The sequence below is a fragment of the Lissotriton vulgaris genome, chromosome 3_1 (genome assembly GCF_964263255.1).
Source record: "Lissotriton vulgaris chromosome 3_1, aLisVul1.2, whole genome shotgun sequence".
Lineage (NCBI taxonomy): Eukaryota > Metazoa > Chordata > Amphibia > Caudata > Salamandridae > Lissotriton > Lissotriton vulgaris.
This window is the reverse complement of record NC_141689.1, coordinates 2,032,147,893-2,032,219,981: the sequence shown is the minus strand read 5'-3', so window position 1 is coordinate 2,032,219,981 and position 72,089 is coordinate 2,032,147,893.

Sequence of the window (72,089 nt, the reverse complement as noted above, 5' to 3'; positions counted from 1 at the left end):
AACGCTTATATGTTTTTTCCTTCCGGAATCTACGAGGTTTCAGAAGAAGATTCTTTGTACTTCTAGTAGTTCTTGAGCCACCAGAAATTGTCAGCTTCTGAGTGAGGTAGCCAGGTGAGCTGTGGTGTATAGCTCTTTGAGTCATGCATGCAATTTTCAGATATATTCTGGCCTCAAAAGGCAGCCAGTTCAAGGATTTTAGGTCAGGGGAAATGCAAGTGTTTTTTTGATCCAGCGATGAGTCTCGCTGCAGCGTTCAAAGAGGCTCTCAGGGGGGCAGTTGTAGATAGGGGGAGTCCGCAGAGGGCGACGCTACCGTAGTCTAAGCGCGGTATGACTAGGGCTTGTACTGCAATTTGGAAGTCCTTGGCTGGGAGGAAGGGTTTAAGTTTCCTCAAGGTATTGATTTGGAAATTAGCTCTCTTAGTTGCCTTGCTGATATGCCGTTGCATGTTGAGATTGGCGTCAAGTGTTATGCCTAGAGATTTCGCTGAGTCCACGATGGTAGGTTGGACATTGAGTGCAGTTAGGTGCTTAAGCCAGGTTTGAGAGGTGGAGCTTTTCGCGGGAGGTGAGATCAGAAGGAACTCAGTTTTCAGAGCATTGAGTTTGAGGTGATTATCGGCAAGCCATGATTGTGTGTTTCTGAGCGTTGAGTTCAGTAGTTTGATGTCATTGGGGGATTGTAATTTCAGGTATAGTTGGGTGTCGTCTGCGTACATGTGAAAGTGTACATTAGATGCTTGTAACAAGGTGGTGAGAGGTTCCATGACCAGGTTGAACAATGTTGGAGATAGGGAAGATCCTTGTGGGATGCCTAATGTTACAGGCACTGGTGGGGACATCAAGTTGTTGCTCTTGAATTTCTGAGACTGGTTATGTAGAAAGGAAGTGAACCACTTGAGAACAGTCCCAGATAGACCCATTCTGGTGTTTAACAACTCGAGTAAGTTCTCGTGTTTGACTGTGTCAAATGCTGAGGACAGATCAAGGAGGATGAGGAGGCAGGTATCGTTTTGATCTAGGATTTGGAGGGCGTCATCAATTATGTGTGTAATAGCAGTTTCAGTACTGTGCCCTGCTCGGAAGCCTGATTGATGAGGGTTGAGGAGGTCAAACCGATCAATGTGTTTCGTTAGTTGGAGTTGTACGCATTTTTCCAACAGTTTGGCAAGGGTGGGAATGTTGGTAATAGGACGGTAATTGTTTGGGTCAGTAGGGTCAGCTGTTGGTTTCTTGAGTATAGGTGTGACTTGTCCAACTTTGAGGGAGTCGGGGATGCATCCTTGTTGAAGTGAGCTGTTAATAATTTTGGTCCATAGTGGGAGGAGTAGTGGGATGAAGTCCTTTACTGCGTTAGCAGGAAGGGGGTCTGTGAGGTGATTGGAAGGTTTCAATGTGGTGAGCAGTTTGTTAATTGTTTCTTCCGAGTAGGTGTCAAAGGATGACCATGCAGCATTGGTCTTTGGTTCAGTGGGTGTTATGCTGTGGGGGTTGGAGTAAAGGTTTACGTCATTGAGGAGATCTTTCCTTATGTTATCAGTCTTTAGATTGAAGAAAGCAGAGAAGTCTTCACAGGATGGAATATCGCCTATTGTGCTATGCGATAGTTGGGGTTGTTCCTTGGATTGTGTATTGATTAGTTCAAAAAGTTTTCTTGGTCGGATTTTTGCTTGGTCGAGCTGGAGGCTGAAGAAATCTGATTTTGTGCGCTTGATTTTCCTGAAGTAGGCGTTTCTTTTTTCCTTCAGAGTTTTAAGGTGCAGTCCCGAAGGGGCTGATCTCCAGGTGCGCTCTGCCATTCGCATGGCCCGTCTATCTTCGTTGAGTCTACCATCGTACCATGGGTTGGTTTTCTTGGTGGAGACTCTTTTCAGTTGCAAGGGGGCGGCCTTATTGATTATAGAAGTCATAGAGTTGAGGTAGTGGTCGGTCAAAGAGTGAACGTCCAGAGCACCGGTAGGGGGAAGGAGGAGATTGCAGCTGTGGGAAGGTAAAGAGTTTGGATTGAGTTTCTTCAGGTCCCTTTTCCAGACCTTGGATTTGGTGGGTTGAACCGGGTTAAATTTAACTTTTTCATTGATGAAGAATGTGATAATGTGGTGGTCTGACCAGTCACAGGGTTGGATCGATCCAAGTTGGGTAGAGTTCTCTATAGAGATGATAAGGTCGAGGATAGAGCCTTAATCGTGGGTCGGGCTGTTGCAGATTTGGGTGAGGTCAAGAGCGTTGAGGTAATTTTTGAGGCTGTTTACCACCACGCCATTGTGATCGTTCCAGTGGAGATTGAAGTCACCAAGGAAAATTTGAGTGTGTTGCCGACCGGAATTGGATGAGATTGTGTCCATGAGTTGTTGGGTGAAGATGAGGTTGTCCCCAGGTGGGTGGTAGATGACGTGTAGAGAGCATACAGGTTTGCTCTCGCTGATGACATCTAGGCAGATGTATTCACAGGAGGTGAGCGAGGGGGTGGTGGCTCTAGTAACTAAGAGGTTGCTCCTAAAAATACATGCGATTCCACCGCCTGTCTTGCTAGACCCGTCAAGTCTAATGATGTGGTAGTTGGGGGGAACTAGAATATCCATGATAGGTGTAGAAGATTCAGTTAACCAAGTTTCAGTCAGAATGGTTAGATCAAGGTCCAGCGTTTTGATGAGATCAGAAATCCCTTTGGGGATGTGTGAGGGCAACATGAGACAGCCCTGTTGACTTTTCTCATGATATAGGTCTAACTATACCTGTTAGACACACCTTTTTCTTTTTCTCAGGAACCAAAGTCCCCCTTTTTTTTATGTTTCTTAAAAAAAATTGTTTTTTTCTATTTTGTGACTCAGAGATAGGACAATGGAACAAAAAGAAAGACTTAGACAGAAGGGCACAATGGGACAATGTCAGAAGAGCATGGAGACACAGAGGTATCGCAATAGTCAGGAACAGAGGGACTGAGGCATAACGTTGGTGAGGGTGAGGACAGAGTGAGAGATAGAGAGGCATAGACTCACAAAAACAGAGTGTGTGAGACTTAACACAAAACGAGTGGGTATGGGTATATTCCTTTAATTCCAAAACTGTCTATGTTTTCATTTTACCTTTCTTCTGATTCTTATGGTCTCTGTTTTTCATGGCTGTTCATTTATCATTTTATCTTTCCTTATTTTATTAAGAATAATTACACTTTCTTCACTGCCTTTCATGTACGCACCTTACTGCAGGTGATTGTCCACATTAAGTAGGCACAGTGGTTCCGTGTATTGCTTGCTTGCTGTTGTCTTAAAAATGTTGTCTGTTATCTTCTGTCTGTCATCGTGTTCGTCTTTTTTTCTCTGTTATCCCACTGATGTTGTCTGCACTGAGTGCTGCATTTGTCCATGTTTATGCGTGAGTTGTTCATTCAATTTTGATTTTTGTTTTGCAGCCTGGTATCCCTGGTTTAGTTAAGGAATTTTTTCCAGATCTGGACTACAAGTCCCAGAAAGTAGAGCGCAAACCTTGACTGGTTTATCAACTCATAGATGGACATGGAAAAAGAGAGTGCTCTTTTTCTGTGCTCTCTCTCATGCTTGTGAGGTTTGCCCCTGCCTTGAAATTTATATATAGTTTGAGTCTTTTGTTTGGAAGCTGTGATGGTGGTTTGAAAAATAGTCAGTATTCAGCTCCTGATTCCCAGCGTGGCTCTCTGGCGGGTGAACTTCACATCAGTTATCTGATGTTTCAAACTCTGATGAGGGAGGGGAGTTTTTCGGCAGTGTATTACTCCATAAGTGCTGCAGAGGAGACATTTTCAATTTGCATTTGCTGAATGTCCATTTTTTATGTTTTTTTATATGTGAACGTGTTATAGAATTGTTTTGACATGTTGGGCTTTTTATCGATTGTGGTATGTACATATAAATCATCACACAGGTTTACATTTATTTTAGTTTTTAACTTTCTATGAATCCTGTGTATCATATAGGTTGTTTTTTTTATTTAGAAATAGAGCACTCTGTTTAAATGTTTCCCCTTTTTTCTCTGTTTTTTTATAGGTGATGGCCAGGTTTGTGTACGAATGGCTTTCTGGATTTGTGTATTAGTTTTTATTAATTTTGTATGCAGCCACTTAGCTTTCGAAGAAAACGATCACCTGCAGCAAGGCACACTTTAACTTCTAAAACATAGCAGTGAAAATGACGCCTCCGCTCACTTCCCCAAAAACATTTACAAGCAGGTGCCTCTTCCCTCATTATCCACGCCGTGCTCAATCTGTGCCTGCACCAGCACAGAAGTCTGTGAAGAAGGAAATCGTCCAGGTTTTACGCCTCACCACCATAACATGGCACACAGACTTTCAAACGGGCACTGCGCAGATGAAACAGCCACAGTTGTATGTGCTCGGTGCAACACATTCCATAATACGGCCTAAGGTGCCCATTTATTTACTTTTAAGAACCCTTGACCAATTTCAATGGTCAATCTGCCCCATCCACCAATTCCCCTTCCCCCCCTGTATGCATCACTGGACACATTTCATTTTCGCAACCCTTAAAGGCCGCACATGAACTGCTTCACAGCAGTTTCTAAGAGCTAGATGATCTGCCTTGCTGTCACCGATCCCAGTTCATCAAACCCAAGGAGTTGGACTTGGCCCTTTTGGCAGGTTCACCCCTAAACTTTTTGCTTTTAAATGTGACCTGGTGTTAGTTGTTTTTGGCTATTGCACACTTTAACACTGTGTCTCAGTGTAAAGTGCGTGCGCACTCTGAGTGCATGTTGTGAGATTGGCCTGACCTCCCATAGGAATGCAATGGGAATGTGTGTGTCCATGGTAGTTCCTGATGTGTGGGGAGTGCTGGGGTGAGTTTGGTATGTGCGAACTCGTGAGATTAAATGCTGCACGACGGTGTGCGCAGATTTAAGGTGTCTGGTGTGGAAGTTCCACTTCTAGAAGTAGGCATGTCTGTGTAGTAAATGTAAATTGACTGTCTGCCTTGTGATTTGCTGGAGCTGGCTGGTGTACCTGGCTCCAGGAGTCAGGATGGGTCTGCCCCGGTGGTGAATGGAGAGATCTGCATGTTGACGGGAGGGAAGAGTACACCTGGGACCTGAATAGGGCTGGGCCTTCCCTCCACAATGCTGGCTCCACCCCCTGTGGTGCGTCTGATGTCCCTAGCCTGTTCTGTGAATGGGGAGAGGGGCTGAGCACAACAAAGTGCTCAAGAACCAGTAGTAACTGGTTCTCCCCCTGCCCTGCAGCCTAAGACAAAGGGAAAATATGTATAAAAAGGGGCTGTGACCCCTTGTAAAGTTGTTCTCTCTTGGGATCCTATCTTAAGGGGGGGACTGCTGCTGCTGGGCACCAGGAGGTACCGCCACTGGGGCCTAGACTTTTCCCCCCTGCCTTCCTTCCATGACTTTCCCTGGACCTGGTACTGCAGCACCTGGGGAGCACCATATCTTTATTGCTGGAGAAGCACTTGACTGTGGTGCTGGGGAGCGCTTTGCTTTCCTGAGCAGTGCTTCTGATTGCGAGCAGCAGCACGAAGCTGCGATCATCAGGGCCAAGGGAATCCCCGGCGTGGAGATTCCCCCACCACCCGCCTAATTTGCGGTGCGGGTGCCACCCCACCTAATTTAAATAGTTGCGAGCAGGTGTCAACCCTGCATTATGTCCGTATCTTTATTTAACCCGCCGCGGGTGCCGACCCTACGACTTGACTTTTCCTTATTGCCATATCGGGTGCCCACCCCGCTTTCTATATTCTTTAAAGAGGGACCCTACCTCTCGAGCCACCGCCGCAGCCCAGGACTGCAGGGAATCACCGCCACGGCCGGGGATCACAGGAAGTCAGGCAGGACTTCCGGTTTCAAAAGAGGAAGTCCTGCGCCTGCCACCGGAAGAAGAAGAGCAGCTGCCGGTGCGGGGCTCCCGTGGTTAAGGGAGAGACCCGCAGACACCCCTGGTGCAGCCCGATGGCGGAGGGGCGTGAGGTACATTGCCGGTGCCTGCCCCCACCGCGGGAGAAGCAAGGGAGAATGTCAGAGTCCTATGCCCAGCCGGTGAGTTCCGAGGGACCCGGGCGGGGGCGGAGAGAGAGACAGAGTCAGAGCGGCCTGGGTGCTCAGTGGGCCGCTCCAACGTCCCTACATTGTCGAAAGGGCCCTCCGAGGGGGTCCCAAGGCCCCAACCGGGGCATATTTGTTTAAAGGACCCCAGCTGGGGCATATTTGTTTAAAGGACCCCAGTGGGGGTCCACAGGGCACCGCGGTGCTTGGCCCGTATTTCTGCCTCCAGCTGCCCCGATGTTTAGAGGGCAGCTGCCACCTGGGACATAATTATTTACAGGGCCAGAGAGCCCGTGTCCTAGAGGTGGCCATTTCTTAAAGGGGGCACATGATTATTTTGAGTCCCAGAGCAGGACTCCAATGCTGGGGACATATTTTGGTCAAGTTCTGTTCTAGCCCCAGTGGTCCCAGAGCCTGAGGGCTCCAACCAGGCACATATTGTTTTCATAGCCTAGAGGGCTCCAACGTTTGGCGCAATCTGTTTAAAAGGGCTACTGAGAGCCCTTGCCACATTTGTCCTTACCTCACAGCAGCCCAGCAAGCAGTGGGCAGCTGCACCGTTTAGGTTCTTCATTTTCTAGGGGACAGGTTCTTTTGACTCAGGAGTGAGACGCACTCCTTCGACCCACTCATTTCCAGCTGCCCAGCAAGTAGTGGGCAGCTGCCACGTTTAGGCTGTTCCTTACATTGTTGCTTTTGGCTGCATGCGCAGCCAGCCCTGACTATTTGGGTCAAAGGGCGTTTGAGCCCCGTGAGAGGCCAATTGGCCTGGGACAATTTGCCTGTGTTGTGCCCCCGCCTGGGGCGCACTGTGTCTATGCCTAATGTGATTCTGTGCAAGGTAATTGGTGATTGGTGTTTATGCTGATAATTGCTTACTGTGTCTTATGCGTTATGTTCAATGCCTTTATGCCTGTGATACCTCTAACTGCATTTTTATGCTTAGGAAGTTGTTTTGCCTAGTCTAGTTTATACTAGTGAGTTTATGTTTTCCTGCGTGATCTATGCCTATGGTGATTAGTACTGCGTAGTGTGTTCCTACCCTTTACTAGGGGTTACTGGTTGTGTTCTACAAGTGTTATTTTGTGCTACAGTTATTCTAAGTGCTATTTCTACTAAGTGATATTTCTACTAAGTGCTATTTCTACTAAGTGCTAATTCTGACGGTGGCCCATGTGGCCCTGTACTGTGTATATAATCCCCTGTAAATATTGCCCAGTGCCAGTTGGCACAGTTTATCTGTGTGATTATGATCTAATTTGTTTATGGTAATACAAAAGCTATTTTTATATATAACCTTGTGTGGAGTTCCTTTTTGTGGTGTGCCTAGTGTGTCGCTGCTGTGTGAGTGTGTTGCGCAAACGCTTTACACCTTGCCTCCGGGATAAGCCTGACTGCTCGTGCCAAGCTACCAAGGGGGTGAGCAGGGGTTATCTTTGCGTTTAACTCCCTTGCCCTGACTAGAGTGGAGGTTTCTGCCTGGCTTTGGCGGAAGCCTTAGCCAACCAGAAATCCCATTTCTAACACAAGGCCACTCTAGTTCCCCTGTATGCATTTTGTTAGAAATAGGGGTCTCTAGTTGGAAATGGTTTGCATCTTTGTCCAAGAAGGAACCCTTCTTTCTAGCCAGGGTAAGAGGGTGGCACTTCTAAAATAATCCCTGCTCACCCCCTTGGCACGAGCAGACATGTTTATATCAGAGGCAGTGTGTAAAGTGTTGATGCCCACATACAGTAATACAGTGAAAACACTACAAATGGACACCACACCAGTTTAGAAAAATAAGTAATCTTTACCTAAACCAAGACCAAGATGAAAAAAAATTACAATACATTAATCAAAATATGACTTTTAAAAAGTTGAAACAGTTTTATCCATAGCAAACTATAGTTACGGCACTTCCAAAACAAAGTACCTTGGATGCAACACAATCTTAAACAAAAACAGCTGCAGGGAAGGAGATGTGTCTACTCCTTACATGCAGGGAAGGTGATGCGTCAGTTCCTTAGTCCAGGGAAGTTGATGCGTCAGTTCCTTACTGAAGGGGAGGTGATGAGTCATTTTTTTACTGTGTGGGGAGGTGATGCGTCGCTTTCTTACTGCAGTCTCAGCGTTCTTGCAGACTTGGAACCTAAGTTCAATGCGTGATGATTGGAGATGCATAGATTCTTGATGCCCCAACAGCGTTGCATTGGTTTCTGCAGCCGCTGTCTCACGTTGCGTTGGTTCTGGCAGCCACACAACAGGGCCTATGGCGGAATCGGTGCAGTGATCTCGCACTTCGTAGATCGGCGCACTCGATGCGGCGTGCAGCGATTTCTCGACTCATGGGCAGGCATTGTGTCGGTTTCATCGGCGATGTATCAGAAACTGGTACGGATGCATTGTGCTTCTTGAAATTGCATTTCTTTTCCAGCTCCCAACAGCAGGAACAACCTCCTGAGGCCCAATTCAGCAACATCCACCTCCTGGCTGGTCAGAACTCCCAGCAAGGAAGTTCAGGGAGCCGGTGGTGAAGTCTTTTTATCCCTGAAACTTCAAAACAGGAGGCACACTCTACTTCAACCCTTGGAGAACTTACTCAATCAGGGGACAAAGTACTCAGCAAAGTCCTTGTCCTTTCCTTGGCAGAAACAGCCACTGCGGGCCAACCCCAGACAGCACAAAGCAACTGGGCAGTTCTTCTCGTTCAGTTTCTCCAGCTCTTCTCCTTGGCAAAGGTTCCTCTTGAATTCTAGAAGCAATCTAAAGTTCAGGGGTCTTGGCCCCAACATTTATATTCCATTTCTCTTTGTTCTCTTGTGGCAGAGAGGCTCTGTGCTCAGTCAAAACCAGTTCTGTCCTCTCTGGTACAGCTTCCCAGCAGAAGGTGGAGACAGCATTGTGCAAGGCAAACCAGGTCCATTCAGGTGCAAGGGAAATCTCCCCCCTACTCTAAATGCAAGCCATGTCTATTCAGCCCAGCCCTGACTCCTCCAGGAAAGGCATGACACACATTAATAACCCCTGTGGCCTGTGGCTGTCTGAGAAAATGCATATCCCCAGCTCCAGTCACTCCAAAGTCAGACAGTCAATACACAAACCAGCAGAGGCGCATAGGATGGCTAAGCAAGAAAATACCTACTTTCTAAAAGTGGTATTTTCAAACACAGAATGTAAAAATCATCCTTGCTAAAAGATGCATCTTTATATTCTGAGTTCAAGCATACTAAACTAACTTGTCTCAATGGAAAACAGCCATTACAACGAAATCAACACAACACATGCCATTACAATGCATGCCAACACAACGCAAGTACCATTACCTCACAATGCCATTACAGCACATGGCATTACAATGCATATGCCTTTACCACACATGCCTTTACAATGAATTTCGTTGTACAGGCATGAATGGTAAAGGCATATGTGTTTCACATGTAAGTATAAGGTAAGTATAGGGTTGTGGCTGGGTTTGGGTTTTGGGGTGCCAAGGTTAATTTTAGGGTACAGGGTGGGTATAGGTGTTGGGTTGCCAAGGTGAATTTTAGGGTTCAAGGTGGGTTTTTGTTTTGGGGTGCCCAGGATACTTTCAGGGTTCAGGGTGGATTTGGGTTCTGGGGTGCCAAGGGTATTTTAGAATTTTAGTGTGGTATGGGTTTTTGGTTAGAAAGGGTAATTTTAGGGTTGGTTTCTGTTTTGGGGTGCCCAGGGTAATTTTAGGGTTCAGGGTGGGTATGGGCTTTGGGGTACCAAGGGTAATTTTAGGGTTCAGGTTGAGTATGGGTTTTGGGGTGCCATGGGTAATTTAAGGGTTCAGTGTTGGTTTGGGGATGCCAAGGGCAATTTTACGGTTCAGGGGGGTGGGGGGTTTGCGTTTTGGGGTGCGAAGGGTAAGTTTAGGGTTCACACTGGGTATGGGTTTTGCGGTGTAAGGGTAATTTTAGGGTTCAGGGTAGGTTTGGGTTTTAGGGTGCCTTGGGTCATTTCAGGGTTCAGGGTGCATTTGGGTTTCGGGGTGCCCAAGGTAATTTTAGTGTTCAGTGTGGCTTTGGGTTTTGGGATGTTAAGGGTAATTTTAAGATGCAGGGTGGATTTGGGAGCTCCGGACATTCCTTCCAGTCGACCCCTGCCGAGTGGACATGCCCTCAGTTTGGAAGCTTCGGACGCCGTGGTCGGTCAAACCCGGCTGAGTAGGCCTGCCTCTAGCCAGGCAGCCCGGGCAGCCCCGGACACTTCGCCCAGTCGACTCCAGCTGAGTGGTCATGTCTCCAGCTTGGGAGCTCCGGAAGCTGTGTCCAGTCGACCCCAACTAAGACGCTTCCCCACTCCCTCCTTTGAGGAGTTTTGCAGTCTGGCAAGAACGGTGTCATCGGGCTCTCCGCTTGACCCATTGCCACCCAAATTCTGGAAGACATTTCAGGCGGAACTCTTCCAGCCTCTGTACTCCATCTGCCTCCAGTCTTTGGACTCGGCAACGGTTCCCGAGTGCTGGAAGCTGGCAGTCGTGTCACCACTGCTTAAGAAACCAACTCTGGACCCCGCCTGGGGACGAGGCCGATCTCTTTGCTCCCTTTTCCTATTAAGATCGTGGAAAAGTTGGTGACCCGCTCCCTTTTGGGCTTCTTGGAAGAAATCGGGTGGTTCGATGAGACACAGTTTGGTTTCCGTCCAGCGCATGGGATAGAATCCACGCTGGTAACCGTACTTGACAATCTTCGTTCGCGTGTTGATAGTGGTCGGGCAGCCTTTCTGGTGTTGCTAGACATGTCGGCCGCTTTCGATACGGTGTGCCATCGGACCCTCGTCAGGAGGCTGGAGGAGTGCGGGGTCACAGACGGGGCAAGAGACTGGCTGGTATCCTACCTCAACAACCGGCAGCAGATGGTCGCTCTTCCTCCTTTCCGATCGGAGTTGAGTAAAGTAGGGCAGGGGGTTCCACAGGGCTCGGCCATCAGCCCTATACTTTTCAATCTTTACCTCCGCCCTCTGGTCCAGCTTATAAAATCTTTTGGTATCTCGGCTTTCAATTATGCTGATGATACCCAGCTGGTCTTCTCCCTGGAAGGAAATAATGCGGTCCCGCTGGAGACATTCCATCGCTGCATGGCAGCTACAGCGGATTGGCTTCGGGCCAATTCCTTGCAATTCAACAGCACAAAGACCGAGGTGCTCCACTGCTCCATGGACCGGATTCCTCGGGTACTTCCGGAGAACTTTTGGCCATCTACTTTCTCCGAGACAGTGTCGGCCGCGGAGTCAGCTCGTAACTTGGGGGTGATTTTCGGCCCAAATTTACAGCTGGACATGCATGTTAATAAGGCCATCTCCACGTGCATGATGCTGTTACGCATGCTGCGTAAAGTCTTGCCCCTTCTCCCTGAGCAGGCCAGGCCGGAAGTAGTGCGCGGGACCATACTGAGTCGTTTAGACTACTGCAACGCACTGCTTCTGGAGGCCCCAAAAAATCTGCTGGGGAAGTTACAACGGGTGCAGAACATGGCCGCTAAGTTGGCTCTCTCTCGCCCTAACCTTAGCTCCTCCACCTTAGCCTTAAGGGACCTACACTGGTTGCCGGTGCACTTGCGTGTATTGTATAAAGCGGCGTGCCTTGTGTTTAAGGCGGTACATCGACAGGGCCCAGTGCCACTGCAGAATATGTTCGCCTGGTACTCTGCCTCGCAGTCCCTTCGCTCTTCTTCGGCACAATTGCTTGTGGTTCCGAGGTTCCAGAGAGTAAGGATGGGTGGCCGCTCGTTTAGTGTTGCAGCGGCCAAACTCTGGAACTCCCTGCCACTCCCTTTGAGAAGTCAAAGGGACTCCTTCCCGTTTAGGAAAGCCCTAAAAACGCATCTCTTCCCTAGGGATGTTTGAGCAGTGGAAGTGTTGTTGACCGGATCTCAAGCGCCAGGATGCCCTTGGGGCGACAGGACCGCGCTATATAGTACACCTACAATACAATACACAATACAATATGGGTTTTTTGGACGTATGGGTAATTTTAGGGTTCAGGGTGGGTTTGGGTTTTGGGGTGCTAATGGTAATTTTAGGGTACATGGTGGGTTTTGGTTTTGGGATGCTAAGGGTAATTTTAGGGTTCATGGTGACTTTGGGATTTTGGGTGCTACAGGTTATTTTAGGTTTGAGTGTAGGTTTAGGTTTTGGGGTACTAAGGGTCATTTTAGGGCTCAGGGTGGGTATGGGTTTTGAGGTGCTAAGGATAATTATAGGGTTTGGCGGGGTTTGGGTTTTAGGGTGCCAAGTGTAATTTTAGGGTTTAGGGGGTATGGTATTGGGGTGGTTAGGGTAATTTTAGAAATTATAGAATTTTAAAGGGGGTATTGTTATTGGGGTACGAAGGGAAATTTTGGGAATTTAGGGGGGTATTAAAAAAGGAAAAAAATATAATATATATATATATGATACTTCACCACTTTTACCAAGTATATGCCTTTACCACACAGGCCTTTGCTTTGTAATGGCATGTGTGGTAAAAGTGTGTGTTGTGATGGTAAGATGTTGTAACAGCACTTGCGTTGTTACAACCGCTAACCATGAGGAGGAGAGAAAAAAGAATATTCTGTTACATCTGGGTTACATAAACGCCAGGCGTCAATAAGGTGGTTCTGAGAAATTGTATTATGAAATTGCTTGTGAGCTTTATGAGGGATAAAATGAACTTGGGATTTGCGGTCTATAAACGGATCCATAATCTGGTTGCAATCACCTCCTCAAACAAAAAAATCATATTTATATTGGACACATTTTTTTGTAATATTAGGCCAAAAGGAATAGTCCGGTTGAGTTGGACCATAAACATTGAGTACGGTCAAAGAAATATTGTCAATAAGTAATTTATCTAATAACCATCTACCTTCTGAGTCTATGTCTTGAGAAAAAACAGAACAGTTTTAACCTTTTATGACATAGAATAATAACACCATTTCTTTTTTATTGGAGGTAGGAGAATCAAGGACTAAGCCAACCCAACTCAGCTTAAGCTTTAAAGCCTCCAATTTCATCAAATGAGTCTCCTGGGGTAAAACTAAATCTGGATTTTAGAAGGCTAAATGAGAAAGTATTCTCTGGCTTTTTATGGGATTAATAAAACCTTTCACATTCCAGTATACAACTCTGAATGTAGATAGCTTGAACAATATATAAAGCAACACGATCAACAGTAATACAAAAAAAAATGGAATACTGAGAAAGGAAAGGAGAACATAAAAAAGAAGGGAAGTATAGGAGTTAAAGAGAGAAAAGGTAGCACGTTAGGAGAAGATAGTACATGTCAACAATGGAAAGTATATGTGACTGCAAATAACAGTAAAAAGAGGACTGATGGCTGTAATACGTACCTTCAGGGGAGAATAGGAAGAAAATACAAGGAGAGTCAACACACAAGTGAAGACGACACGACTAATCAGGGAGAACGCACCACAACGGGGAACAATATAAAACAATTGGGAAACAGATAAATAGGAAATCCCAAAGAGAGAATCTCCATAAATATGAAGGAGAAGAGAAAAATAAAAAGATAAAGTTAACATATTATGAGAAAGATATTAAAGACAACTTGCATAAAGATCACATTTACATATTATGAAGCAAATATTAAAAAGAACCTGCAAGAGAAAAATAGCAAATGCACTTGCAAAGACCAAGCATGGTTATAATAAGAAAGAGGTATAGAAGACACAGATGAAGGATCAGCAGTTTCCATCAACATTGTAGAATGTGAGTGGATACATTTTCTCAGGTCTATTGGATCTTCAAAAGTAGAGGTTCTGTTTTGAAAGGTAACTTTGAACAAGCATGCGTGAAATAACCCATATCTTCTGCCCAGAGTGCATAGAACAGGATGAAGATCAAGGAATTCCTTCTGATGTTTGGCTGTTGCTGAAGAAACTTCTTGTGAGATAAATAATTTAGAACCAGACCATACAAGTTGTTTTTTAAGTTTAGCTGCATTCAAAACTTGTAGAAGGTCAGTAAATTTCAGAAATAGAAGAATCACACCCTGTTGCTTCGAAGGAGCAAAAGCAGAAGATAAACTAGGGCCCAACCTATGAGCTCGCTATTTAGGTTTGTAGTTGCAGGAAGGTCAAGAAGCTTTGGAAGAAAGGTAGTGAAAAAGTTAACAGGATCATCACCTTCCAAGCCTTCCGTAAAAACCATATAAGCTCCTATTTCTGTTTATAAGATCTGCAACGGATTTCTTTAACAGGAGGACCTCCTTCTCTAAGGTAACAACCATGACAGAGATGTCCTGTACCTCTCCACCATGTTGTTTCACCACAGATATATGGGCTTCCATAGACGACCATTTAGTATCCCAGACTTGAAGACGAGAATTAGTTTCCTCAATAAATGGACGTAGAGCATGTATCTCTTCCAGAACATTGTCCAAAGATACAGGAGAGACAGACTTCAGCAGAGTAGGATGGTCCTGTTTAAGGCGTTTATTGGCTGAAGATGGAGTTTGCAGTTTGATAGAAGAAGTTGGGGATGCCACGGTTAGCGAAGAGCTAGATTGTGCCATCTTGCCAGTATTGTATAGAGAAGAACTAGTATGAAACGAGCAAGTTCCAGGTGCGTGAACTGTAGATTTCTTGTTAATAGAAAGCAGTTTTTTACTCGTACCCATATGTTAAAAAGAGCAGAGGAAAATTTGTAAGGGTAAAGGAGTTAAGGAGCAACTAGGCTATTAGTCTCGCTCCAAGAAAAACTGCACAGAACAAGAGTTAAGAATTATACATGCACAAAATCCACACATTAAACAACCACTGGACTCCACTGGATAAAAATGAAGGTAGAAGGAAAACCGATCCCTATTTATGCTGGAAAAAACAGGGTTTGCAAGTTATGCAAAAAGTCACTTCAAAGGAAATGTGTCTGAGGAGAGAAACACCATTGCAGGAAAAAACAAAAGGGCTGCCATATGTGAGAAATTATGATTAATTAGATTTCTCACAGCAGAGGAAGAGAAAAAGCCATACCACTCAGTTGTCTTCCGATGCGTAAAGGAGTTTGTTTCAGGGTTAAAAAGGAACTAGGACTGCAAAAGACATTGAGGTAATCCCCATCACTGCACGGAGCTCTGGACTAGGCGGCCATCTTAGATTGCCCACGTTAACCTCCCTGTGTGTGCAGGTTTAAACTGCCATTTTGACCTGGCAAGTTAACCTACATGGCAGGGTATGCCCACACATGGTTCCCTTGCTCACTTTGCCACTGGATTCAAACTAGCCTGACTACCCCGAAACCGGTCCCAGGATGCTTGTTTCCAGTCCCGGGAAGACATGGCTTGGCAGTTCAGGCTGGACTGTTCCCATGAGGCACAGGGTCAAGACTGATTTGCATATAGCTGTGTCTGAACTGTGGTGGCGAAGTGAGCTAAAGAACAATGATTGATTCAACCCAGATCTGTGACTGGAGGTGAGTGTCTGAAAAGTTTCAGCACTCCGTCCATCATCTCCTTTTGTTAGTGGAAAACAAGTGATTTCTTTTTCGCATCTGCAAGGCCTATCCCTCCCATAGGTTAACATTGTGATTGCCTTAAAACATCTTTTAATTATAATTTCCAATTGCTAAAAGATATAGATTTGCAGTTTGGTGTCTCTGGACTCACAATTTAAAATCACAACTTATGGCGAAGTCAGATTTTAAATTGCAAGTCTGGAAATGCGACTTTTAGAAAGTTGTCATTTTCCTACTTTAACTGTTATGTGCCTCTGCCTGTCTCTGAGAACATGTACGTCTGAGTTGAACGACAATAGACTTTGTGCATTCCATCTAGACAGTCACACACACATGGAGCTGGGATGTGAAATTTGAATGCTGATAGCCCTTTACTAGGCTGAAGGGCCTTCCTGCGATAGATAGCGAGGGAGGAGTTGACACTTGCACCTGTATAGGCTGTGCCTGTCGCCACACAGGGAGCTGTATACCCCCTGTACTGAATCTGGAGCCAGATCAGGAAAGGCAGGGATCTTGTGATCTTCAAAGGCCTCTTTGAAGTCTGCCCTATTTCAAAAACATAACTGGGTATGTGTACTGAACCCCCAACACCACCAAACCAGAACTTTGCTGGAATCAAGGACATTCTGCCAGGAAGAAGAGCTTCTGTGCTATAGGAGGAACTGTCACTTTGCTAACTGCTTACATGCCTGCTGCCTGCTGATTGCTGTGCTGCGTGAGGGATTGCAATTTTGCAACTTGCTTTGCTGTGTTAGCCTGCTGCTTTTTTGCCTAGTATTGAGAAGGACAGGACCTGCTCTCTACATCGTTGTACCCAAGCTTCTCCAAGGACTAGCAAGCTTGCCCCCTATTCTTGAAGTGCCAAGGCCATCACAGACTTCCTTCAACTCTGCTTCAGCTGCTGGGCTCTGATGACTGTGTATCCTGCCCTTCCAAGCGATGCCACTCTAGTCCTGGAAAGTGGGTTCTGCAGCTGTTTTTCTGCAAAACGAGGTGCAGTGATGAATTTGCACCAATCTGAACCAACACAGTGCCATCCAACACTGATGCAGTGCAGATCCAAGAACATCCTTATACAGTTCAACGATGACACAACACCTCTTCTTTTTTTAAAAATATCTTTATTCAGGGTTTTTTCCCATTTACACATACCCCTACCCACCAATAGACCAAGGTCTCATTCCATAAAAATACGAAAACCAATTATTACATACATACTTTCGGAAGACCGTTCTGTTATAGGCAGATAAATAAACAACATAAAACAAAATAATAAAAAAAGAAAAAAATTATGAGATGGTCACATACTCAATCTTCAAGCAATTCGTGGCAATATACGCCATCCTGAAAATCTTAACTTAAGCTTATTTTAATAACTACAAACATCTGATTCTTCAAAGTGGGCACCAGCCCTAGTTGTGGTTTTGAATCCACTGAAGTAGTGGTTCCCATATCCTCAAACCCCTTTTTCTTTTGCTAATCCCTTTATTTTTATAGATGGCCACCTCAAGGCTACATGTCGCAAGTAGTCTTGCCCTCCATTGTGAAAAAACAGGTGGATTTTGGTCTAGCAAGATGAGGTTATGCAGAGTGGAAAACAGCCATAGCCACAAATATCAATCCCTCCATATGTATTGGTCGCTTATAGTTAGCTACTCCTAACATTATCTCTTCTGTTGAAATAGTAATTCTTGCTTTGAATACCTCTGATAGAAAATCTGATATTTTTATTATCACATTAGACAGTGTATTGCAGGAGGCGAACATGTGAATAATGTAGCTTCATACAATGAGCAACGCGGGCATGTAGTTCTCTTTCCAGTCGCTCATTTTGCAATTTTCTAAGGGGTATAATATAGGGAGAAGAACGTTTTTATAAAATTGTGCTTTGCAATTTGATAGACATTAGACAGGTTTGATATAGTTCATACGCATGTACGGGTGTTGATGGCTGTACACTTAATTTAGTCTGCCAGACTGCTAATTGTTTATCCATATCATCAGGAGATACTCTATTCAGTGTTTCATAGATTTCCCCAATTTTAGGAGTGGGGTTCCTACGTAAATTCTCTATAGTATTACTGGATTGAAATTTTGCCCGACTCCCTGCTGTCTTTAATAAAAAATCCCTAATCTGCAAGAATTTAAAGAAATCCCTGTGACTGATGCCATATTCGATGCGCAGCTCCGCAAAGCTTTTCATTCCGTTTAACGTATAAAAACAACCCAGCTGTTGTATCCCTGCTGCTATCCACCTACCCATACATCCGTACTGAAAAATCTCCGGGAGATCATTATTGCAGCTTACAGGAATATAGCATGAGTAGCGACCCAGCCCCAGTAATTTCTGTACATTGCTCCAGACTTTGTATATACTAGAGATAGTCTTAAGTTTTACTTTCTTAAAATAGTTGTCGTTGACATGTCGCCATAAGCACCCCTCACACCCCCTCCCCCATGATCATTTCTTGTGGTGTTGGAATGAGGTGGTTGCTAGGTTCTTTGGAGATAAGTATCACACAATATTTCACCACCGTTGCCCAGTAGTATAATTTGAAGTTGGGCATTGCTAGTCCCCCTCTTTCTTTAGGCAGCATAATCCATTTAAGAGCCCGTTGGGGTCTCTTAAATCCCCAAATAAATCTTGAAAACATAGTCTCAATGGTTTTAAAGTACTGAGGAGAAAACTACAGACATATTGCTCGAAAAAAGTACAAAAATCTGGGCAGGAAAAGCATTTTAATTATATTGCATCTGCCGCAGATGGTTAGATGTAGATTATCCAGCCGAGCCAGCTCTTTTTTTAGTCCGGCCGATCAGGGGGCCAAGATTGATACTAACAATGTTTTCTATTTTTGCACTTATATTAACGCCGAGGTACACTGCGTGAGCTGTTACCCTGTTATCGCTCATCCTGACTTTCCCATTGAGGACAATCTGGGTTTTCCCGGTATTTAGTTTGTATCCAGAGACAACTCCGAATCTCTGTGCCTCCTCCTCTATCACATGGATAGCCCTATTAGGATCACTGGTGACCAATGCGATGTTGTCAGCATATGCCAGGGTTTATGTGTCATAGTTATGTACACGAATAGGTGGTATTAATGGGTGACTTTCAAGTTTGTGAATAAATGAGTCAATATAAATTGCAAATAGGAGAGGAGAGCAGGGACACCCCTGTCTTGTTACCCTAGTGATAGTTACTTTCTCAGACAGCATCCTATTAATCAGGACACTCGCGCCTGGATTTACATAAAGTCCTTGGGTAGCTTTTATGAATCCCCTAGTAATTCTGCAGCGGGTCATGGCTGTCCACAGGAATTTCCAGGAGACCCTATCGAATGCCTTCTCCGCGTCAAGCAGGATAAGCGCCATAGGGTCTCCTGTCGTCTCTGCATGATCAAATAAGGAAATCACTCTTTGCATGTGATCGGTTGTTGACCTCCCTGGGATAAACCCATGTTGGCGAGCTGCCACAATTGTGTGTATGATTGGCGCCAATCGGGCTGCCAAAAGTTTGGAATAAATTTTGGAATCCCCGTTTATTAATATTATGGAATGGTAAGATCCCATTTCCAGGGGGTCTTTGTTCTTTTTCAGAAAAACAATGATTTTAGCAACTGACCAAGAGGCAGGTGGATTCACTTCCTGAAATATAGAGCTAAATAGCTCCAACATGACTATTTTAAGTTGATCTGCAAATTTCACAAAAAACTCTGTCAGGATCCCATCCATCCCTGCTGCTTTACCCATTGCCAGCGTATTCATAGAAAGCAGTATTTCATCCCAGCAGAGGGGATTATCTAGGCTATCTTGATCTTCTTTCTCCAAGTGATTACCCACAATTTGATCTAGGTACTCTTCCGGATCCCCCTGTTCTCTTTCTGATTCTTTATACAGTTCTTGGTAAAATTTCTGAAATGATGCTCTAATTTCCGATGATTCCGATTTCAGACCTCCTTCTAGATCCTTAATTCCCTTTATTGCATTAGCTGTTATCTCCTCTCTAGTGCAAATCGCTAACTGATAACCAACTTGTTCACTGAGCTTGTACATTTTTTCCCTATAGGTTGTTGCTTTGGCTATGGCTTTTTCCGTGAAGATCTCTGATACAAAATTTCTGGCGATGGCTACCCGTGCTAATTCGTCATTCGTTATCTGTCCCCTTTGTGTAGCATCAATCAGATCTTCCTCTACTCTACCCAAGTTCCGCTGTAGCATTGCCAACTGTTGTTTCCCCTCTCTATTGGCCCTAACTGAAAACTGGAGCGTTTCACCTCTGACACCAGCCTTCAGGGTGTCCCAGACCACCTCGATAGGTGCACTACCCATATTAATCATTAAGAAAGTCGGAATCCACCCCCTCAGTTGTTGGCAGTATTTCTTATTCTTTAAGAACGCCCTTTCAAAAGTCCAGGCTCTTATTATGGGGATATTTTTATTGCATACTAAATCTAATTCTAATGGGTTATGGTCTGATAATACCCTTGGGAGTTTTCCTACAGTGCATATATCTTTCAGAGAATTAGAGATAAACATGTAATCAAGTTGTGCATGACGAGAATGAGGATGGGAAAAATAAGTAAAGCCATGGTCCCCTGAGTGTTTTAATTGCCAGCTATCAATCAACCCATGTATTACACAGAAATATTTAAGAGCCCTGAAGACCTTTGGTTTCCTTCCTTGATATTTATATTCGGAACCCATTGACCAATCCCCTGGCAGGTGTAAGTTAAGATCCCCACACACAATCAGGGGTAGGGATGGAGAACCAGGCCTTATGGGCCTGGCGGCGCAGGGCACGCCTTAAATCCCTGAGTTCACCTGCCTTGTCGGACAGAGACACAAGATACTCTGTTGGGCGTAGAAAACCAGGTTTATTAGCTGCAGCTAAGCACAATTGTCCCAGAAGTACAGAGTAGGTTCTCAGGAGACTGCCACTTTATTCCATGGTGCACAATCTTTTATAGGACACATATTTACAACGTATACTCCCAATACATACAAAGCAAGCCAATAGGAAAAGTTGGAAAACAAACTATCAGGGGACCCAAATACGCCCCTCTTTCAAACCCTGTGTGTCACCCCTCCCCACAAATTAATCAGTGCTAGTGCCTACAATCCAATTTGCAGGTGGCAGGACGTATTTGTGTGCCTCAAAGGATAGTTGTATAACAAGAGAATACAAGGAGAGAATAGCGAAGGCCAGTCGGATAAGATAAAGTAAGGAAAGAATAGGGGAAGCCAAATAGTCAGTCGAGACAGGGATCAATCAACCCAGACATGGATTAGTGAACTTGGCCAGACCCTGACATCAGTTTCGTAAACAAGGGCAGGGGGTTTCTTTTTAACAGAAGAGACACGTAGCAGCTGGGAAAGGCAAAAACACTCTATTCGCCGTGCTGCCTGAGTGAGGGCAACACAAAATGGCGACGAGACACAAAATGGCAGCTAAATACGGGACGAAGTCAGAAACCGAAGAACCTCCAACCATCCTTTTGCCAATACTCAGGCAAAACACAAAGGACTCAAGTTAATCTGAGTCGATGTCAATGGCCATGAGGTCGTCGAGCTGTTGCTGTAACATCATTTTAATGTTCTCTGTTTTCTGTGACACAGGCCTTGGGACACACATGGTGGCACAAAGACCGCAGATGGCAGGGCCACACTGTAAACAAAGACAAGAGAAAATGATGGCCAAAACCATTCCAAGGAAGGTTAATACCTTCCATCCCCATGTGGACAGTAGTCCCCAAAACTATCCTATCACAGTCAAATCTCCTGTGTCCTGGTGTATAGACTCGGAATTTACATGCAATTTGAAGATGGCTTGATATACCGTAGGGGCATTATCAGGAATATAAATGCAGCAACTAGCCCGATCAATTTACAGACTCCTCCACGATCTGCAAGGACAATGTCTAAAACCATCCTATTCTGCAAAGTCATAAGGCGATCCGCCTGAAGTTAGGCTGTAAGATTACTCAAGGCTCCAGAAGTTACATTTATGGTAGCCTCAACAACGCAAACTAACTGTCTGATATCTCTGCTATTGGCCATTGGGCCCCAGAAAGGAAGTAACCCTTTGATAAAGTCACCTCCTTCTTGTCCTGCTGTGTCCTTAGAATCAATAACCCCTCTGCCATGTCTTTTTCTATGATGACCTGAAGGAGCAGTATATGTCGGAGGGAGAAGAGAAGCCACATAACAAGTTCCTGAAAAGTAGGTAGGAAGCCACGTATAGGCTCTGTCATGAGAGACAAAATATGTGCCTTGTGATGGCACTAACTGTGAAGAAATCTGGGGTGAATAGATGTACGTATGGGAACAAACACTCTTTTCCTGTTGGTTTTTAATATTTTGGCCATTTATCTGCAGACAGAAATTACCTCGATGAGGTACGGTCCAAATTGGTGGGGATCTCCTTCGTCTAGCCTTATCTGTAAGGCTAGTAACATAACGAGTCACGTTCCAACCATCAAACGCTTGTTTCTCATCAACGGGAATCTTACTAATTTCGGCAATTCTAGCCATGACCACTATTCCCTTTATCAAAGAACTGTGACTAAAATCTGCTCCACCACCATATGGACTACCAGGAGGATATCGAAGTTGGTTCTGATATACATTAGAAAACATGGACAAATAGGCCCAAGCAGAACCTTCGTAGGAAAATGGAAGGACTAAATATGGCATCCCTCTCTCTGTGTTATGGGGCATGAGCCCACAAACCCAAAAGTCAGTAGTATTGACTACCAGTTGATGCTGATGTAACAACTGGATAAATGAATTGTTGAAGTATTCTGTTCTCCTAATTTGCTCATGTTCTGGGAGTGTATGGAACTGATGCGGGGAGGCAGTAGTAGGAAAAGACAAGGAAACAGAAGTTGGAACAGGTGCTTGCTGCATAGTGTGAACAACCCAACCCACACAAGCCAATAAAATGCATGAACATATTAAAATACATAAGGTTACGCCACATGGACTAACCAACAATTTCTTATATTTACTTTTCATTTCTTGCTTCTTATCATTCTTTTCCACTTTAATATCCTTTCTCTAAGGTGTTACTCACGGCAATCTTCCTAGATCACTTAGCTGTGATTATTAGCCGTCCTATGACACTGCAAGTCCTGCAGACCTACTGTCACTACTCAGGTCACAGCCTAAGACTCCTACCGTGACCCTGCAACTTGATGGATAGTGAAAAGAAATGTCTCTCAAAAGTATGACCAGAAAAAGAAAAAGGAAAAAGTTCAATTGTCTTTAATCGATCTGGGTCTTAAGTTGTAACAAGTCTTATTAGGTACCGTTTGCTCTCGAAACAAAGTCTCTGAATTTACTGTGTTCAATCGCAAATGTGATGGTACAGCTTCTTGCAACATGTCGTCGTCTTCTTTTTCAGAGTTCGTTCGATCCAGACGTGCACTACTGAAAGGTACAAACCGAGGGACCCTTTTGCTCTCACTGTCACCTATACCCTTGCGGACCCACTGGTCAAAAGGCAAAGGCAAAGGTACCCTTTTGCAGTGCACGCCATGAACCCAATTCTTCTTTCCGACGACCTTTACTGCTGTACGTGTTGCCAGTATAACTTGCCGAGGCGGGCCCCAACGAGGTTCCAAATTCTTTTTCTTCTGAAAATTCTTCAGGCAAACTCAGTCTCCGGGTTGAATGGAATGACCTGGATCTGCAGAGGCCTCCGGCAAAAAGTTTTGAACCTGTTGGTTAAGAACACGCAATTTAGTGGTGAGGTCATGTAAATAGTCAATCAACATAGGATACGGGTTGTCAGAGTACTTTTTAGGTCGAGGGACTCCCCAGACGTTAGCTGGGCGCCCAGAAACGACCTCATATGGGTTGAGTCCTAAACGAGAATGTACAGTAGTTCTCCTAGATAAAAGTGCCAAAGGTAAAGCATCGAGCCAAGCAAGACCCGTGCTGGCTTGAATCTTTGCCAGTTTGAGCTTGAGAGTGCCATTATAGCACTCCACCAAACCTGCTGACTGAGGGTGGTTTGCCGCATGGAATTTCTGCCTAATACCAAGACCCGCACACACCTTTGCATAATTTGGCCTACAAATTCACTTCCATTGTCACGCCAGACAATTCGTGGCAAACCAGACCTCGGGAAAAATTCCTTCAAAAGGACTTTGGCAGTAGACAAAGCAGTATTGTCCTTTAGGGGGGTAGGGCTCTATCCATCTGGAAAAGACACACACCACCACCAGAACATACTTGAGGTTATTACAACGTTCCATACGAATGTAATCAATTTGTAATACCTCAAAAGGATACGTAGGGGGAGCAAAATGACCTGCTAGAGTTGGGGTTCCCTTTCCTGGATTATGCATCAAACAAACGATACAATGTTTTACCACATTCTCCGCACATTTAGGAATTCCTTCATTCTGCCATACTGGAGCCAGAAGTTTGCATATTCCTTTCACACTGATGTGGGCTGGACCATGCGCCATAGTAACTACAGGCAGTACATTGGCGTCTGGTAACAGCCAACGCTGATGTTCTGACAATTCCGTCCAACACCCTGTCGCGTTCAACATTCCAGTACTTTCTCTCCACTTACTCAATTCCTTTCCGGTAGCCTCTTCTTGAATCATTCTCACACTTTCTATTGTGTCCTCACACATTCCTCCCTCTCTGACCCATCTTGCAGGGCCTGCAACACACATGCAACTCGTAGCATCTCTTGCTGCTTCTTTTGCTACCTCATCTGCAAAAGCATTCCCGCGGCCCACATCATCAGTGATCTTTTAATGTGCACTACACTTCACTATCGCTATTTGGGTAGGCAAAACAAGTGATTCGAGAAGGTCAGTTACCAACTGACCATGCTGTATCTTAGTCCCATGGGAAGTAAAGAATCCTCTTTTCTTCCACAAACGACCAAAACTATGAGCCACGCCAAAGGCGTATTGGCTATCCTTGTAAACATTCACTCTCTTTCCCTTAGTCAACACACACGCTCTCGTCAAGGCAATCAGTTCAGCTGCTTGAGCTGAATTCTGTGTAATGCGTGCCGTCTCCACTACCCTATACAAGGTGGTAACAGCATAGGCTGCAGTCATCTCGCCATTAGGAAGCTTAAAACAAGACCCATCCACCCATAGGATCACATCCGGGTCCAAAAGTGGTGTGTCTTTTAAGTCTATTCTGCCTTTCGTTTCCTCCTCTGTTCGGAGAAAACAATCATGCTGTTCTTGAGTGTCTTTCTCTTCTGGAATGGGTAACAATGTTGCTGGATTCAAAGTATTACACCGCTTGATGTGTATATGACTAGCCAAGAGCGTCAGCTCATACCCAGACAAGCGGGCACTCGTAAGATGTTGTGTTTTTGTTCTGTTCAAAAGAGTATCTACTGTATGTGGTACCATAACAACAAGAGTGTTATCTAGTACCAATCCAGCAGATTGACGAAGGGAAATCGCTGCTGCTGCTGTAGCCCTGAGACAACTAGGCAATGCCTTGGCTACTGGATCCAATGTAGCCAAAAAATAGGCACATGGCCGTTGTTTGTCTCCAAATTGTTGCGTTAAAACTGACAACATGCAACCTTCTCTTTCATGAACATAGAGTGTGAAAGACTTACTGTAATCTGGAGTACATAACACAGGGGCAGAACACAAGGCCGTACGTAAGTCAGAAAAACTCTTCTGACATTCATCAGTCCAAGGAAGAGGTTGGGGTGTATCTTTCAGAGTAAGTGCCAGCAGAGGTATAGCCAACAAAGAAAAATCTGGAATCCACTGTCTACAATAAGAGGTAATGCCCAGAAAGGCACGCACCTCCCTTTGTGTGGATGGTACAGACATTCGCGCGATTGCTTGAATACATTCTGGAGTCAATCGTCTTCCCTCCTTCGACAAGAGATGACCTAAGTAGGTAACCTCTTGGCGGCAATATTGCAGTTTTGAGGGTGACACCTTGTGATACAGGTCAGACAAATGACGGAACAGTGAAACAGTCGCATCCTTACAAACAGCCTCTGAATCAGCAGCAACTAACAAATCGTCCACATACTGAATAAGAGTGGCACCTGGGGGCAAAGTGAAAGCATCGAGCTGAGATTTCCAAGCCTGACTATAAATGGAGGGACTCTCACAATAGCCTTGAGGTGCACGTTTGAATCGGAATCTTCGGCCTCCGAGAGAGAAGCCAAAAATATCCCTACTTTCCTCAACAATAGGAATGCTGAAGAAAGCATTTTTGAGATCAATAACCGAGAACTATGCCGCTGAAGCGGGTATCATAGTGAGCAAGGCAGTGATATCTGGGACAACAGGAAACTGGGGGACAACAATTTCGTTGACCTCCCGAAGATCTATCACAAAGCGATATACTGGAGGCTGAGAAGGATCAGTGCGTTTAAGGACAGGTAGAACAGGACTGTTGCAAACATTTCCTCTCGTTTCTTCGACCACACCCTTCTGAACCAGATCATAGATAATAGCCAACAAAGCTCGTTCACCATCGTTGGAAATTTTATACTGCGGAATGCGTGGTAATTTAACATTAGGCTTAATAGTAACCACGTAAGGCAGAATCTGGAGCAGACCAACATCATTCAGACCCGTAGCCCAGAGAGTAGCAGGAAGAGAATGCAATTAGGGTGGGAGTTGGTCCTTAGACAAATACATAGTAGAAACCAATTTCTCACCTAGAGTAAGATGTACACCAGAGGGGTAACAATACAATGTTGCATGAAGACGTTTTAACAAGTCCAAACCCAACAAATTCTCGCCGCAACGTCGTTAAAATGAGCGGGGCCTCCGAATTATAAGGACCAATGGAGATAGGCAAAGGACAAGAAACCGGGTTACTAACTGGGGCGCCAGAGAATCCTACAGAGACGTTAGTTAAGCCAGACAAAGGTGCCCCAGGGAGTTTGGAGTGAATGATAGAACTTCTCATTGCACCAGTATCCAAAAGAAATGGCTCTGAAACACCCAATGCAACAACTTCAACAAAAGGCCCATTCTGATCCACTGGAACTGATACAACTCTCATTCTTTGTCCATGGCTGTCCTAACCAGTGTGAAAATCCTGAGCCTCACTTTCAATACAATAATAGTCATTGTAATATTGCGCAGACTGAGTATTCTGCTGATCAAAATAATTCATAGAATTCTGAAGGGGAAAGGAACGCTGTCCTTGGGACAACGCACCTCGCCCTCTACCTCTAGGTGCTGATTGAAAACCACCACGGCCTTGCGGCCCTGGGAATCCACCATTACGCTGCAATAAAACCGGACAGCTATTCTTAAAATGACCTTCCTCTTTACAATAGGCACATTGATTAGGACCTAGCAAAGGTCGCGGAACAAAAGGTTCAGGTTTTTGTAACAACCTCTGAAGCTGGGGAGGCTGTTGAAATTGGCGCTGAGCAGAACGACGGGGATAAGCCTGTTGCAAAAGAACCTTCGTTTTTAATTCCTTAGTCTTCTTCTCGATCTTATCCTTTTCCTCCTTATCTCTTTTCTCGTAATACTGAGCAGTAGCTAATATCTGTGCAGATGAAGAAACAGCCCACGAACTTTCGGAGTCTTTCAATTTATGCGATAATTCTGGAAGTAAATTAAATACAAATGTATCCACGAATAATCGCTGTCCACCTTCAGTACTCATATTTTGACCACTGTGGTCGATGAACGTCTCCTCGAAACGAGTAAAGAAATCGGAGACACTCTCATCTTTCTTCTGCTTACACGCAGCTAACTTATCCCAGTTAACACGTAAGGCAGGCATCATCGTTTTCAATAAAGTGATGATCCTGCCAGGCAATTGTGCAAGCAAATCATCTGGATTAGCACCACTTACTTATGCTGCATCTGCGGCAGTTATAGCAGCCCAATTACTACCTAAAGCTTGGTCCTCCCTACGAATCCGAGCCCACAATGCTGTGGAACTACATTTCCCATCAGCATATTAATATCGGCCAAATTCATAATACACACATCAACAGTCTGGGACAGCTCTTTGTAATACCCAGCAGGATTTTTACGAGGGTCCGGTAAAGACTGTTTGAGCGCCAGAACTTCAGATCGTTTCCAGGGGACATGTATCCATATACGCTGGAAATGAGCAGGGACATGCGGAATATTGCCTGCCTGTGAAACCTCTTCTCTCCATACTGGAGGAACTTCCCTCATAGGATAATGTTTCATTTTCTGTCTAACCGCAGGATCAGGTTCAAGAATAGTCTGAGAAGAAAATAAAGACCTGAAAGCGACAAGTGTCCTAACGGCATCTTCAACTTCGGATCCACAATAAGACCTTTATCAAATTTAGCCTGCACATCTAAACCCAAATCCATATCCTCCCATCCTTTGACAAGATTGTCACACATAACATTAAAAACATATCTCTGTGTGGGCGCATTCCACTGCATAAAGGTACTCAGGATATCGAGCACACTATACTGTGGACCACTCATGATCCATTTGTGAGCAAGAGAGTCCAACGCAATTCGCTCGTCGGAACCTGGGATTTGACTACGGGATTGCCTTCGGGACAGAGCAGGAGTCATGGAAAAAGACCCAAAGAAGGGGGAGAGAAGGCCAGAAACAGTATCGACCAACCGTTTGCGAGCTGGGGAAAATCTGACAGTAAAACTGGAGACAAGGTATTAAGCAAAGGAGGAGAAGGACTGATCGTTACAAGAGGAACCAAGGGTAAAGGAGACTGAGGTACAGAAGTTGGTGGCAAAGGAGGCGGGGTGGTAATACTGGAAGGGCAATTGTGGAAGAGCTGGATCAACTGGCTGAACAACAGGTTGCTGGACAAGTGGCAACAATGGGGGTGCATTAGCACCTGGTACATAAGGCGGAGGCAATCTCAACAAATGGGACATTAAGGGATCTTCGTCAAGATCCTTACTCTGTGGAGAAGTAGGAAACACAGGGTAACATCCATCTATTGCCATACGATGCTGTCTATCTGAGACTTCAATCGCTCGATCAATCTCATTTTCTTTAAACTGCTGGGCAGCCTGTATAATCGTCATATCTTTTGCCTTCTTATCTCTTTTTGTCTGCTTAATTTCTCTCTGCTTGTCTTCTTTACACCAAAGGCGGAAAGAGTTAAACATCGCTGGCCGGGCTTTTCTTTTGAACAAAATTGCTTCTAGATTGTCTAATATGTCAGGCTCGAAGCTACAATTTTGTGGCCACTGCGAAACACCATCTTTCTTCGTGTATCGGATCCACGCCTCGTTAAAGGCAATGGGGCCAACACCATGTTTGGAATAGAGCTCATAAGTGGGAGTTCCAACCGGAGGAATCGGACAAGAGTCCTCAAGCCGGGAATCCCTATTACAACCAAGACAACAAAACTTCCTAAATTTGCTAAAACCAGGCATCTTCAATTCACTGATCTGTTTACAAACTTCAAGGGGTTAAAGCAAATAACACAGCACAAATGTACTCACCCCCTGGCTTAGGCTATTGCAATGGTCGAATAACAAAACCTAAAAACAAAACAAAGAAGTGGGCGCTACCCACGAATACTTAACTAAGTGTTCTCTCACGCCAACAGAGGTCGGTCTAACGTCTCGCGATACCAGTCATCACCAAAGGGACCAAGGCAAGGCGCCAGTCAGGGCAGCAGTCGTCAGCAGCCGTCGGAAAGGAGTAGCCGCACTGCAAGAGACCTTCGGTCCACTTCGACATACAGGGGTCACTTGACGTGGTTCGCGAATCCTCCGGAATTTTCTTGCGAGGCTCCTCACGACCCTCGGGCTGAACCGCTACCACCTTAGCCGCCCCACGCTGGGCGCCAGTTGGAGAACTGGGCCTTATGGGCCTGGCGGCGCAGGGCACGCCTTAAATCCCCGAGTTCACCTGCCTTGTCGGACAGAGACACGAGACACTCTTTTGGGCGTAGAAAACCAGTTTATTAGCTGCAGCTAAGCACAGTTGTCCCAGAAGTACAGAGTTGGTTCTCAGGAGACTGCCACTTTATTCCATGGTGCACAATCTTTTATTGGACACATATTTACAACGTATACTCCCAATACATACAAAGCAAGCCAATAGAAAAAGTTGGAAAACAAACTATTAGGTGTCCCAAATACGCCCCTCTTTCATACCCTGTGTGTCACCCCTCCCCACAACTTAATCAGTGCTAGTGCCTACAATCCAATTTGCAGCTGGCAGGACGTATTTGTGTGCCTCAAAGGATAATTGTGTAACAAGAGAATACAAGGAGAGAATAGCGAAGGCCATCGGATAAGATAAAGTAAGGAAAGAATAGGGGAAGCCAAATAGTCAGTCGAGACAGGGATCAATCAACCCAGACATGGATTAGTGAACTCGGCCAGACCCTGACATCGGTTTCGTAAACAAGGGCAGGGGGTTACTTTTTAACAGAAGAGACACGTAGCAGCTGGGAAAGGCAAAAACACTCCGTTCGCCGTGCTGCCTGAGTGAGGGCAACACAAAATGGCGACGATACACAAAATGGCGGCCAAATACGGGACGAAGTCGGAAACCGAAGAACCTCAGGGGCCAATGTACTAATTTGTTAGCTACACTGACCTTGACATCTGGGTCATCACTAACATTGCCGTAGATAGTGTATAGTGTCATCTTATTCTCCCCATTATTATAAGGGCATTCGGTGATCGCCCATCGCCCAAATTTGTCGGACATTGATTTTGTGAATTGGAGCCCCCCCCTTTTGCTAGAATTGCCACCCCTCTTGTTCGTGCACCCTGCGTAGAGGCGATTATAAGTTGGTACCCTAAAGTTTTAAGTAGGTACTGTTGTGACCTGTCGTTGTGTGTTTCCTGCAGGCATACTATATTGGCCTCCATTGCTTGCAGACCCATAGCTAGCTTCTGTCTTTTTTTTATGTCATTAAGACCACAGATGTTTATCGATATAATTCTTAACCTTGCCATACTAGTGTTCGATCATTCTTCATATATTTCTTGCAGTAATATTGCTGGCACCTACGCCCCTTTCCTACCATTTTCTTAATGTTGTAACCCCTCCATCCTGCACCTATTTCCGCCCATCTTGGATTTACATTCCCTTGGTCTTCCTCGCCTCCCCCCCACCCTCCACCACTTTTTAAGCCATCAGACTCAATCCTGAGCCTGTGTGATAGAATCTGACCAACCTCACCCACGCTCCACGCCCTCCTTCCCTCCAGTCCATAAACAAACCGCGCCCTAGGAAGTTGCCTAACTTTTTTTTTTTGGTTGTTCATCCCCCCCCCCTCGCTCACCGGGGATGAGAAACACACAGATTCATAAACAGAGAATAGCAAAAAAGGAAAGCAATATGAAATGGTTATGGGGAGAAATACATTGGCCGTGTCTGCCAATTTCTGCATACAAATGCAGGGGGGTACCATAGGTACCCCCCATGTGCACCCCCCACCCCTCCTTCACCCAGGGGGCCCGCAACGGGCCCCCGCAGTGAAGTTACACATGCTTTTCCACGGCAGAAAAGCCGCTGCGGAAAAGCATGTTTCACAGCCCATCCTAATCTGGCTGACGGTGTCTGAGAGACACCGTCACCATATTAGAGCTTTTCCGCCGCGGTTGTAAGCCTACCGCGGCGGAAAAGCTGCGGACGGAAACTAGGACCCACCAGCCATCCTAATGTGGCGGTGGGTCTTTGGTGGGTCCGCAGAGGATTTTCCGCATCCTCCGGGCCGGCGGTGGCTTCCACCGGCCCAGAGGATGCGGAAAATCCTCCATCCTAATAGGCCCCTTAGTGCACTTTACTAGGGACTTCTTGGTAACACAAATATGTCAATCATGTATATCCAATCACAGTAACAATTTACACAGAGAGCATATGCACTTTAGCACTGATCATCAGTGGTAAAGGGCCCAGAGTCCTATTGCCAACAGTCAAAGGTCAGGAAAAATAAGGGAGGAAGAAGCAAAAAGTTTGGGGATAACCCTGCAAGAAGGGCCAGTTCCAACAACCACCCTAAGGTTGACAGGTCTAACAAGGTTGTTTCCACAGGGCCGTGTAAAGCGTGTAACTAGATTGTTTCTTACTGTCCCTGACAGATAAGCACATCTTCGTAACAGGGCGGTTATTTAATTCTCCAGTGTCAAGCCTAGTGACAGATAAAAAGTTAGGTTCATACTCATAAGGTGAAAGGTTGTATCTGCAGGGCTCAGGCAGTCTGCTTACACCAAATAAGTATGCAGATGTACTCCTCATAAGACAGACCTTTTGGTGCTAATTTTATTAGAGAAGCCTTTGTAAGACCGGAAATTATAACACAATGCCTTTTATATATTTAAATTCTGCTCATTCTTATTCACCACAATTCTTGTAATATTTGCTACAATATTTTTGCATATATGTTGCACTAGGGTGGCTTCAAAACAAAGTCTTTCAAAATACCAGTCCAGATGTCTTGGGCAGATATATTGTATGTGCATGTTTGGAGGAAAGAGTGAGCAGAATCCACCAAAATATCTGTGTCTCTGCCAGGTATTTTGTTTCATTCATAACATGGATTTCCTTATTTAAGTTTGGAGAAATTCACAGGACATCACCTGTCTATTCACCATGCTCGAGATGGTACACTGGTGTAACTGTCTTGTCTGGGGGCTAAGAAATCTACCAGGTCTGGCCAGTGGCGGCCCTGGCAAGGGACAATCAATTGGGGAACCTAAGTCATCTTAACGGCAAGTAAGAATCAACAGCTTTGTGTGATTGTGCAGTGATTGACTATGTAGTGTTTTGTGTATTTGAATGAGAGTTTTGAAGGCTGCTCTTTCTTTCACAGAGAGCCAATGGACGGATTTCAGGCTTAAAGAGATGTGACTATGTAGTATCACAAACAACACGGAGGAAGCATCGTTTTGGAGTTTTGAAAGATTTTGTGTGAAGAATACCTGTCTACAAGCAATAATCCAGTCGTACATGCATATTTGGAGACCGCATTTAATGGGTTTTGAGGGGTAAATGATAGAACACTGCAAATGGTCACTGCAAGGTTATGGGCATTATCTATAAGGAGAGGAGGTTTGCATCTTTCCTAGAGCCATGCTAAAGGGAAGGGAAAATGGTGGGCAGATCCCATGGTCAGTATTTCAGTCTAGTCTTCCTTGACGGAGAGTCGGTTATTTCGCATTCAATAGCTGGTTTGGGTACATGATTCTCAAAAAATGAGGCCAAATGTTTTGTAAATGTCACATGAACTCTAGAACACTTTGCATGTGTATTATGTGATTTCTGCAAAATACAGGTTATGAAAGCACTGCTGAAGGCATGTTATGGTTATGATCTACACCTAAAGAACACTGCTTTTTAGTTCTTGACTACAGACATGTTTTTGCTATTGTTTATGAAAAACCCCTCTGGCCCATACCAAAAACTTACAGTGGACTGGGAGCCTAGCCACTGCAACTGTCTCCCATTTTCATACTCTCGTTTGCTTGCTTCTTATTCTCATGGGTTTCCTTCCTGTTCTTATGTCCTACATTTTGAACATAGCTTCTTTAGCATTTATTTTGACTGACTTGTATCCTTCAACTGCTCGCATTTAGGGAACCACCTTTTTCATTTTCGTTAAGCAGTACATGAGAAAGGCTGCCTGTGTGTTCTTGCTCTCTCTAATGCTACTCCCTCAAAATCCGCACCTGTGCGCTCTGTGTTACTAATCCCCCCTTCGCTCTATATTGTGTCCTTCTTTTATTCTTCAATATCCTAATCTTATCCTACCCCATGTGCTATGTGTTGGTCCCTCCCTCCCCAATAGTTTTTCTAAAACAGTTATTTATTTCCTCCCAGACCCTAAACCTCATTCATTGCCCACCCAGTGCTTCCCCCAACCCACTTCTCTTATGCTTCCCCACCTCTTGCAGTGTTTTAAATACAAAATAAAAATGTATTGTATTAGAGGGCCTGGCAGCTGCCATTTGCTAATAGGCCACTCTGCATTCAACAAAAGCAAGTAAGAATATGTATCTTTTTTTATTTACTGTTCTAAGGTCTTTAATCAGTAAATAAATAAAAAAATAATGAGGTGCCTTTCATTTTAGAGGTGCACATCCATGGTGATGCATGCATGTGCATAGATCATAAAGCTTGCAGACACCCCAACAGAATGAAGTAACCACCCATTGTGGCTTTATTCTTTTTGTTTTTTACTGATAGTGCACAGAATCCGTAAAAGCGGTACAAAAGGGGGTGGTAATGGACGGAGCATCTGAACCAATCATACACTCACACCCAGTCAAAAGATCTGGGTTTAATCCATCACCGTTCTTTAGCCCACTCTGCCACCCCAGTTCAGACATGGCTATATGCAAATCAGTCTGACCCTGTGCCTCATGGGAACAGTCCAGCCCGAACTGCCAAGCCATGCCTTCCCTGGACCGGAAACAAGCTTCTGAGGACCGTTTTCTGACATTCCAGCTGTCTTCAGCCCGGCTTGCTTGAATCCAGTGGCAAAGTGAGCAAGGGACTCACGTCTGAGCATACCCTGCCACACTTATGGCGGCCAAAAGTGGTACAAAAGGGGGTGGTAATGGACGGAGCATCTGAACCAATCAAACACTCACACCCAGTCAAAAGATCTGGGTTTAATCCATCACCGTTCTTTAGCCCACTCTGCCACCCCAGTTCAGACATGGCTATATGCAAATCAGTCTGACCCTGTGCCTCATGGGAACAGTCCAGCCCGAACTGCCAAGCCATGCCTTCCCTGGACCGGAAACAAGCTTCCGAGGACCGGTTTCTGGCATTCCAGCCATCTTCAGCCCAGCTTGCTTGAATCCAGTGGCAAAGTGAGCAAGGGACTCAGGTCTGAGCATACCCTGCCACACTTATGGCGGCCAAAAGTGGTACAAAAGGGGGTGGTAATGGACGGAGCATCTGAACCAATCAAACACTCACACCCAGTCAAAAGATCTGGGTTTAATCCATCACCGTTCTTTAGCCCACTCTGCCACCCCAGTTCAGACATGGCTATGTCCAGGGAAGACATGGCTTGGCAGTTCGGGCTGGACTGTTCCCATGAGGCACTGGGTCAGACTGATTTGCATATAGCCATGTCTGAACTCGGGTGGCAGAGTGGGCTAAAGAACGGTGATGGATTAAACCCAGATCTTTTGACTGGGTGTGAGTGTTTGATTCATTCAGATGCTCCGTTCATCACCACCCCCTTTTGTACCGCAGAATCCGTAAAAAGCATAGGGAGAGCCAAAATGTCAAAAAGACAAGGCCAGTTAGCTTTGCCAATGCTTGGGTTCAGTTATTCTTAGATAGAGGAACGCCTCATGTACTGCTCATGCACATCATTCATGACCTGTACCCAGCATCACACCATGTCTAGTGAACACTGGCACAAAGCATGGCATCTGCCCAGTGCACTGGAAACAGTACTTGGCCTTTAGCGATGGCTTGTGTCTCACATCTGCCATTGTTTTGTAACAGCGTTGAAACAAGCTTTACCATAGACAATAGGTCTGGCCTTAGTAGGCTACAATGCTCTGCTTTCTTTTTGCTAGGTGTGACCTATAGAAATACCATATATATACATGCATAAATACATGCAATTGCAATGAATATTTATTTGCTTTTGTCGGCATATGCAACAAAGAGAAAAAGAAAAAAAGCTGCTGTCATATGCTTGGAATAATAATATTACATTTAAAAAACATTTAATGATGACCCTGTTTGACTAGTGATGTTTTCTAAACAAGCCTTTCAGTTGTGCTATGCATTTTATTATTATTAATATTTTTGAAGGAGTCAAGAATAAATCACCACTGAAACAAGCAAGGGACTCAATTTGCAAGCAGCTACAATCTCACTTAAACACTCTATAACATACACTTTAAAAATGCAAGCAAACTAAATAGCTGGCATTTAAAGTTAATGAAAAGCAGTGGGTAATGTTACCCTCGGTCAGTGATGGTATTGGCAGCGGAGGTGTGTTCAAGTCTTTGTTCCTGGCTAGTCCAAGGCAAGACGTCTGTTGCACTTTCTCAGTCAAAAACATGATCTGTTCAAAAACATGATCTGTTTAGGGATAAGGCACGCTCTAAATAAAGTGTCTGTTCCCTGAACTTGCCATTCTCTAGTACCCCAGACTGATTTTAAGTCTATGGTGTCTTTCCATAAGTGGTAACCTTGTTCAGACAACTGGGCAATAAAGGATGCAGAGTAAATCTGTTTGGTGTTTGTTAACATTTTTCTGTGCTGATGTTTGTGCAACCTTACAATAATATGAGACTGGGTCAGACATATTCAACCCTGAAAAATATGGAAACTTTTGTGCAAATGTTTTTGAACTGCCTTTTGGAAGTGTTGAATAATGTCCCCGCTGATTGTATGTGAACACATTACTTGGATTAGCAGATTTATGCAGAAAATGATTACCATAATGCTGATAACAATTCATTGATCCATACTCTGCTGAGCACTGTAATGTTTCACTATTAGAAAATGCAGCAGATTTTTCTAAATCAGACAACATGTTATTAACATTTTCCAAAGCCCAATCATCCGAAAATGTATTTGAGGTAATGATATCACTTAATGATATTTCAAATAAATATGGATTTTTTTTTTATTTCTGTAGGGCCAAATATATTGAAATCAATCTTGTCCCAAACTATACCATCCGGTGCAGGAGCTACTGTAACGTTCAAGGATGACAAGTCTCTTTGTACTCGATGAGATGATTGATGTACTTTAAATTTAAATTCATTTTTTGGGCAGCAGAACTTTGCCGAATGTATTGTCCACTAATAAGATTGTTAAAAACTATCACTGAGCCTAACCAGAAAAGAATGAAAAGTACCCAGGTGATTATCCATAGTTCTTCCTACGGTGATAACAGGTAAGTTGCATACAACAGTTCGATGTATATGGTCATATTCTTGACCTTTTCTTTACAAACCTAGAAGGGTTCAGAGTTCTTGGTTCCTCCCAGTTGGTCTGGACAGACCACATGCTGGTGAAACGGCATGTTCTTTGTCTGATTCTCCTCATCTATCACAGGAAAGACTTGTTCTTAAACGTCACTGGAACAAATTAAGACTGGAGGATTTTTACCATCTGCTCGAGGAGGCTCCTTTAGGCCCGCTCACCGAGGTTGATCGTGGATACGACTCCTTCTGTGAGTGGATATCTGGGGCCCTCGATTCTCTGATCCCTATGTGTTGGTCCAAGTGTCGTCGGAAGGAGCCGAGTCCTTGGTATGACAGTACCTTGGCATCTCTTAAGAGGGCCTGTAGACAGGCCGAAAGATTATGGAGGAAGTCGTATGACCCAGATTTGAAGATCTGCTATCTGGCCAAGGTCAAGATCTACCACAGGGCAGTGTGTCAAACTCGCGCTTCCTTTTATGCCCATCAGTTTCAGAATTCTGCTAATCCATCAAAACTTATTTTTAAAGTATTAAAGGACCTGATGGCTAAGAGAGCAACTGCGGTGGAATATATGCTCGGACACCCACTGTGAGGGTTTGGCCTCCATCTTCCATGAAAAAGTGCAAGCCATCTATCACACTTTTCCTATGGGCTCCCTGACGCTAGAGCAGGTTGGTTGCACCTTAGGTGAGGGGGAATGTCTGACTCTCTCAGCACTAAAATCAAGTCTGGATCTCCGGCAGACCCGCTGAAACCGGCCCTACTTAAGACCCTGGCGCCGGTTTGTCGCACCCCGGTGCTGTCTTTGATCAACCTGTCCATCTCTTCTGGAGTGGTTCCCGTCAGATGGAAGCAGGCGGTAGTCACGCCAATACTGAAGAAGGCGACCCTCGACCCCCTTAAACCTGAAAACTACCGCCCTATCTCCCTTCTCCCTTGGGCCACGAAAATAGCGGAGGCCCATGTGAATGCCACTCTTTCAGACCATCTTGGTAGGTTTAACATTCTTGACCCTACTCAGAACGGGTTCGGTGCGGGTCACAGCACGGAGACGGCCCTTCTCTCTATGGTCGAGCATCTGCGTTCCGTGCTGGATTCGGGTCGGACGGCGGCACTATTGTTATTAGATCTCAGTGCCGCCTTCGACGCGGTCTCGCACGGGATTCTGCTTCAGTGTCTTGAGGAGGTGGGCGTCTCTGGCCCCGCCTTGTGCTGGTTTCGATCCTTCCTTACGGATAGGTCATTCCAGGTGGCGATCCCGCCCGGTAAGTCGTCATCTTACCCGTTAGACCAGGGACTCCCACAGGGGTCATCACTGAGTCCCACCCTTTTTATTCTGTATGTGAGACCGTTGGCTGCGGTCGTCAAGCGGTGGGGCCTGACTATGGTCTCTTACGCAGATGACACACAGCTGGCGGTCACACTGAGTGGGGACTCAGGTCTGGAGGCCCCCGGGTTCTGTGGTGGTCTGCGAGAAGTGGCTAACTGAATGAATTCCAACTGTCTCCAGTTAAACACCAAGAAGACGGAGATCATGGTGGTTGGTAAACAGATGGCTTTGTGGGGCGACAAATGGTGGCCTTCGGATTTGGGTGTGACGCCCCTCCCAGCATCAGAGATAAAAAACCTGGGGGTGTGGCTTGATCCTTCTCTGAGTTTCATCTGTCATACCAAGAAGGTGGCGGCTTCTCGCTATGGCATCATTAGAGGACTCCGACCCATCCTCAAATTCTTTGATGCATCCACAAGACAACTGGTGGTCCAAGCATCAGTGCTGTCCAGGCTGGACTATGCCAGCTCACTAATGGCGGGGGTTAACAAGTCAGAACTCTTGCGACTGCAGCGGGTTCAAAACGCTGTGGCCCGACTGGTGACAGGTCTGTCTAGGCGGTGCCCGGTGTCCAATACCCTGCGCTCTCTCCACTGGCTCCCTGTGCAGAAGAGGATTAGATTCAAGGTTCTTTGCCTTGCATTTAAAATCCTCAAGGGTACATCTCCACAAATCTTGGAGAAACTGCTGATTTCTTATGTCCCCTCCACACTCTTAGATCGTTAGGCCTGAACTTAGCAGTGGTCCTGCGTTTTAAGTTGAGCAGAGTTGGTGGCCGCTCCTTCCGAGTCCTGGTGGCGAGCTGGTGGAATTCTCTTCCTCCGCAAATCCGGGCCATCGATGAGCTCCTTCAGTTTAGACGGGCCTTCAAGACCTTTTTATTTGTTTAACTCCTCTGAGGTGTCTCTTCTCCTTTCTGCTTGCTCTTAATGCTGTGTTGTGTTTACCTTTTCAAAGCGCCAGGACGCCCCTTTGCTGGGGCAGCTGTGCGCGGTACAAATAAAAATAACATAACATAACATTATTGGTAATAGGGCTGCTCTAATTGAGGGTGTGGCCTTATTTTTAGATCCCTGTGGAACATTGGGAAGGGATATATACTTACCTCCATCTCCAGATTCTTTAAACTCCATTGAGGTTGGCCAGGAGTCCTGATTCTTAGAAAACAAAGGTATTTGTACGAATATACCCAAAGGAAATATTTTTACCTGGGTGGTGTAATAATGAATGTGGTAGTGGTATGAATGTGCATATTACCACCAAGATATAAATGTCTTATAGTGGGTGTCAATAACAATATGTACTTTTTACTTTTCTTTTTCTTGTGTACTATATAGATAACAAATTGTGGCTTGGAGATATCACTTTTCCTGAAGAAGGTGGTTGTCATGTGCTAGTAATCACCGAATGCGTTGATGGTTTTACAAATATTTTTTTACACTAGATCTCTTGGGACATTTGTGAGTCAAAGATAATCGATTATATAAAACATTCTGACTTTCTACAAATGATTTGTTACAGACTGGTGTTTGTGAAGAGGCCCCTTTTCTAGTACTGCACAAATTGTGATTTAATGCTCAAAAGCTCAGTCTGAGAAGTCAAACACCGGAAGAGAAGTCAAATGCCAGAGAAGCTGCCGCCGGAGAGTTAGGCGAGTAGAGCGAGCCGAGGGTGACGGGGAGAAAGAGTTTGCACTACCTCTATCAGTGCTATCTGAGCCCTGAGCCCCCTGAGCGGTACCCGCAGCCCTGCTCTCCCACAATGGGGCGTGAGCAATCAGTATCAGCCGCCTGCAGTCTGCATTAGCCGCCTCAGCCCCATCCGCTTCCAGCAGCTTTACAGCTCCGGTACGGAGCGTGTTAAGCGTACCACAGAGGTGTGTGAAGGGAGCTGAGAGGGAGCAGAGAGGTAACTTGGGAATACGATCACCCCCGCCCCTGTAGCCTCGCCTCACAATTCCCTCAACTTCAGCAGCCCCCACTTAAAGACAAGCTTTGTTTTCCTGCCACCGCCACTGCACCAGGGGACTCCAGGTCCCAGAGGACACTGCTGCCAGGGGGAGGTGCTGCTCCTCACGCCCGCAGATGAGACCGGCCGGGCCCCCCCCTATAAATTTGTTGCTTTGACAAGGGACATGCCCTCTTTTCAGAATCTAACGGGTGAGGCGAAGGCTCTTTTTAAAATTGCCTGGATCTATCTGAGCTGCTAGGGGAACTGCGCTTAGAGATCAGGGTCTCAGTCCCAGTAGCAGTTGATCTACAAAGCTTGATTCTGAGCAGTGCGAGAAAAGACAGAACTTGAGCGATCCTGCTGCCTGCAAGGACTTTTTAGTGCAGGTTTTGAGAGTCCGTGAATTTATTTGTTATTATCTTTGTATCAATGATAGGCCCTAGGTGTGAATGATTATCTGGATATCCTGTGTCCTATTGACGTAGCGATTATATAAACCTATAAACGCAAGAACGTATTGTTGGTATGACCAGAACCTATCTTCTTCAAGATACGTGCCCTTTAGTGTCTAGACGTGTTTGCTTGCCTATAAGAAGTGCTAGTTGAACCATCAATTGTTTACAGCATAAGTCTGTTTTTTGTCCTGAGTAACACTTTTATTGTGGCTGTATGGATTCATGTACTTTTTTTTTTCTTTTTATATGTTTACTATTTTGTAATAGCCACCTTTTCTCCATTAGCGATTCTGCAAAGCAGAACTGTTTAAATTTTTACTGAAAGTCGGATATTTTGTTAAAAATGAGCAGGCGGAAATTAATTCCTGGTAGGAACTTTAGACGCCTTCTTAACAAGGGCTGAATCGGTTCTGAATAATGACATTTTATTAACAGAACGTAGGCTATCCTTGGAGCCTCTAACTTCACAGGGTAGGCTTTCTCTTACCCCTGCTTTTCCCGAAGCTTTACCGACTACAAACCAGGTTACACTGCAAGACCGGTTGAGTCAATCTTTAGCGGGAGTTCCTGTAACACCGAACATCTCAGTTTCCTCCATGTCTACGGAGCAAGATCCCAGCCCAGTTATACCTACATTAAGAATCAGATGGCAAAAAGCTAAAATGCAAACCAATTGGTCAACTAACTCACCTGCTGCAGTGAGGAAGAACCGGGGTGCTGTGAAGCCAAAAGAATCAGTGATAAGCACAACTAGGAGAACTAAGGATACTGGCCCCCTGGCAGGGGTTAGTAGTGTGGCCAACTCTTTAAATTTGCATCAGGATAAGGAAGGGTTTTTATCCGGTAGCAGACAAGAGGGAGATTTCTGGGGTAGGCTAGAAACTATGATGACCACCCTAATAGATCCTATTATTCAGAAAATAAGTTCTGTTGAAAATAGGCTGATCAATTTGGAGAAGTTGATGGTACACGCCCACCCAGAGAAATCAACGGCTATTTCTAATGAGCCTAAAATTCCTGTAACCATGGAAGGGGGAACAGTCGGGCAAGACAGAGAAGATGGAGCCTCCAGCGTTAGCAATTTTACCCCAGTAGAGTGCCTGATAAGAATGGTTCTACTAGTGCAAAGCCCGCTTGTATAGATCCTGTAGCTCCTAGACAGATGTCATCTACAACAACAGGGCCCCCTACCCTGCAGAGAGATAAAAGACAAAAATAACAAACTCCTAAGGTGACAATTTTCCCTAGTATCGACCTTCCACTGGAATCTACCCCGTATGTAGTGATCCTGGGGGAGTGTTCCTGCTCTCCCATTAGGGAAGACCGAAGAATATGATCAGCTCCTCAATAAAATAAATCACTGGTTCACACATAACACCACTGTCGGCCCGCACATACTCAATAATATACTTATGGCACGAAGGGTTAACTGGATTGGGGGCTCATGTAAACAAGGGACTGGGTACTGTATCATCTTAAATTTTGACAATCCCTACACTGCTGGTCAGATACTCTTTAGGGACTACAGTCTTACCCCCTTAGTGGGCTCTGCCATTAAGATATTACCCCTGGGATATTTTTATAGGCCGTTTAAGAGCAGGGGCAGGACAGCAGTGGGCCCCTGGGAACCATCAGATGGGGGTGGTCAATGAAGGCCATATCCCAGCCGCCACTCTATTCCCCGGGTCATTCTTTGTCTTCTGTAGATAGGCCGTTTGGCCCTGATCATAAATTGGTGCTAAACAATAGATTTGACACAATGTCAGGTATGGAAGAATGCGACTGACTGCGGGGTCCCGAATCAGTAGGGATTGAGCAAGCTGCTTTGTCCCAGGATTATAGTGATGCAGTAGCAAGGTCTCCAAAGCTGTCTTATAACAATATTTTATCATGAAACATCGTGGGGTTGGCATCTAAACTACAGGACCCCAGATGGGTAGTTTATGTTAAACAATTCTTGGTAATTAGCCTACAGGAAACGTGGTCGATAGACTGCAACCTCTTCCTGGAAGGCTATAAGGCTTTCTTTGTTCCGGCGAGACCATCTCTGAGCGGGAGACCCAAGGGTGGTTTAGTCACGTACATTTCCGTGGCCATCAGCTGCAAATTGCAGTTTTTACCCATTACACACCCAGGTATTCTGGCGATAAAAGCCTGTAAGGGGGGCATGAGTTGGTGTATAGTTAATTTTTATAACTCATTTTTGTCTTCGCCAGAGTCTAGTAACGTAAATGCCCTGGGAGATGCGATTATACAATCTTTGGGAGGATGCCTACACAGTCCCCTGGTGGCCGGCGACTTTAATATACATCCGTGTGGTGATCCGCTTTTGGCTTGTTTGTCTGAACTTGGCTGCCTGCTTATACACGGCTTCCACTTAGAACATTCTGTCCAAGGTGAGCTGCTGAACACTATGATTAACAAATTAGATCTGGTGGCCACGATGTCTTTATTTGACCAGCACACTAACTTTCCCGTGCCCACATTTAAGGGGCGCGGTAAGGGGTCTTTTAATGATTTTATTTGATTTCATCCTCCTTACAGTCATTTGTTAATAACTTCAAAATCTCAGGGAGTGATTTTAGTGACCATAACCCCCTGACACTCTATCTGACAGGTCCACTGGCAGAAAAGGGTAGGGAGGCTCCAAATCTGGGTCTACTGCAGCCAACTGATGGTAGGCATGGATTAAAATGTTCACAAGTAACTCCAAAATTATTTAACGAAAAAGGTTAAAACAGAATGTGCTAATGAATTATCCCTTTGCCTAGAGGAACAGTCCTCGCCAACAGAGATTTTAGACGCTTATAAGTCCATTTCATATAAAGTATCTGCGATTTTATCTGCCCCAGAAAGAAGACATATTAGGTCAGGTCCCAGATGGTTCGATTCACACTGCTCTAAAGCTGCAAAAAAACTGAGGGAAGCTCTGACAAATAAACCCAGAATTCAATCTAACGTTATAAACTGTTGCAGGCAATACAAAACGGCCCTCACTAATCGAAAGGGAACATTAAAAGATAAAGCATGGAGGGAGCTGTTGGATTCCAGCACCCCTCAGAAATAGTTCAAAGTTCTGGAGTATTGTGAATAGACCCCTGCTTACTCAGGAAGGGGTGGGCTTGAATCCCATATAACTTAGGAAGAGTGGGTATCACATTTTGAAACCATAATTGATTGTCAGCCTGGGCATAGTGACAGGAAGCCTTCTGACACTCAGGCGGTAGTATTAAAATTTGAGAGGGGTGACATCCTGGAAGGCATAACAGGTTTAACTGTTAGAAAAGCACCTGGTCCGGACGGAATCCCTCCAGATCTCTTTAAGTCTGATCCCTCCTTTTGGGCGCCGATACTGGAGTATTTAATGCGGCAGCACAGTATGGCTCTCCCCAGTCGAGGGCAACATCTACTATAGTTCCTGTTTTTAAAAAAGGCGACAGAAATAGTACTTTTTTGCTATAGACCAATCTCATTAATAGACTCAGTGATAAAGGTGGTAGGCAGGGTCCTTCTGCAGAGATTATCATCCTGGGCAGAGGACAATATGATTCTGTCGGAAGCCCAGTATTGTTTTCGAAGGGGACGGTCTACTGTTATTATTATTATTAAGGGGCATTTATAGAGCGCCTGGTTACGCAAGAATGCGTGTCCCCGCGCTGAACTGAAGCACTCTGAGAAAGAAGTAGGGGAGGAGCCCACTTATTTAGAAAAGAGGTAAGTTTTTAATTTCCTCCGGAAACTAGATTCGGAGGGGTCCAGACGGAGATTAAGAGGTAAATTATTCCAATTTTTTGCCGCCAGGTATCGGAAAGATCTTCCTCCCATGCGGGCCTTTTTCACCCTAGGGACCTTAAGTAAGCCTCCATGCGAGGAGCGCAGTGCACGAGTTGGTGCATACCTTGTAATAAGGTTCTGGAGTGGTGCTGGCGCCTTTTTAGCGAGGATACGGTGGCAGGTACAGAGGGACTTAAATTCAACTCTGCTCCTCACTGGCAGCCAATGGAGTGACTGGAGGGCGGCCTTGGAGTTCGATCTTTTTGGGAGGTTTAAAATGAGGCGAGCTGCAGCATTCTGTAGCACCTGAAGTCGATTAATCGCTTTACAGGTAGCTCCCAAATAGAGTAGGTTGCCAAAGTCCAAGCGTGAGGTGACTAGAGCATGCACCAGCGTTCTGCGGGCAGCCGTAGGGAGGAGAATTAGGACTTTCCGCAGAGTTTTTAAAATGCTGAAGCACATGCCCGTCACCCTGTTAATCTGTGGTCCGAAAGACAGATCAGTATCTAGCCAGACCCCGAGATTTCTGACTTCTTTCCGAGGTGTACTGTAGCTCAATGCCTTAATTTATTTTTGATTTTGAGCAAGTACACTGTTGCACGGTCCGGGACTATTCACCTTGCCTTCATGGATTTGTCATCGGCATTTGATTGTGTTAACAGGAGTTAACTCTGGCAATCCATGAGGGCAATGGGAGTGGATAACAGTATCATTAATTTTCTGGAGGACATGCATAGGCCCACTAAAGCCAATACTAGGTTTTCGCAGGATCTGTGTGTCACAAGGGATTTTAGCATTAAAAGGGAGTCCGGCAAGGCTGTATGCTGGCCCCTTTCTTATTTAATTTTTATATTAATGAATTGGTTAACACTTTAAGGGCAATAGGTGTTGATTACCCTAGTGTAGGACAGCGTGGGATCCCGGTCCTGCTATATGCGGATGATGCCGTTCTAATATCCAGGACTGAAAAGGGGCTACAAACGCTTTTCTCTGCCTTTTCGAGCTTCATGTCAGACAGGGATCTGGCAATTAACAACTCTAAATCATACGTCAGGCTAGTGGGGCATTCGGGTAGGTAAATTTCGAATTTAGAGTGGGAGACTCTAAGATTCACCGTACTAATGTGTTTTCCTCCTTGGGGGTGCTTTTTGATGACAAGCTCAATCGGGGTCCTTTACTACAGAAAACAAAAGGGGACCTGGTTAGGGCGAATTTAGCAATCTTCAACTTCGCATCCAAATTAGGGAAGAAGCCTACCGGAGCCATGATACAAGTGCACCAGGCAAAAAGCCTGGCCATAGCTTCGTATGGAAGCAAAACATGGGGATAAAACGCAGGACAGACCCTTCAAGTATCGGAAAATGATTTTCTGAAGCGTTTATTATGTGTTCCACGGGGTACATCAAATTTAGTGGTCCATGAGGAGCCAGGGGTCCATTACTTAAATGATGTGCTCTCTCTGCGACCCCTGTCCTGTTGGTTAAAAAGTTGGCTGAACATAGACCTTCCTCTTACCCACCTGATTATAAAAGATTGCATGGCCCTTGATAACTCGGCTCGCATCCCGTGGCTGAGCTATGTGAAGAGAAACTTTGAAAGGCTAGGTCGGGGGATCTATTTACCAGCCCCTAATGCATTGTGAAGAAGGATGTGAAGGCCATTAAGGTAGCCTTCTTGACAGAAAGGAACATTGAAAGGGAAACAAAGGAAGGTGTACCTGCAATTACTGAAAGAGGACTGTTTATTTTTTATAGTGTTTTTTTTAAAAGCTTCTGTTAATTCCAGGAACTATATGGATCAATGATGTATGTTTTCCTCAGGTTTTTAACTTATTTACTAACATATATTAAGTTGTATTGCTGCTTCAACTTAAGCACTGCCATTTAAATTGTGTTTGTGTTGTGTAACCTTTATGGTTTGAACAACAAACCGAATAAAGTTTTATTGAACTGAACTGAACTGACTGGTGTTCGTTTATATGACGTGAGATAACTGCCTTATCAAGAGAGTCGGCTGCTAAGGAAAAGAAACACCACACCTGTTAGATTCAATGTTGTTAAATATAAGCACCATTTTATTTTTCTACGTGCCCAAAATTTGAAACTTTCTTGTTTTTAGTAGCCTTCCCGAGCCCCGCGTTTATTTGGGCATCCTCCCTGCACTTATCTTAATTGCCCACAACCCCGAATCGCGGAGCTAACACGCTTTACCTACTCCCAAGCCTAAGTGGCTCTGAAAATAAATGTCTCTGACCCATAACATCCAGGAGTTACCAGCCCGTCCGGATTTCAGGTCCTGCAGGAACACGACGGTTCTGGTGCTGACCGTTCGGGTTGTTACCAGGTGGAATCCCGCACAAAAACATGCGGGGAAAAGCCAGTTTCTCATGATATTCCCCTTGAGTGCGGATTGGAAAGCAATGCTCCAACCGAGAAACCGGTGCCCATCGTATCATGCTATCAATAGTTGTCGGTAGGTGGCAACGTTAATGGGTGATTTTCCAGACCACTCACAGTGGACCTGGTGGATCATCCCTTCGGGTGCAGTGATCACGTGGACCGTACCTGCATGCGTCCTTCATGTCTTAAGTCCCTGGCTAGTACACTGAGTTGCCACTTCTGGGTGAGCTAGCCTACGTGCTTCTCAACCCCTTGTCGTAGCGCTGTTCCTTCTGCCACTTCCTGTCTGGCCTTTAGTAGGAGGCGGTGTCCAGTGTCCAGAAGGAGAGACCCTGGACAGGGTGGCCAGAGGGCACCAAAGCCCTGCTCGCAGCACGGAAGAACACCCCAGACTTCGATGATCGCAACATTAATGACGGATTTCCATCCTTACAAACTCAGTGCCAGTAATCGGTGGAATGTAAGCGAATGCAGAATTTAGAGCCAGCTCATGTTGCAATGAAGAAAAAAATTGCTGAGAAATCGCTGCATGTATGCGTGCAATTCTGCAACATGTGTGTGGAGTAATACGGACTTACTGGACGCGCACACTAGTGTACATGAAGGAAAAGATGGTATTGTAAAATGCGTCCCAATTGATATATTACTTGGTTGAAAGCAAAAATTATTACTTTATTATTGAATGCCTTAAATAATATGAACTTGTAGGTATACCCAGATGAAATGCTGTGTGTGTGAATAATGCAGTCAGCATGGAAAGTGGAAAAAGCCTTAAAGGGGTATTACACATTTTGGAAACTTCTTGCTAAGAACGCCATATCTCAAATAAATGGGCGTGCTATAACTCCCATTGAAGGAAAAACTGACACAATCTTTTTAGGTGTTCAAGAATATGGTAGATTTTTGAGTGGAATACATTTATAATGGGCATTACGTGAAATGTTTTAGCCTACATATAAGGATTTCTCGGTTTATATTTTCCCTTCTTCTTCAGAAGACATTTTGCTGGGCTGTTGATATAAAACGGGCAACTCGCGTTCAGTGTGTTTGTATATGATACAAAATTAACTTCTGGTTCAATGTGATATTTATATACTGTTTAAATACGTGAAATTATACATGCCTTTCCAGCATACAAGGCTTGGATTGGAAGAAATTTAGCATTTGCAAGACTTCCAGACACATATATTCTGTTTTCTATCATGACAATGTATCACATGCCCCCTTGCAATGATAAAGCAAACATTAGATTTTATTTTAAGTCTCTGTCTTTAACGTCCGAAATCTACAGCACTAGCTTTTAATACTGCCGTGCATACCACAAAAAAATCAGATCTTGCAATAAGACGCCCATTTTAGTAATATGTTTTATTACGAATTTTACTAACCAATCCAAGCGTCGAAAGTCAGACCCGCAAATAGCGGAGGGGATCACCTGTTCTTGGAAAATAATTTCACGTGATGGAGTTTCGAGGAATGACGATGCACTATTAGTACATGACCACAAGATGACGCTAATGTCACGTGCTTAATTGTGTTTAGATCCCACTGGTTCTCCCACAGCTTTGTTGTCGAATGGTGGAGTGTAGCTGGAGGACCACTAGGCGGCACCCGCGAGCGGGCAGCGCTACATCCTGCAGTTGCAGCAGCCGTAGCCGCGTTGGGCGGGAGGTTAGGATGAAGGATGCTATAAAAGTGTTCTCTCTAAGCACTTGCACTAATCGCAACTCAAAACTTCCCTGGGCAGATATGGACTGGTCACCACGCCGGAGCGTAAGAGGACTTTATTATGGCTTCTACTTTCTAAGCAACAACCCTTGAATCCGACAAAAGAAAACATTAAAGTTACCCTTGGATTGTGTTATTTTCAAATTAATCATTTTTCACTCCAGCTACTGAATGGAAGAGGATGCGATATAATTGATGGTGGCAAAGTGAAAAAGTAAGGCGAGAAAATGAGAGTGAATGTGAGCACAGTGAACGGCTCCCTCCAGGAGCCCCCGGAGCTGCCGCCGGATCGCCCACCCTGGGTGCCATCTACACTGGCTTCCATCCTCATTTTCACCATCGTTGTGGACATCTTGGGGAACCTGCTGGTCATCTTGTCCGTGTACAGGAACAAGAAGCTGAGGAATGCAGGTAAGCGTGGCGGGCATTGTGGTGGGCAGTGCCAGGGCACTGGCTGCGAGGCATGGAGGGGGGCACGGTGCGTGCCAGGGGGCATGGAAGGAGCGCACACCTTCTGTAGCGGGGGTGCTGCTGCTGTTTTCTTTGGGGTGGGGTGCACACGGAGAAGGCGACGAACAGATATCTGTGCTTCAAGGCGCTTCTAGGAGCTGTGTTCTATCTCGGCGGCATCACTTTGCTGACGGGCATCTCAGAAACTACAGGGTGATGATGGCATGATATAGAGACAAAAAATGACAATAAAATGTGCTTTTGACAGTGCGAACAGACCTCCTGCACTCGATATTGGTACTCCCGTCGCTGCTCGACCCGCTTTCAAACTCACTAGTGTTTTCAATTTCGCGTGCAGCAAATTAGCTGTCTTGGTCACCTGTGTTTGAGTAGTTTTGGCAAAGAGAAGAACAAGGCAACGTTTAGCACGGCGTTTTCCACGCCACGTTTATGACCAGCCTGCGCTCGCCAGCCGCTTTCCCACGTTGTTTCTGTTTACACTCGCGCCCCCGACGCTAAACACAGTGCGCGTCTGTACGAGCATCCACCCCTGCCCGTTGTTTGTGCGCTCAAATATGTTCCACTGCAGGCGGCTTATCTGCCGAGTGCCTGCGTTTCTGTGCTCCTCGCTTCCGGAGCCGGCTGGGGTCACGAAGTCGAGGTCTGCAGCCTGGCTCCCTTGGATGCAGAGTGACGGATGTGCATTTTGACAGATGACAAAAATGCTCGGCGAGATTATATCAGGGCAGTGTACACAACACCGCCCTCCCATTCCCCCAGCTCTCATCCGGCGGTGGGGGGGGGTTTTCCCTGGTATAATAAAATGCTCTGCACAAACCAGCGTGTGAATAATACGTGTGTGATTAGTCCAGGTGCTTAGATTGCTGTGCGCGCTTTTGTGTGATCTTTGGCAAAGAGCACCCTGCTCTCATAAATACATTTACAAGGACATCAGATCATCCTACCTGTGACTGGCATGTCACTGTCCGAGCCCGACCTGTTCCCCTTTCCCTTCAGTATGGCAGTGTACCCTCTTATATTTCAATTGCGCAATTCATATTTCAAGAATTGGGTTTACAGTTAAACGAAGAAAGTATTGCTCTATTAGAGTTTTCAACGTTTTCAGGTCCACGTGTAACTCGCCCAATCCAGGGTTGTTGTCCTTGCCTTCGGAGTAGAGGTAGACAGGACTACAAGTCCCATAATGCAAAGCAAAATGTAGCACTGGTCTATTCATCTGACGCAACAAAAGCAATGTAGATTATCATACGACTAGCAAACAAACACTACATGTCCCCTCACCGGATACAACTTTTCCTGCAATGGACTTTGCTTTTTTCAATACATATTTTGAGATGTGCCTAACAAATTGAACCACAACTCCCAGAATGTATAGTTTTGTTGAATGAAAGCACAGGAATGCAAGTGAGGCATAAAGTGATGTGGAGCCATGTGGCAACACCGGTTTGTGCCTCTCCGGGGGCGGTTAATTTTGGCAGGTCTTAATGATTCCCTTTCTCTAAAGTTTATAGTTATCGGACTCACCTGGCCTCATTATATCCATCTATCATGTATGGTCCTCTCTGAGCACCACTGTTGTGAATACTGTATCCAATTAAGAATCACTGTGAGGGGGATTCACTGCAATGACCTATCACCAGTGGGAGGAGGCAGGAGATTCAAAAGTTGGTTCTCACCATTAATGCATCATAAAGGTGGTCCTTGCTGGCCTTGGAAGCCTTTCTGAGAGCCTGTGAGTGCTGCCCTAGCTCTCTGATCCGAATGCGAGCAGAGAGCACAGCTTCATGAGCGGAGAACAGTGCTTGGAATGGAAAAATAGAAGTGCAGGTACTCTATAGCAGAGTACCTGATTGTATCTGAGAAGTGCCGGTCCTCTCTAATTAAAAGCATAGCATTTGTCTTGGGAAGTGCCGGTACTCTACCTCCCAAAATAAAAAAGTGCTGTTACTCCGTACCGGACAGTACCGGCCCATTTAAAGCACTGGCGGAGAACATGGATGGCATAGAGGGGGGTGGCAGGAGGCCACTTAAAAGAAATATATTTATGACGTGGAGGAGAGGCCATGTTATCCTGCTGCACATTTCTCCTCTGCCACTGGCTGCAGTTGAAAGTAGGGGAAACTGAATAGATATAGGTGAAAAGTGAATAACGAGGATATTTTTTTCATCTTAGGGTTCCCAGTGACATCATCCATAACATCGCTCTCATTATCTGATGTCACTCAGAAGCCCCCGGTGGAAAACTTCCCCCTTAATCACTGTATCCAGCTTTAAATCTGTACATTAACTCGTGTACTCCAATGTAAAAAGTACCCATCTGGCGAGTTTAGACCTTTTTACCACAGCGCGTTACTTAACTTCTTGGATTACCGTAACACTGTAAACACAGCAGAGGCTCCAGCGACTAACACAATCAGAGGCATATTTAAAATATGTTGGCCTAGGGCAGCGCTGCAAGCTTTCTCACTGTGCTGCCCTTTGTCAAAAGAAACGGGCAGGAACGCACCACAACTGCAAGATACAGCACATTATGGTGCAAGGGTGTCTGTATTGATGGCCGGATTATTTTTGTGCAGGAAGGGATACCTTCCTGCACATAAACAGTCAAAGAAGGCGTCTTCCTGGTTCGATGTGTGCTGCAGAATGCCGCACATGTGGAAAGAGGAAAAACCGAGGAGACATTACTCCTATTTACGCCTGCTTGGGGAGGCGTAATTTTGACTCTGCCCCAGATTTTCGCTATGTTGTAAATCTGGGGCAGTGTCAAAAACAATGGATGTTGCATGGAACGCCCACATCAACACCCATGAAACGCCCCTTCCATGCAACGTAAGACATTGCCTTACTCCATATTTACAAGTCTATGAAAAGCCACGGAGGGTGGCTTTGCATAACCTTGTAAATATGGGACAGCACACTGCGCCTCTGGAGCCTCACAAAAGTGACGCTCAAGAGGCGCAAAGAGTGCTGCAGGGGTATTGTAAATATGCCGCTATGTTTCTAGCACAGTTGCCTGCCCCCTCTCCCTGTGTGATCCCTCACGCAAAGTCTGCGTCACGCTGCGCAACCCATGCAATAGTTTAACGCGTCGCCATTATTTTGTAATCATGGATCAGATGGCACAGTTGGTTCCGCCGCTGCTGTTCCCTGAGCACATTTGATTCTGTTTCATTTGTTCATCAGAGTGCCACAACTTCCCTCGTTTATGATTACAACTTTTATAGTTTACTAATATGAGTCTTCTGTCAAATTCATGTGCACCCATATTGTGTTTGCGCACGCAACCTTTGCTAGCATTCGTAGAAGAGCATAAGGGCACAGCATCTGGTGTGTGAGGGTTTGTTGATGAACACACAACCTTGCTTCTTCTCTCATGAGCCTGTCACATCAGCTGTCATGTGAGAATGGCAAAATAATGCTGCTTTGATGCATAACAGCGACGTCAGGTCAAATCAGTGTACAGACGAGCCTCACACAGGTGGGACACGTGTGCAGAATGTCTGCGCAGTGTTGTCAAGAGGGAAAGGAATGCTTTTGTACAATAGGAGTCACCACATTAAGTAGTGCTTATGGGGTAATAACTGAAAGACATTTAATTGTTATTAAAAAAATATTTATAGGCAATTTCTCGCATTTGTGTCTAATTTAGGATGTCACCTCACTCCATGTCACCATTCTGTAATATGTATTGCGGAAATACACATCTTGGGGCATTATGCACAAGTCTCTATCACCGGCGGAATGGCACTATTAAGGACCTTCTTGTGGTGAAACGGGCTTCACCTTATTTACAAGGCAGGGTTAAGCTACTTCAAGTCACTTAACCCTGCCTTGTAAATAAGGCCCCTTTTCACGCTATGCTTATCGTGGAAGGATATAGCAATGGGTGTTTTTGTGGGCTTTCCATCGCAACACCCATTGATTATGATGCTGCCTCCTATTTACAAGGGTGGCGTGAATAGGAGGCAGTGCTATAATTAAGATTGGGGAACCCCTGGTCTTACCCTGGCGCAGTGAGGAGAAATGTTTAATTTCTTCTTGTTTTTGCTGTTTTCACGAGTACTACATTGTGCACCATACATGAAAACAGCAAAAGGCCAATGATTGCTTATGTGCAGGAAGGGGGACCTTCCTGTCTATAAACAATCATTTTTTTTAAAATGCCATTTTGCAACATAATGCAGCACACATAGAAGTTACAAAACGGAATGTAAATATTGTTTATGTGCAGGAGGAGGGCCTTTCTGCACATTAACAATGTTCCCCTGAATGCAGACACCCTTTCACTAAGGTGCAAGGGTGCCTGCCTTGTCGCTAGGCTGCTAAGGTTAGCACCAGCGCAGAGGAAACCAGGGCTTCCCCATATTCTTGTAAATCTGGCGCAGCCCTGGATATCTGAAGTGGCAGAAAGAGGCGTTAAGCCAGGAAGCCTAATGCCTCTCTCCGCCACTTCCCTTGTAAATATGCCCCCTTGTGTCCTCGCAATTGGGTAGGTGTATTCCCACCTTTTCATGGGGGTATGTCTTATGTAAATGAGGGAACACCTTTGCTCCTGTTCCCATGTATTCTGTCAGACGTGGGTGTGACACAAACAGACTTCTGGAAGGCACACTTTACGGGGGCTCCTGCGGCACTGTGCACATGCCGGGCCCTTGACCTGGGGACCCCTCCCTGTATTTTACAGGTGGGCCCCCTCAAATGTCGTTATGCCACTGCTCTGTATGCCAGGTATGAAGTGTTGTACAGTCAGTACTCCCTCCTGAATCGCTCCTTGGGAGACAGGAACAGGGGTCCCTACTCACAGAGCTACAGGTTCCTCTGCTGTGAAAGAGGCATTGCCATTTTCAGACCTCTGGACCACCTTTCAAAGCAGCACTGTCCCAAGTGCAGGCGCAAGTTCACACCTGCGCCAGGGACAGCCTATGTTGTGTGTACTATGGCTCACTCTCCGAATCCGCTCTCTTTTGTATAATGGTATAATCACTCTAATGAAAACAATTTAAGACTATGATTCCCAGGATACACCAAGTGAGCACAACCCAGATCTGGAAACAGTATGCACAATAGCACGGAGTGAGGTGCCCACATCCGGTTAACCTGTTCTACCCGGCTCACCTCCTCTATGCCCTACTGTGTGCACTCTTCTGCTAGGAGGGCAAAGTGCTGGGGAGAAGGGTGGCACTGTCAGAGGGACTGAGATGTGATGAATGTTATGTTTGAATTTCTAGATATATTTTCACATTTATGAAAAGTATGAAAATGATTCCAGAGGAGAGTCCTTAATGTCTGTGCATGTACGTTAGCGATCGAAAATGCCAAGAAGCATCGTCATTGATAGGGTGCACATCACACAAACTCAGTCACCTAATCCTTTAGGGCTTCATTTACAAGCCCATTGTCCTGCCGGTGCACCACTGGTTTTGACCTACCGGACCAAATTTACAAGGGCACGTAAAGATACCTTGCATGACTTTTCACGGCCCTGTAAATATGGGCCCCTTTCATGCATTGCTCTGCTTTCCATGGGTCATGCTGTGGGCGTTCCCATGCAACATCCATGGAAACTGAGACAATCTTTGGTAAACCTGGGAATGCTTCGGAATCCTAGGCCTCCCAGAGGAGCCGTAGGATTTTCGCAACAAGCGGAAATACTTTCATTTCTCCTCGTTTTTTTCTCTTTTTATGTGTGCTGCATTCTGCCACTCACATAGAAGGAGCAAATCGCCTTTAATGATTGTTTATGTGCAGGAAGGTTCTCCTTCCTGCACATAACTAATCATCCCTGCACCACAGAGACCCTTGGACCTTGGCACAAGAGCGTCTGTGTTGGCGCACCGCTGCTGTTTGTGAGCCGGAGCAGGGGAGAAGGACAGTAATGCGCCCTATCGCCGATAAGGCGCATTCCTGCCCTTTTCTTTTGATGCACAGCAGGGAAGTAGGAAAGCTTGCTGCGCTGCTGTGTGTCAAAATATAGTAACTGAGGCCCTTGGTCTCGAGTGGTACACAGATAAGGTATTAACAGGTGCGAAGGAGTAGCAGGGGTTGTATGTGTGACCCAGCTGCACGCCTTCAATTCTAATATGTCTCCTCTCATTAGGGGGGTGTGTGTGATGAAGGTGGGGAGGCTGCATGGAAGCGATGGGGCTTGCATGGACGCAGGGGCACAGAGTGAGAGTGCTCATTCCCTGCCTCAAAGACGCCTTTGACAGACGCAGGGCACACAGTGGTTAGAGACAGACACAATGCGGGCATGAGACATCTTATTGCACTCTGCACATCAGAGCCTTATATATTTACTTGCTGTGATATGTTTGTGAATGGAGTACACCTCCAGCGTAGAGGGGATTTTGCTTTGCTAAAGATGGCTGGCAGGGCGGCCTCACACCACACATGACAGGACATTTCCATGTTGGTACAGATTATCTGTTGCTGTAGGAGAGCTGTCAGCACTGCACTAGGATGTGTCCATACTCAAGACCACCAATAAACGGGTACAGTTTGAATTCAGATGTTAAGATTAGTAATAAAACAGAACAACACGTGATACAAACATGTGAAAATGACCAGCTCATCCTCAGCTACAGACATGCGATGACGCGGTTTGGCAGAGTTGCATTGCATTGGGCTTTATAGAAACCAGTTCTTCTTTTAATTTTAAGGAGGGTCTGATGGCACAGTGCGCTAATGCATCCATTCCACGAGTCGTCTTGACTTCATGGTCACAAGTTGAAATCCTAACAGGTCTACTCAGCCTTTCATCCCTCCGAGGCCAATAAAGCCAGTACAGTAAACGACCGCTAACCTCATAGCTGCAGATTCAAATCCTGGTGGGGGTGCTCACCCTTTCATCCCTCTGAGGCCAATAACAAGAGTAAACTAAACGACGGCTAGTCGGTGTATGACCTCATAGCTACAGATTCAAATCCTGGTGGGGCTGCTCAGCCGTTCATCCATTCGAGGCCTATCACGTGAATGCCATTGACTTGGTTAACAAAATTATTTACTATTCAGTGCCAAGATACCCCAGGAGGTCAATGTGCTCTAGCAAACAGCTACTCAGCAGACTTTACCATCAGTCTGTAACTCATATAACAAAGTTTTGGTATCAGAAAGTGACGCATGATAACATCACACCACTAGATATTATCTGCTCTCAGTGTGCCCCAAAGTCCAAAACTGGGGTTCAGAGGTCATACCTGGCCAGCAGTGGTCAGGAATGAACTACATTGGTGATTGGCACACAACCAGTAATTAATGTCACAGCCTTTAGTGCTCAGCCTGTCATGAAATATAATTATCAAGACATGTTTCCGTAACACTGAACCGGCAACACGATTTCTTAGGGTGATGTGAGATAGCAGGTTTGTGAAATCCTTGAGTTCCGTCTCAAAAAATTAGTTTAAAAAAGAGTACCGCCTTATACGATTGTTCCCCTGTGTTATCTTTCTGGACTAATGTTTGGAATATTTGCATGAAAATGTTATCTCTCTCTTCCCCATTATCTTTTTTACACATATTTTTAGGTTCTTTATCTGATGATAATATTATTGTTACATCCTCTTCTGCTAAATTATTAGACCTATTTATTGCTCTTGCATTTAAAGAAATGTTATCGTGTTGGAAGGATAATTCTAAACTATCTGTCCACACTTGGTGGAACTACATTTGTGATGAACACAGAATTTCTATTGCTTCCTCCACCTCTGTACCTCTAAAAATTAAATCCGATCTGTTATGGCTTCCCTTCACTTCATATCTTTCCTCTAATCCCTCTCCCTTACCACGTGCTATTACTCACACATGATTCCTCTGGTTACCCTCTTTTTCTCTCCTCTCTCCCCTCTACTCTTTCCTTCTCTTTCGTTTCTTCTTTCTTTCTCTTTCCTTCTTTTCTTTCTCTCTATCTTTCTCCCCCTTTTCCTCATAAAATTCCTCTGGACTGATGTCATTTAATATTATATTCATATGTACTTTTTTCTAACTTTTCATGACATGTCTTTTGTATTACTTTTCAATGCCTAATAAAAATTTCTTAAACAAAAAAAAAAGAGTACCGCCTTCTTTAACAAAGAGTAAATCTAATGTAACAAAAGACAGGCCCTGCGCATATTTACTTCTCTGTTAGGTTTAAGGATGGGTGCTGAGATGTCTTAACGTTTGCTGATCAGAGGGAGGCCAGTAATTTTATTTTTTATTTGGAATACTCTGTACACAATTTATCAGTGATCACAAACGAGATAGAATAACAACTTGGTTGTAGTGTCACCCCGCACTCCCAGAAATAAATATAAAATGTGCACATGCCTAAGAGGGGCAATATTAGCACATCTGTTAGTATCACATGGGAGGTCGGGCTCCCAACTAACAAAAGTCATTTCATAAAGTTGCTTAACCTTACCAAGCCAGGGATGACCCGGTCACACCTCACACGCCTCTGGTGCATAGCTGGCCGTCCTTCCTGCTTGGGCTGGCTCCATGGAAAGTTAGACTCTGTTTGATGTGCAGTCAGTCAGTGTACCCCAAGCTTTGATTTCTCCATCTTTCCCCATGTGCGCGTGCACAGCCCCTCCCTTAGACATGAGCGCTGGCCCTGCTCATTGCTAGTCACCATGCGATGAAACAAGGCGCCATTGCTTTTAGTGTCACGTACTGCACCAATCACAGATTTCACTTTGAAGCATTGAGCAGTTTCAGGGAAAAGCGTTATTTTATGAATAGTTAATGTGTACATGTATACCCCGGTGAATTACAGTAATGTAAATGCCAAAAATATTTACATTTTAGTATTATTTCAAAAGGACTTGAAGTTAACTGTTGTCTGGCGTTTTGTCTTCTCTTACTGGCAGTCCTCCCACAGGGAATACTGCTGACAGCAGACGTGACACTACTTTTAAAGGAAAGAAAAGAAGGCCCTTCACCACCAGGGAAAAGGCAATAACTTAAAAAAATAACAGAAAAAGCCACTGTGAAGTTCTTGTTTGAGGAACATACTGGATTGACACTCACAAAACAGGCGCTCATTTACAACCAAACATTCCCTAAATAATCTTTTGGAGGGGAAAGTCAGTGTCCAATACACAGGCGTCACACTTCTATGAGAATGTCAGTGGCAGTCCTGTCTTTCAGGCAAGAATACTTTTTCTTTGGAAACAACGGCTAAGGTACCCCGCGGCCTCATCTTGGACAAGTACAATTAGGATACTTGAGATGCTTTGAAATCATTGGCATTTTGATTTTCTCATTTTAGAAAACTTTGCACTCATTCTTTTGACATATACCACTTGGAGGTGTCCATACATGTATTCAATTTGGATATCTAACTAACCTGATAGCCTTGAGGAAGCATGCTAGTGCGAAACGCGTTGACGGCTTACAGCAGGATATCTGCTGCAATTGATTTTGAGTTTAAAGTAAAATAAAAGACAGACTTGATTGTCAAGGAGAGTGCTAGTGGTTTTTGGAAAGACATCCGTAATCTCTTTAATATTATGTTCCCTTTGACACCGCTGGATAGTAAAACAAGAACCTGGATCAAATGAAAAATATTCAATGTGAATGAAGTAGTTTCATATAAAAATAAAATGCAGCCTAGTTCTATAACTTCAATGGAATCCCAATTGGTTATACAGTTCTAAACGTTTTTTATTAAACTAGTGTGGGGCAATTTTAATGGTTTCATATTATAAATTATGCTTCTTAATGACAGATTCTGTTACCCAGCCTGCTCCGTATCTGCTGTTCTGTTTATTTCTGGTGAGCAGACTTAACTCTAATTCTCTTTTATTGAAGGGAATGAAGTTCTGTAAATACTATGTGCTTGACTTTTGTTTATTTTAAATGTTCGAAAATGTATGTATCAACTATTAATGTACTGAGCTTGAAACAAGATAATCTTTATACTTTATAGGGGAATCAAAATATAATAATAAGGTGCAAAATGCACTTTTGAATGAATATTTATTAGTCCTAACCGATTAAGAATCATGGCACAGGATTGCATATTTAATTGTGTGGTCTTTCGTCTTATTCGTTTAGTTATGTGGCCAATGTGTCACAGAGGGTTCAAAGGACAGATAATAGAGGCATCCGCATAATACCCAGTTGACTCATGTGTACTTGTCCATGCCAGCATTTAGGCACATTCTGCTCGACCTGCTGACGTCAGAGACAACCTGGTCGGATCTAAGGAATATTACTGATCTGCTTGATCTGTGAGTTCCTGCACTATGGCATGAAAAATCCTTTTCAAGAACACTACGGTGTCTTAATCTGAATCAGTGTCTTTGACTAAGGTAATTTCAGATTCCAGAGATAGAATACAGATGTTAATTTTCATTCTGAATTAAAGGTGTGTGGTTTTACTATTATAAACTGTACATGAAACTGTTATATGGAAGAGATAGAGATGAGACAATCCTGTGTGCAAAGAGAGCTCATATTTTGCTTCAGGATGTAGGCATTTTCTTCTTCGAGGAGTTTATGCACGCACACACTCACTGCACTGACCAATGTGGGATTCAAGGCAGCCAATGTGTAAAGTTGTGTGTATCATTATCATGCTGCCTGCAATCAAATGTGCAAGATTATGGGGGGTAGGGGGGCAAATGATGACGTATGACAGACATCTGTGATGCTGAGGAAGTACGAACCACCAGGGCCCCTTCTCTCTGTTCTATTGGAGGGAACTTCCACCTAGTCAATCTAGATGCCAGTGAGCATTGAAAGGATTGATACAGTGGAGTACAAAAATGCACATTACTGTTCTGTCATCTTCTGAAAACCATAGGTTATATATATTGCCAAAACAATGCTGCTTACGTCGAATAAAGATGATACAAACACGAAGGAATCCTTAGATGTTTAATATATTCTACACATTTAAAGCTCACATTTTCTAGAATCCAACATAAATATTTCCCTGCATGTGTCTCGAGAACTTTGATTTCCAATCCCAATGTGGGTATGGAAAGGTCTGCAGTAAGCTGAGAAACTCTTTTAAAGACCTGCTCGTTGTTCTCAAGATGTGAAAAACACCTGATTTACATTTCGTCAAACATGTGTTATGTTTACAGATCATGTACTGGTACCTAAGTATGAGTTGATTGTTTTTTCTCTGTTCAACAATTGAGCAAGTCTCGAGCCACCAACATTTTTATTTGATTTATTTTATATTTTTGCTGTATTATTTTTGCTTTTAGAAGTTTTATGACTAATCATACCACTCACTTTCTGTTGCTATCTTTACCAGTTGTTACTCTTTGCAGTGCATCTGCTCAAGAGATGCTCCTCTACACATTTTTTTACAATTAAGATTTACCAGACGAGGGACCTGAGGCACCATTTGTCAGGTCACAGATAGTGGGTGCAAAAATGCACCTTACATTTTTATGAACTACTCAGCATTTAACAATGCAACTAATGTTCAAAGGTTCAAAATAAGCTTTATTCGATATTCAAAAAAATATCATGTAAGCATACATAACAATAAGTATTTAAAAAAGATGTCCATAATTTTTAAAAAAAACGTACCATTAGAATTTAAAAACATCAATTGTCAGCTATAAAATACAATAAACAGATAAAAAGCATTAAAAAGGCATCAATATCACATAGACCGTTCTAAAGATTTCCTAAATTTAAGCAATAATTTTAAAAATTGTTCCATTATAGATATCACATCCCTATCTTCAAGCTCTTGTAGGCGCTCAAAAGCGTTTTTACAGGACCTCACACCCCATCTCTTAAGTAGGGGTCTCAATAGGGCTTTCCTGGGAATCATGTAATATCTACAGAATAAGATGGTATGGATATTAGATTGTGATGAAGTATCGTCACATGGGCAGGAACACAAAATACGAGACCAATCATTACATATAGGGAATGTAACAAGACGAAAGAAGGAGCCTAATCTAAATCTAGTAAGCAACATTCTAGAGTAGCACGAAAAGTCGGTAGAAAGATATAGTTGTAGCCCCTTGTGTGGTGTCACTCTTTGGTATGCCTGGATATTTTTATATAGTTTTTGTTTGTTCCATCTTTTTGTTTCCAGGTAATCCATTAGGGTCTTTCTCAGTATTTTCCTTGGCATATTCTCCAGTAACAAAGGGTCTGTAAACAACTCCGGACGCCCAATTTCATCAAAGAAGTTTTTGACATAATCCAACCATTTAGATTGATTCAGATGTTTAGCCCCCTCCATGTTTAGGATGTCTAATATCACTTCTCTGTTCAAAGCAGTCTCGGGGGTAGTCCAGATTTTGTGCCACAGAAGAAGGGGCTCGACTTTGATTATATCTGATATGTACGGTATGTCTAGTTCAATGTGCAACATATACACAGAAGTTGCTTGTGATGTAGCCAGTAGATACCTTAAAAAGGAGTTTTCCACTTTTTGTATCGGTGAAATATTTTTCTCAATTCCCCAAAGACCGTCCCCATAGGTTGCTGTTGAGGCACATTTTGCTTTATATATAGTGATAAGCTGTTTTACCGGCCTCCCCCCTATTTTTCACGCAAAGTCTCGAACCCCGCCGATTGCTTTAACAAACGCGAGTTTCCTCTTCTCAACTGCCGAGTGCCAAGAGACTTTTCTATGCAGACATATACCCAAGTATGTAAAAACCTCCACTGTCTCCAATCTTTCATCCTCAATGAATACGGGGCATGGGATTTTTTTTTACTTCTTACTACATAGCATTGTATAAGTTTTCCCTATATTCACTTTCAGGCCTCTATCATTCAAAAAAGTAGTGAATGCAGTAACCGCTTTCTGTAGCCCCACTCTTGTTTGGGAGAGAATTGCCGCATCGTCTGCATATAGGAGGATTGGGATGGATTGACCTCCTACTTTTGGGAAGTCACATTCGATGTTTTTCAAATGATCGCCAATGGCATTTATGTAGAGCGAGAAAAGCAGAGGAGCTAAAATGCACCCCTGCCTAACCCCTCTATTGATGTTAAATCTTGGCGAGCACTCTCCCTTTGTGCCAACTCTGACTCTGGCTCCAGCATCTCTGTACAGGGCCTTAATGAAAAGGAGGATTGTTGGATCTATCCCCAGTTGTTCTAGAGTATCCCATAGTCGTTCATGAAGGACACAATCAAAAGCTGAGGTTAAATCTATGTACGTTATGTACAGGCTTCTCTTCTTGATGTCGACATATTTGGACATGATAAGATGTAAATTGAGGGTCTGTTCTACTGTTCCTCTGCCAGACCGGAAGCCATATTGTAGGATTGAAAGTATGTTCTCGTCTTCCGTCCATTTGGTTAAACGTTTCAAAATGATTCGCCCAGCAATCTTCATTAGGGTATCGAGCAGGGAAATGGGCCTGTAGCACGATGGAGAGTGCCTATCTCCTTTTTTGTAGATGGGTATTACTATTGCCTCTGCCCATGATGGAAAATGGTCAGAGGCATTTGCAGAGTTCAAGGCGGAAGTCAATAAGGGGGCCCAAAATTCTATTTCTGCCTTATAGACATCAGCTGGGATGGCATCTGGGCCTGGTACCTTCCCAGTTGGGCTCTCCCTGATAGCCAACTCAACCTCCTCATGCGAGAAAACAATATTGGGATGACTCTCCCCGAGAGGTCTTATAGTTGATGGAGGAATTCGCTCTGATGTAGGGTTTTTTGAGGATGTGGGGTTACTATATAGCTTTTGAAAATAAGCCGCCCACGTATGACCATCGATTGCTAGGTCCAGACTCCTCTCGGGCATATTTACCCATGGAAGAGGGGTGTTGATAAATTTCCAAAAGGCTGAGATGTCCCGATTTTCGGACGTTTTCACCAAGTTCTGCCATGCTTCCGCCTTAAGTGCCTTTTTCCTATTTTTAATGGCTAGACGGTATTGGAGTCTCGCCTGGCGTATTTCTGTGAGTGGTTTTGGTGTCTCACGCAACAGGTTCTTTAATGACTTTAGAGCCCTGGAACAGTTTTTGTCAAACCACCCTTTTGGGGCGAGGGGTCCTGTCTTGAACTGTCGCGTCAGTAGTTCTTTTAAGGTGGCCTGTATTTTAAGGAAAGCTTCACGGATGTCATGAGGGTTTTCAGTAATAGACAGACAAATATATACCTCCTCCCTCCTCTTGTTCAGTAGGTTTTTCAGGAGGCTAGTTGGGTTGATTTTGTCCCATTTGATAGAGTATCCATTAGTAGCCCCCATTTTGATAGGTTGTTCATAGATGACTTTAGAGTCATTTTGTATCGTCGTTGGGGTAGGTAACTCAACAATTAGAGACAGAGGATAGTGGTCGCTATGTAAGTGGTCAAGAGTGTCCCAGCAAAGTAATAATGAGGCATGGTTTTTTGAGACAAGTATAAAGTCTATAGTAGAGTTTATTCCCCTGCCATGAAAGGTTGGTTTGAAATGTCTTGGGGTGTGAAGTAATTTGTTTGCGAAATGTAGGTTGAGAGAGGCCAAGAAATTATTTAGTGGCTCCCCTGATTGTGAATGTTGAAAATGACTAGAAGTAGCATCATCAGGATCAAACTCCTGTGTCTGGAAAATATCACACACATCTTTTAGGGCGTTTGGGCAGATGTGACAATTGAAATCGCCCATAACAGCTATTGCACACTCGCCCCCGAAAGTTTCTTTGATTGATAGCAGAGCATGGTGTAAATCGTCCAGCACTTTCTCCAGCTGCTCTAAGGCCATATTATTATAAAAATTGACAATTAGCAGTAGGAGGGATGGGCCAATGTCCATAACAATTATTTGGAATGAAACTCTGAGTAGCGTTTTTATAATCCTGTGCCCAACAGCAACGCTAATGTATGTACAGAGACCTCCTTTGTGTCTACCCTGATTACTCGTAATCGCCGGTGAGTGAAACGTCTGGAAACCCAGTAGATGAATCGGGGAAGTCACCCAAGTTTCCTGGAAACACAAGATAGAATAAGGTTTTATCACATCTAGCCAATGCGGTTGAATGACCTTCGAAGAAAGTCCTGCCAGGTTCCATGAAAGGATCTGCAGTTTAGATGTTATTTTCCTAATTTCGACATTGGTAGAGGGTATGTTTACAGTGGATTTTGGCGTTGTTTTATTTATGCCCAATTTACTACTTATTTCTCTTTTTTCCGCCCCGTTTACTAGAGGTTTTTTAATAGTGCTATCCTCCGAATAACCCTGAATGGTGGATTCATTAATGGATATACTAGCAGATATCTCACTATCCCAATTATCTTCTTTCCTTTGAAGGAGTCATTCTACGTCATCAAGACCGTAGAGTGGCTCATAATAATTGTGACAGGCGACATTCCAGGATGGAGTTATGAATCGAGGACCTTGATCATATCCCAGAGGGTAATGTCTTGAAGTCGGAAAACGTTTGCTTTCCCACATGTATTCACTAATTTGGTAGTCATTATAAGGAGGGGGTATATGATCCCTTACTACATACCTTGGGGGATGTTTATTTTGGGTTCGTCTTCTAAACTGTTCAAAAGAGAACTTGTCAAAATGGGATTTGGATTGGTGTGACTTTGGGGGGATTAGAGCTTCAGGGTAAAAGTAGGAAAGTGGTTTGGGTATTATTGGTCCGCTGTTAAGACCTGAGAACCAGTCAGTAATATGTGTGGTGACTCTAGGATCTTTGAAAGTGATGATTATTACATCACCCTCTATATCTTTAGGGCGGATACCAACCCAGTTAGTTCTTCTCACCATGATTATGTTACCATTAATGTGGGATGGTAAAGGTCTATTTTCTTTAAGCCAAAATATCACCTTATTTTTAAGGCTACTGTAGTTTTCATGACCTCCTGTAGATGATAGTGGGAGAACCCCAGTTAAAACAATAACATTTTGTGATGCAGCTGGGGGTAGATCGACGTTCCTTTCACGTGGCCTTTTTTCAGATGTAGGAACGGTATTAGGCATGTCTGATTTAGTTTTTGTGTTGCCCATTCTTGCAGAAGCCATAAGGGAGTTTATTTGTGCAGATGGCGCCTGTATGTTGAGAGGCGCTTTAGATGGAGCAACTGGGTTTTTATTTACTGGCCTCATCATGATTGGACCTGTTTGTTGGGTTGTTTGTTGAGTTGAGGTTCTCTGGGCCTTCGTAGTTTTTTGGACCGTGGTCGTTTTTTCTATGTTGGGCGTTTTCTCTCCATCTATGGAAGTTGGGGCATCTGTTAAGACCTTGGTGCTTTTTCCTGTATTTTGGATCTTCTCTCCATTTTTAGAACTAGAAGCCTCTGCTGAAACCTTTTTACCTGCTTGAATTTGGGTCGAGCATCCTATAAGGGTGTCCACCTGGGTTCCTATTCTCCTCACTCTCTCAACTATTGGAATTAATAGCGCCTTCATAAGGTGTTCCATTGCGTCCACAAAGTCTTTAATGGAAGGAGGGACACAAGAGGTCAGTGTATCTCGAGGTACAGTGGATGTCCCTTCTACTATTTGTAACAATTCCTTAGTAAGTAGGTCCTTAGAAGTCTTTTGGGCTAGGAAGTTTGGTTTAGCTGAACCTCTTTTTCGGCGCTTTTTTGGAGGTGATCGAATCATGGTCTGTTTTCTTTTAGATTGGTTTGTGGGAGTTAAAGTTTTTTCTAGCGTAGGTATAAGGGGCAATGGATGGAACATTGTTAACCTTTCCGTTCCCATCGATGATGGGATTTCTATTAAGTCAGGAGCATCGAGCTCTGCGACCTTTGGCAGGTTTGGGGTAACAAGATCGATAAGATCAATACATGGAGTGTTAGTATTGATAAATAACTTTGGTGGAGATGGACCAAATGAAACATCTTTTGGGGGGAAATAGGATTGAAAAAGTAGAGGAACATTGTCCGTATTTAATAGATCGTCATCTGTATTTGCCACAGTAGGATTTGGTAGAGAAACCTCAGGCGTGGATGTGAGACATGGGACAAGAGTGGTGTTTTTGAGGTGCTCTATAGATTGTCGCCGTGCGATACGTCGCTCGGCCAGAGCCAGGTCTCTATCCAGTTCAGCAGTAGCTTTGAAAAATAATTTATCCAGAGGACCCAGAATAGAGCCACCCTCTGCTAGTGTTTGAGCATCTGTGACAGTTTTGGCCATAATCGTTGGTCAAAGGGTGTAATAGTCTACTACTCACGTAATGGGGATGGCCAAGCCGAGCCTTGCCTGGCCTTAGAGGGCCGTAGAGGGCCCGCCCAGGCTTCGCCCCGGGCGTCCCGCTCGCGTCCCGCGACGCTGAGGACTCACTGCTTTATTAGCCCCTCCCGGCGCGTGTTGCGCGTCAGGGAACGCGCCGCCGCTGAGGCTGCCGGGATATGAAGTCCCGGAGCGGCGGCGTGACTGGCGGCGGTATTTGCGGTGATTTTCCTCCTTTCGCGGGTACTTCTGCCTCTCAGCAACCTCTTGTAGTCAGACCTTGCTGCAGGTAATGGTGATTTGCTTTTGTGTTTGCTCCCCCCGCTCCACCGAGGGCTCGCTGCTTTATTAGCCCCTCCCGGCGCGTGTTGCGCGTCAGGGAACGCGCTGCCGCTGAGGCTGCCGGGATATGAAGTCCCGGAGCGGCGGCGCGACTGGCGGCGGTATTTGCGGTGATTTTCCTCCTTTCGCGGGTACTTCTGCCTCTCAGCAACCTCTTGTAGTCAGACCTTGCTGCAGGTAATGGTGATTTGCTTTTGTGTTCGCTCCCCCAACTAATGTACCAATCAGTTGATTCACAAAAGGAGGGTTGCAAAAAATCCGAACTTATGAATACTAATGAGATGACAATATTTATAAGGCAAGGCAAAGTATGCGACTTCCAACAAATGGCTGCAAAATCAAGGGGGTGGAGGCCTGCCAGAGACCTTAGACCTCCATCTTTTTATTTGCATTCACACTATGTCAACACTTTAGGTTTACAACCTGATTGTGTTCCTTAAAGGCACAGAAGCAACTTTAAAACATGTTGAATACTGGGAAGATATTAGGGTGGGGAGGGGTAGACATGTAGTAGTGTCCTGGATAACTGGCTGCTGCCCTGAGGCCTTCCAGCATGATTCCCAAAGGGGCACATTCCCAAGGAGACAGCTTCTCCTAAGGGAATCAGGTACCACCTCAAGCCATGGGTGGTAAATAATCAATAGTTTGGGGACGCAGTAGAGATCAAGCCAATGATACATCCCATTGTGATTCAAAATAAGAGGCGGTGCCTTTTATGTTCCCTCCTATTTGCGAATTTGAAAGGGTCACAAAATCCCTTTTACGAATAATCAAAGTGTTTTTCAAATTTGTATAAAGGCTTCCAGACCTGATCTTGTGAATTGAAGGCTCGAAATCACAAGGGACAACAGACCTTCTTTAACATTGTGATGTGGCTGGAAATAACTTATTTAAGCAGTGTTTTCTTTCTTCATCACACTCTGATTTTCTGGCGTTGGGTGCACAGCCTTTTCACTAAAGAAAGTAATCATCTTAGCGAGAGCACACAATATATTAACTAATAGCTGTGATCAATTAAAAAGCCGAAAGTATAAATAGCTTCAATTAAGCAAATTTCGAGAACGTGTTCAAGAGCGGAAAGCAAGTCAGAAAAGGCGGAGAGTGCACATAAAAACCCAGCAGGGCAGGAGTTATCTGGGATTAAGTACTTGTCACAGAATAGGGGGAGGAATTTAACGATCTGGGGCCATATTATACATTGTGCCCAGATGGCACAACATGCTTGTTTGACCGCTTTGTGCGCCCCCGAGGCACAATGGTATTACAGAAGGAGCCAAATATGCTTGTGTATTTCCTCCTGTAATGCGGAGAGAGCTGGTGCACATGTAGCCCCAGCGCTATCACGAGAGGGTGGTCTCTCTTCTGCATAGGGTCATAGCCCCATTCGAATGAGGAGATCACTTTGCCCTTGCGCCTGTACTGTATTATTGATGCAGGTGCACTTGTAATGTGATATAATGTAATGTTTTACTTGTAAAGCACACTGTTGCCAGTCAACGTCCTGGAGCTGTATACCGCTGGGGAACCCATCCTGGCTTTCCCTGTGGGATGGTCCCTACTGGGAGTCCTCAAGGTGCAGCCAGGCATCCCCGGCGTTGATGGGGCCGTTGTGGAGATTAAGCAAGCTAATGCCCAGAGTTGCCGAGTGGGACCCCTGGTTAGAGTAGGCACCGAGGCGAGAATTATTGAGTCCACTGACCCTGGTCCACGACCATGCCGTGTCGGCAATTGAACCCTGGTCCCGGGCCGACTTCTGCTTCCGGGTCTGCTGCCTCTAACAAGTGAGCCACACCACTCCATTTGCAAACATGCCCTTTGGAGACGCACTGAAAGTGTGCCACAGGACCTCCCAGGCACCCTCCTGCCGATGGATGCCGTCAATTACTGCACCTGCCGTCAAGGGGATGGCTCTCCCCTCTTCAAAGTGCAGGCAGCATGCCTTCTGCACTGTCAAACGCCAAGCGGCTTGGATGCAGCCGCTCCGCATGTCCCCGAGGGCAGCTCGAGTTCCAGGCTGCCCTGGGGGCAGCGCATTCTTTGTAATAGGGTGCACTGTTCCCGTTTGTGCTTGGCGACCCTTTTGAAAGGTGCGCCATGGCACAAACAAAGAAAGTGTGCCATATCCATAATAAAGACACTGAAATACTGTTAATCTGATCTTAGTTGGGAAGAATTGTGCTATATGAGCTTGAGACATGACAGGATGTTTTCCAGATCTTATGTGCATCATTCGTAACACATTAGAAAATGTTGATGCAGTGCTTTTTTCATTGCCTCTTTAGGTATCTGCATCCTTAGCATTCTCTTTAATATGCACATTTGGATGTTTCCACTGGTGACCGTAAACAGATGAAAGTATAATTTGGCAGCGCCTCTGATTCGGAAAGCTTAGCATTTGGAGTGTTTGTGGTAATGATGAGTTTCTTGTCCTTCATTAGGTTGTGGGACCTTTTATCTTTCACTGATGAATGTTTCCTAGTCTCTCAAGAGACTAGGACAGAAAGGGGAGACCTCTGCTTTCAGTGCACTATATTTTCTGACTATGTTTTGGATTATAGTTCATGATGATGTACCTGTATTCTGAACCAGACCCGTGGGGTGTTTGTGTTAATGATGAGTTTCTTGTCCTTCATTAGGTTGTGTACGATTAATTAAATTACACCGATGATTTTCATTTTATCCTTCAGTACCACAGATGTAGCAGAATCACACTTATTTAGGACCTGTAAATATTAAATATCTATCTAAATTTTAAATGTAAAGATCCAGTGTATGATAATGTTGCAAAGATAGTACACAGCACTCCTAATAGTGCATTTTCAGTTTGTTAGGACATATGCCTTCCTGCTCAGAGCCCTGTGAGGCAGTCCCTGCTCTCTTTGGACATATCTTACAATGTATGAGGGTGCCACATTGACTGATATTCACTGGTATGAATCGTGCATGTGCATTTTATTCTGATTTAGGGACATATCATCATATATGTAATGAATGAATGCGCAGCATTTTAGGATGCAAAGTTCGGATCCAGTTAGAATTATACCCAGGACCATTCTTGCATCGGCAGCGTGTGCTGGCAGTGGCTGTGTGTAAACTCTCTTGTGTGGTTTTTTTTGTAATCAGTAACATGATTTTTCTGCCAGATCATTCACACCAGAAATGAAAACAAAACACCTCAGATGTGCATGCAGCTTGTTGACTACTTGAAACAAGCTAAGTAAATGGGTGCCAGTGATTACTCTGTTGCCCGTCCACAAAATGCCAATGCCATTGATCTGCAGTCAGTTCCCAGGAACGAGAAATGATCATCGTAATTAACTGAAAATAAGAGCAGCCAATAATCTGAATGCATCATCATCATCGGCACGTTCAGTTGAAGATGAATTGCTGCAGACAAACAGCGCAGTGAATACGTGATTACAAGTGGCCCAGTGCATTGTGATTGCGCAGGGACCGCGGTTGCAAGTAGAGTGATGTTTAACGCACCTTGTAACTACCAGGTGCGATCATGATCACATCCTTGCAAATTTCATCAAGGCAACCCGAATGAGATTTAACAAGCAGCTTTCATCAGGACAGGGCCGGCTTTAGCACTGGTGGCGCCCAGTGCGAAAATGTTTTTTGGAGCACCCCAATGACCACAGCCGCCACGGATTCCCTCCCTACCACCCTTTAACAGTCTCCATAACCATTCTCTCTCAGGTGCATTTAATTAATTTTATAGCATCACTCATAAAAGTGAAGGGTGTCAGAGCACTTTAAATCACACACAGATTACACAGAGACTATCAATCATAGGTGTGTATATCAGTGTATAGGAAATGTGACATAAGACAGAGGACAACAAGGGGTGAATTCTCATGTCATCCATACAGGTAGGCAGTATAGTTGAAGAGTACTTGGTCTGGAGAAGCACAAACTCTGAATTTAAAATGTAACACAATGGATTGGGGCTCTCTTTAATAACAATAACTGATTTGTACCCAAATGAACCCTTTTTGCAACATTACAATAATGAAAGTCTGGTGAAAAAAATCCTAATCTATACCTTGAAGTCTGCACACAGTTCTTGATGACAGTTAATAGCTCACTGTAAACTGCAACTAACAAAAGGAAGTCTGACAAAAGCAGTAACCCACTGACCTGTTTACATCACATTCACTTTGTGATCTACCTGGTCCATGTTCTTTGCAGCAGGCATATTAACCCTCTGAGCTACCTTACGGTGAATCAAAGCTTCTACTAGACAAAACTCCTATCTCATCAGGAAGAACATTAATAACCAGAGTTTTCTTGACATATTAATTGTTGCCTGAAAATTTCTGGAGGCCACGAATGTGACACAAGGTGCTTTTAAGCACAATGTAAATAGCAAACTGGCCCCCCATGCGAAGTCAGCACCCAGTGCGGTGGCACCGGTCGCACCACCCTAAAGCCGGCACTGTATCAGGACATGTACTTGCTGCAATAAACACAAAAATCTACATGTCCCCAACACCATGAAACAAGTGACAATCATTGCATCCAGTGATTTCAGAAAACCTACTTGTAATCAGGCTCTAAATGGTTTGCAATACTTAGATCTGCCTGCGCCTACGGTTTGAGTAAGGATGAAGGGGGACAGATTACGCTTCTGAGAATTAAAAGTTGATCTTGAAATCCTTACGTTTTGCATGCCTATATGTTCACATACACAAAAAGAGCAGGCGATATAGTATGTGCTAGATGACATCCTATGAAATAGGGGACAGAGATATCTTAAAAGTGTATGCAACTGCTACCTCTTTATCACTTGGCATTACACATTTCTGTCCATCCCAAAGTCAGTACTTTATATAGCCTGCAATCGTGTGTGTGCAGCTATAATGATTTGACATGCCCCTCTTGAATGGGACCCATTCATGCAAGGCCCCATCCTATGACATAAGCAAATTAATTGTCTCAGATAACGATTCAATGACAGGTCTCCAGTTCATAAGGCATAGACTTGGATATCAATTATACAGGATAGACAAACTAAAACTTTACAGGCATTTCTAATATAAGGTAAGGACTTTAAAGCACATTGGGCCTTAGTTAGATCTCGGATGACGGGTTACTCCATCATAACGGTGACAGATATCCTGTCTGCTGAAATATAAATCCCATAGGATATAATGGGATTTATATTTCAGTGGACGGGATCATTCACCTTTGTTGATGTAGTTACCTGTCCGCCAAGATCTAAAGAAGGCCCATAGTTTTTCTTCAGGGCTAAAGGTCCACTTCAATTGTTTATGTCTTTTCTGTTGACCTGAAACAAGTATTGAACTTTTTTAACTCTGTCTGAAATCAAACTAAAATCTATTATATTCAAGTAGATAATTCAATGTATAATGGATTAAAAGTAAGTTGTGATAAATTGTATCTAAATATTTCTATACTACTGCATGTCCAATAATGAGCGCCCTCCGAAATCTTATTGTGGAAAATGCCAACACTTCGTTCCACATTAGGTGATATTTACTGCTGAGTATCCTCATCCTGGTCTCCCCTGCCAGATTTATAGAAGTGATCTAGTAAAAGGATTAAAGGATAGATCAATAACTAACCAAAGAAATGAACCATGGGGATGTACTGGTGGGCAAAATTGGAAGTTTTATTTAAGTTTATAAGTGATCTCCGGGACTTAGGAAATTGGGCTGCTGTTTTGTTATTTATTGCTGTCTCCACCACACTGAAATGGTAAAGGACTTTCACATGAAGGAGAACACTTACATTCATGTCCTGGTATAATTTTGAATTCAATGGATGGGAGTCATTCTGTAGATACAGCCTTTGTGTCAGGTGATGCTCCTCACAGCTGGGTAGTCTCCAGCCTGGTGCGCCCATAGCATTGGCGCAAAGACGTGTGAACTAGCTGCACCTGGCTCTGAACAGACACAAAGAAATTGATCAAGAAAGAGACAAAAGGGGGTTTTTACCTTCTCTTACCTTACCTTTTACCATCTCATTTAGAACAACAGACGGCAGCCCTCTTCACACTACCATCTACCAAGTAGCAGTGTTACATGAAGAATCTAATAACATTTCTATTGGAGCCTTGTCTCCTTTGAACTACTTCACTGTCTAGGTCTCCGGCCTCCTGCATCCTGATACCAAACAACATCAGCCCCAGCTTGTGCATTTGTGCACAGTA